Genomic DNA, 71,598 nt, shown 5'->3' on the forward strand with positions numbered 1-71,598 from the left:
TTGGAACCCTAGATTGTCTCAAATTGAAAAGTTTTGAATACCAAGTTTGTTTAGCTCATCAAGATCTACAATCCTTATATAGGCCATTTTTTCATTTGAGAAAGTTTGAACAAAATGTACTTCAAATTTCACAAGTGTGTGACATGGTTTTAGAAAGTCTATATGAGATTCAAGAATTTATGACTAGTGTTTGATAAAACTTTCTCAAATGACAAAATGAGCTATGTAACAATTGTAGATCTTGCTGAGATGATCAAACTTTGTATTCAGAGTTTTTTCATCTGAGGTCATTTAGTGTCTCATTTGAGCAAGTTTGACCAAGTCAAATTTGGTCAAATGAAAAAATAACACTTTGACTCTAGTATTATGAACTCTAAATGACTTCAAATTGAAAAGTTTTGAATACCAAGTTTGTTCAACTCCTCAAGATCTACAATTGTTGTTTTGGTCAACTTTCCATTTGAGATAGTTTGGATGGTTCAAATTTATGATTTTTAAATTTCGACGCCTACAAATCAGTTTTCGGAACCCTAGATTATCTCAAATTGAAAAGTTTTGAATACCAAGTTTGTTCAGCTCATCAAGATCTACAGTCCTTATATAGGCCATTTTTTATTTGAGAAAGTTTGAAAAATATCCGGATAATATCCGTTTTAATAATATCCGGATATATCCGATACTTATCCGGATTATCCGATATCCGCCGGATATCGATGATATTACATTCGTATTTGATATCCGCCTAAGATATCCGTTTTATTATTCGTATTCGAAAAAAATTACGGATATCCGAGTAACTATCCAGATAAGTGTTCATATTTGTTTGGTCGAACGAACGGTCGAATAAATATCCGTACCGTTTTCATCCATAGGGTTGAGTCCTGAAAACAACGTCAGAGATAGTGAGAAAATATGACATAATAATTGCATGCCTTAATTTAACGGTGGTCAAAATTAAAATATATAATATTATTCTACATTAATTCTATATCACCGTTGGGCAGAAATAGAATTAATGCTTGGAAAAACTCATGAATACAAAATTATAATATTGCTATTATCCGCCCTGTTTGCTTGGCTTATAAGCCGTACTTTTTCAGCCAACGAACATTATTTTTCTCTCACAACAAATAAGTCAACAGTACTTTCAGCCATAGCTTATCAGCCAAGCGAACAGGACGATCAACGTTGGTCAGAAAAATAACAATATCATAATTTACTGAATAAAATTAACTGCTCTTCAAATTAAATCATCCCATTGGTTCGATTTAATTTGAAGATAATAAACATCTAATTTGCAGCGGAAACATGAAAAACAATTTATTTACTTTTCAGGAGCATTTTGATTACTTATCTACTCTCTAAAAATTAAACACGTTGGTGCAAATTTATAGAGATAAAAACTAGATAAAACATATTGTCAATATGCTACTGAAAAAAAAGAAAAAACTTAAAGCTGTTATCTACTGTTCATTCAGCCCGGGACTTAAATCGGCCCACAGCCTATTCGCGCGCTACGCGTTTCCGCATCCCAGGGCGCAACCTGTGCCTGGACCGGGATTCTGCTCTCCCGCCTGGACCAAATTCGGCCCGAGCGCTATGAGCCGTCGATCGTGATCCGACGGTCGCGCGCGAGGATTGGAGGAACAAAACCCCCTCCCGGTCGCTCCCCCAAACCCTATGGCTCACTCTCTTCCTCTACTTCTCTCTCTTCACCGCGCTACACACCACAGCCGCCGCAGCCGACGACTCTGAGACGGGCACGATGTAGGAGATGGCGTCGTCGTGGCACCCCTCGCCGGCGCACGCGTGTGGCCAGAGCCGCGCGCGGCGCCATCGAGCGACACAACGGTGGTGCCATTTGGAGCCCCGCGCTAGTGGACGCGGAGCGCTGGCTAGCCGACGACTTGGGCTTTTCTTCCCGCGTGCCGACGAGGCATCGGCGGGTCCTTCTTCCCGCGCGCGACGGCGTCGACGGTGATGAAGAAACCAGGTAGGTTCCTCCCCCTCTCTGTCCGTTTCGCTTCTAGGGTTTGGGTTTGGTTAGACTGTTTATGCTCGATTCGAACCAATCGATTCATCTCCTTCTACTTTCTACTCAATTTCTACCTCAAGAACTAGATCTACACCTAGAATATGCTCTGATACCAATGATAGAACTTAAGATCGACTAGCCGTAGATCTAGCGGGTATAAACTTATATTTAGGATATAGTAAACCCTAGAACATGAACTAGTGCTTAGAAACAGAGAGAGAGAGAGAGAGAGAGAGAGGGATGTGGTGTTAGCAAAGCGTCGGTTGCCTTGGAGGTAGATGAGCTGGCCATGGCGTCGGTGTCGATGACGTGGTGAAGGCGTAGAGTAGTATTGGAGTTCGGCGATGGTGTGGACGTCGCAGTGGAGGCACGGTCGCAGAGGCGGCGGTGAAGACGCGGCGGTGGCGGCTTCCCGTCGCTGACAGTGCCCCCTCTCTAGATCGGCTTAGGGTTAGGATGTAGGTGGGGTTTGTGGCGGCTCAGGTGAACCTCGTGCCTTGTGCCCCGGCCCTCATCTCCTTTTTATGGCGCTGTGCGACGGAGGCCCACCAACCATAGATAGGGTTGGACGCAATTAGGACGCGAATCATGGGCCCAATTAATCGTTGGGCCTAAGTTAGTAGAGATCAACGGAACAAGGGAAGCCCTGGGCCCACCTCGCACCACTTTCCCCCTAGTTTCTTGCTGTGGTCAAGGATTGATTCTCGCACCACTTTTCCCCTACTAGTTCAGAGAAAAGAAAAAACAAGAGATGCCCAGTTCGCCATCGCCCGATCGCCGTTCACCACTTCACCCGCTGACGCCGGCTCGCGCCACGCGAGAGGATGTCGTCGTGTGCAGTGTGCTCCAGTTGTAGCAGAATATATGGCGGGACCAAAACAATGCTCCCTCGTCGGCGTCCAAGAATTGCCAATCCATCCAAGGCTCCCGTGACGCCGTCGTCTGCATCACCCATACGGCCATACCCCTGCGGCCATCTCCAGTACAGTACTCCTATAGTACGGTTTAGCATTTGGACGGTTTGACCCAGAGTACGGCGAGCACTTGAATGGAGCAGAGTGCTGTGCAGACTGCAGAGCGCCAGAGGGACATCGGGCGGAGCCACAGCTTCGACGAATGGGCTAGCGCTTTCTGTCGGTGTGTGTCACTATTCATTCAGAGTAGATGTCGGTCCGGTTCGGCCTATCCCATATCCGGATTGGTAGTTTTTTTTTCTAGCTGAATATTTTTCTCTTATAATATTTTAGTCAAAACAATATTTTTCAATCAATTCCGAACGGGGCTGCCGCAGTCGGCAGTCCGAGTCTGCACTCACTGCCTGTCTTGGGAGAAGCGGGGATTCGAACTCGAGAAGACGAAGGGCGTCCCCAACAAGCCTATTTGAGCTAGCCGAATTGACCGTGAGAATCTGACATGGAGGAGGGAAGAGTCTCAAAAACAATGCCCTATTTATTTGAGCCTATTTAGCTTATAAGCCATAACTGAAAATACTGTTGACTGATTTATATAAAAAATATTATTTATTAACTAATAAACCATGACTTATAGATCAAATACGACGAAACGAACGTGCCACGAGTCACTAGCGATTGTTTCGTCGCCTATCTCGCACGGTTTCCAAAACATCCACCGTCACTGCCATGCTGGGGCTAGTTCACTCCTGCGTTCAGGCTCTTAGTTTTTTTTTTATTTTTTTTAGTGCTAGCGAAGTCGCCGATCTGCTGGGGACGTTAGCAGGGATAAAAATGGTATGGATATTTTTCCACCGTATTAGATTAAACCCCTGACCGCCTGTCATACTCATAGCCTAGTATTATTGCGTTTGGATGGGCTTATACTGTTAACTAATCTTCTGTTCAGCACGTTCCCACGTCAGCTCCTCGGCTTGATCTAGGACTACTCCAACTCGTAACTCTGGGTCCCTGCCTCCCTGGGACCACTCGTCAGGCACAGGTGTGCGTTGCCCAAACGGTGCGGGTACGAATCTAGCAGCTGATTCTGTGTCAGTCACTCACTCACTCAGAGGCAGTCCCACTGGTGAGCGCACCACCTCATGTGTTGTGAGCACGCAACGCCTGATCCCGTCCTGCCCGTGCCCGTGCTCCGCTCACGGGCCAGTGACGCGCCAACAGTCGCTGACGCCCGTGGTACAACACTAAAGGACCCACATGTCATGCGCTGGACGAGCTGTGCGGCGTTCTTTTCGCTCCAAAAAGTAACACGGATGCACTTGTGTACACGTAGACCTCATTATTTACCTTTTGTTATGCTGACGGCTGGGACCAGGACTCACGTGGTCCCGCACGTCAGCCTGATAAGTACGAAGCTGGTTTCCTTAAACCGCACGCTAATACCAAACCCACCACGGAGAAACGAGGACAAAAAGGTCAAAACTCGCAGGGCCAAACCCGAGACGAGTCGCCCCCACCCCCACCTCCGCAACCACCAAGCCGAATAGCCGATGCCACTATGCTTCCGGGGGGACTCGAGGACGGGAAGCGACGCGGCGCCACCGCCGACGAGGACGCCGACGCTGCCACCTCGGCGTCGGCGGCGTCCCTGAACGACCTCTGCGCCACCGCCGCTGGCGCTGGCTCCGCGGCGGGGGCGCCCGCGCCGCCGTTCCCGAGGGCGGCTGCGTGGGCGGTCGCCGCGCTGCTCGCGGTGGGCCTCGGGGTCGGCGCCCTCGTCCTCGCCGTCGTGCATAGCGCCGCGCTGCTCGTGGTGGCCGTCCTCCTCTCGGCCGCCGTGGCGGCGTTCCTTCTGTGGAATGCCGCCGCAGCGGCGTCGGGCCGCGCGCTGCGCCGGTTCGTGGACGGGCTCCAGGCCTCCAGCCTCCGCGTTGCGGCCGATGGCCAGCTCGTCAAGATCACCGGAGTATGTTTGATGTTCCCACGCGCATTACGTTTCCTTCATCACGAATTTTACTCAATTGGTCAAAGAAATTGTGCTTACCGCTGTGAACTGCAGCATTTATGCTTTGCAATTCAGCTGGTGTTCGCGATTGCATTGCGTTTCTCTGCATTTAATTCACTCATACTTGATGTCTGTGAACAGCAGCTTAAAAACATAGGTGCAATTACCTTGCAAAGGGGATATATATAGGGAGAGAGGGAGAACCCACCCTTATCCGAATTCTATGTCGAGTATTTTTCACAGTACCTTCTCTATTAAAAGCTGTTACATTGGATTCATTATTCAGTTTCAGCTTGCCATTTCACATTTTTGGTACCACTGGTGCTTTATGTTTTCTGTAATGTATGGGCCACAATTACCGAATTACGCATGGGTTAGTTTCAGTATTCCTAGTATCCTAATCTCAATTTTCCGTTCATTCTTTCATGCAGTCTGTTTCATGTGGCGATATTTCACTGATCTCTTCATATGAGAAGGTTGAGAATTGTGTATACACATCTACTCTTTTAAGAAAATGTGCTAGATGGGGTTCCATGACACAAAATCCTTGGAATCAATGTTCCAAGTGGAAATTAGCACATGCTGAGGTAATAGTGCTTTGTTGTCATATGCTCTCAATTTCAATGTTTTCTTACCTGTTTTTATATGAAACATATAAGTAGATCTTTTCCTTTATCTTCTGCCTTAGGCCTGATGTGTTAACTCCTTTTTTTGTCATGCCCTACAGGAGTCTAATGCAATCCAATTTCATCTGAAACATTCCCTTTTGTTCAAAATGATAATGCTAGTGCTAGCAATAGAAACATAGAATAGCCGAAGTCTCTTTCTGTTGCTTTAGTTTCAGTTCCAGTATATTGTATTGCAACACCTATATTCTTCTGTTTCTTACAAGATACGGAGGAATGGTCCACAGGGAGTTTTATACCACAAACTTCACGTTGTTGTTCACCTGACAGTAGTTTTATGGTAGAGTTTCTCAGTTGCATTAATTGAAGAGTCTTGTTGCATAGCTGAACAATATTACAAGTACTTGCAATTTAATATTTCGTTTGAAATAATATTGTTCACTAATATGACTTCCAAGTTCCAAAAAGTCTAAAGTTTATAAAAATCTATAATCTCTGTCATTACTGTAGACAATAACACCTAATACAAGAATTTAAGTTGTCAAATATGATATATTTCTTATTCAAACATTCTGTGGGGTTGGGCAGAGGTTTGCTGCTGATTTCTACATAACGGATGCAAAATCATTTAAAAGAGCCTTGGTGAAAGCTGGGCACCACTCGAAGGTTGTGCCTCTGATCGATGAAAATCTTCTGGTGACAACAAGCAGGGACACTGAGTTATCTTCCACTCTGAAGTATTGGCTCGAAGAAAGAAACCTTTCTTCTGAAGAAGCTCAGGTTATCCGTCTCGAGGAAGGGTAATTAAATGATCCAGAATATTTACCTTTTTTCTATGGACTATGTATGCTGAACCCTTGTAAACTGAATAATACGATCTCACATGACTACAGGTATATCAGAGAAGGAATGCGGTTGAGCGTGATTGGAATGTTGAGCAAGAAGAACGGGGATGCCATGATACTTCCTCCGCCGGAGCCTCTATCGACGGGCTTTGTGTTGCTGTCGTGTCTCCTCCCATCATATTTTGACGGAATAGTGCTGAGATTGGTCGACAGAAGTTACTTCGTGCCAAACTCTGGCGTCTCATGAAGAGCTGTGAGAACTCGGTGAGATGTAACAGCTAACAACTCTTGTGCTGTGCCCTTGCCCCTTGGGAGCTTCTTTCCTGTACGGGTCCACATTTTTTTTTTTGCTTTTGGGACTCGATCATGTGGTGGTTTTCAGGTAATCCTAATGTACATTCTCACTTGGTTGATAGTTGTAGTGCTAGTCATTTCTGGGGATGGATTGTGTGTGTTTCTGGTCCCTTTGTTTTTCCTCTTATAAGATGAAATTCGTTGGTCGTTCCTAATTGCTATTACTACCATTTTGCTCTGTCTACTTCGTTGGGGTTTGAGGACGGAGTCTAGCACCCTTGCCTGACTGCCTCTATCTGAAATACTGGTAGTGGACTAGTGGTACTATGGTTTTCGGTCTGGACCGCTCCCGACCTCCCGTCAAGCCGGGGACGGCTGGAGGCCCATTTCGTATGCACCTGGTTACAATCCCTTTTTCTGGCCAATTGGCAAATGGAAATACAGTCAGACTCAAGCTTCGAGCATCAAGGCTGGCGGCTGCGTCAGTCGTGACGCATTCCGCTCCATGCACGCCAGGACGTGCTGCTGCTGTGCTGTAAGCCCACGGAGCACATCTGTCTTTAAAAAAAAAAAACTCAAAGCATTGACGCATTGCATTGCATCGCATCCATAGGAACTCGTGACTCGTGGCCACCGACATCCCGCTGTCGTGGATGGCGAGGGCACCTGGCGCCGTCGCTGTGATCCTCCACGCCTCCACGGCGTATCCCAATTCCCAACTGATCGAACCGGGCATCGTTGCCCTTTTACTCGAAGACCTGCCTACTGGGCTCCGATCATCACCGGACAATGACCCCTGGCTCATGACTACCAATCTACCATTGGTCGTACAGAAGCCGAGGCATAAACCTGCCGCTTCCTCTATGCAAGGCCCTATGTTGAGCGGCTTGAGCGTCCGATAAGGATCAAGCCCATTAGACCAAGTAGGGGTGGGCATAGAACCCGAGTTACTCGAACCTGACCCTCAAACTCGAAATAGAGTAATACTATATGCCATTTAGTATTTGTAATTGATTGATTGATTGCACTATTATCTAATGCTAATAGTGATGTAATTGGGGCCTACTGATTTTATGGTGTAATGATTGTATGTTTTTGTCCGAAAATTCTAATGAGAGTTGTTGTTTATATTGCTTAAACTTGCAGCTATAGTTCTCTCTCTTCAGAACTTTTGACGATTTTCAAGATTTTGGGTAGTCTAGGAATACCCAAACCTGAAATTTAAGGTATTCGATCAATACAAATTTTCGGTTATCAAATTTGAAAACAAATTTCATAAATCCCAAATTAATCAGGTAACTTGTGTGCCCACACCTAAGGCCAAGCAATGGCCGGAGAATGTGGCATCCCCATCCCCTTTGCTTCTTTCTGTTCAATTAGCATTAGATGGCATGACCAATCCAACTCAACCTGACCTGATCAGTGCATCTGGTGAGCTCGGGTTATGATTTCTAGCACCATTAGATTGACATGAAGTGCAATTTTTTTTACTCAAAACTTGACCTAATAACTCGATCGCCGAGTGGGACGTCTAATTATTATCCCGACCGTCTCTTGCTTGCCCCCAATGGAAAAAAAAAATTGGTTGTGGTAGGTATCCAGTCAATCGCTCCCGTGATTCGTGCGGATGCATGTAGACACTGTGTTAGTTTAGATACAACAAATCGATTGGACTATGTTAATCGACACGATCACGGATATGTTTATCTGCAAGCACACCGTAAACCAAACCGCGAACTGCCCGGCCAGTGACGTATTTGACGTGTTGATTATTTTCTTGTGCCTACAGCACCGAGTAACATCATGGCTTCTGTTTTTACTGATCTGTCACCGTCGATCTTTCCTGCTGCCGTCGCCAGCAAAGGCTCCGGTCGACTTACCTTATAATCTATACTATTTAACTTGTTTTTTTAGTCAGAACTATATTTTTTTCTCACAACAATTTAGCCAGAACAATATTTTTCAGTCAAGTTTCGGCAAGCCAAACGGAACTAACGTCGTGTTCCTGCAGTCCGGTCCCTGCGCTGCGCTTCCCAATTTCCGTGGGAAGCGGCTCCCCTTGCCCAGGATGAATGATCCCGGATTTCAGGTATAAATCCTCAAAAAAAGCTAGATTGGATAAGCTTGTTCGTTAGCCATACTTATCAGTCATAATATAATATTTTTTCTTCGCCACCAAACATCAACCGGCCTATAAGCAATCGAAACGCCACCAGGTGTATATCGGGCCCACGCGGCAGACACCGTACCACTCGCTACCACCACAATCCCGGCGCGCACACCACACGAGCGCTCGACACGGGGGTCGCCATCACGCCTCAATAATTCACTGCCCACCCGCCGTCGCCACCAGTAGTCCGAGCACCACTGGCGTACGCAGCTCGCCAATAATAACGCGCCCAAAGCAGAGGCCGAAACCCGCGAGGCCGCGACGCGCAGGGCCAGTGGCGACCACGACACACGGGGAGGCGCGAAAAGGAGCTGAGCTGAGCCCGGCAGCACTGCCTGCCGGCCATGTCCACGCCCCGCCGCCGCCTGGTGACCACCGCCTCCCCGTCCCTCCGCTTCCTCGGCCTGCTCAAGCAACCCGATGACGCACCCAGCGCCCACGGCGGCGTCCAGGAGCCGCTGGAGCTCGACGAGCGCGACGTCGTCTGGTCCTCCTCCAGCAGCGCGACCTCCTCGTCCTCGACCTCCGCGGCCTCCTCGCCGTCCCCGTCCGCCAGCAGCCTCCGGAGGCCGATCTCCACGTCGTCGCGCCACTTCCCCGCGGGCAGCATGGGCCGCCTGTCCGCGCTCCTCGCCGACGACCACCCCCTGCACGCGCCCACCACCGCGCCCGTCCCGGCCGTCGCGCGCCCAGAGAGACAGCACGCCCCGCAGCCGTACCACCAGTCGGCGCCCGTCGCTGTGCCGGCCTGGTCCAAGGCCATGACCGCGGCGGACAGGAACAGGCGCCGTCGGGAGGCGGAGATGCAGGCCGCGGACTACGAGGACGACGACGACGGCGAGCCCGTGGTGCCGCCGCACGAGATGGCCGCGCGGCGCGCCGCGGCGGCGGCGTCGGTGATGGAAGGCGCCGGCCGCACGCTCAAGGGGCGCGACCTCCGGCGCGTGCGCAACGCCGTGTGGCGCACCACCGGCTTCCTCGACCTGTGAAAAAGGACGTCCCTTTCCTTTGGAGGTTTCGTTTCGTTCTCTGGCCACGTCACTCCACTCCACTTGAGAGCTGCGAGCTGCCTCGGACCTTGGCCGCTGCTGGGCAGCTTCTTGTTGCGTAGCGTGGTGCTGTGTAAGCCAGCTGCCAGGCACTGAAAAAGCCAAAAAGGTTGGCGTTTCCTTACTAGGTTTATGAGGTGTATTTTTTGTGGAAGTAGCTGCAGGTGCTTCAGTATTTTTCCTTGGAAGAAAACTACTGTGATCAGTCTGCAACTAGTATATGTTCTAAGATCTCGTCAACTCTTTGCCCTTGTTTAGTTCCAGCCTAAAATTTTATTATCTGTCACATCGAATATTTGACACATGTATAGAGTATTAAATATAGACTAAAAAATAACTAATTACATAGTTAATTAATTGCATAGTTTACGACTAATTTATGAGACGAATCTTTTAAGCCTAATTAATCCATAAATTGTCAAAAAAAGTGCTACAGTAACACATGTGCTAATGACAGATTAATTAGGTTTAATAAATTCGTCTCGTGCTTTACTGACGGATTCTGTAATTTATTTTTTATTAGTATTTGAGCACCTCATGCGACACCCCAGGTAACATCCGATATGACATCCAAAACTTTATTGACCGTATCTAAACAAGGCCTTTGACAAAGAGATTTTCTCGGAAGATGATGCAAAATAGCTAAAATTGTTGTGTAGCAGAGCTCATGTCACTATTAAACCTGTGGTCTAGTGTGCAGAAGTGCAAAACAGGTGTGGTGTGTTCATAGCTTTTGTATACCTTGTTCACTTGTCTTATAATCCATACTTTTTCAGCTTGTTTTTTCAGTTGGAACCATATTTTTCTCTCACAACAAATTAGCTGGAACATTGTTTCGACTTGTTTTTTCAGCGAAGCAAACGGGGCCATATATATGTCCAATTGCTTTCCTTTTGCATTGCTTGAGCATGTTGATAAGTCATGTCCTTCGAAGCCGATTTCTGAAAAAAACTGGATATTAGGATGGTAAACACTCAATTACGACATAGCATTCCCTTAAGGAGCTTTCCTGAGCTGATGGTTTTAGCTGAAAACTTTAAGTGAAACTTTCCTAAAATGGTAAGTAGCTTCAGATTCACATTTTGACCCGGTAAAACGTAATGCAGAAAGCACCTAAATGAAGGATAACAGCAGTTTACAAGCCGAATCATCTTTAATCTTTCAGTGTTGAGGATAAGAGCTTGTTTGGTCGGTGCCGTAGTTTGCCATATTCAACCTTCGGTAAATTGTAACTACCACAGAGCAAAATCAAATGCACACTTGTGTCAAAGTTTGATATGAAAATGAGTACATGACATGTGGGACAGGGTGCTAAGAAAGTATAGCACGTTATTGTTATGGCAGTGAACCAAACAGCTGCCGAAAAAACTATGGCTTGACCAATCATTGGCGTGGCAAGTTTTAGTCATAAACCAAACAGGAAGTGATGACGTTTCTTAGACCCTGTTGGTTTGGCCGTGAGATTGTGTAATCCAGTTTATAGGTGTGGAATACAAGATTGAAAATAAACTAGTCTGGAACATCATATAAGATTACATGAGTTGGAGAGCCTGGATAATATAAGGTGGCCTACAAATTGAGATGTCTGTTGGCCACTTGAAGTAATATAAACACTCAATTATATACTAAGTTGTTTATATAAACCCGAGGTAAGCAAACAAAACCTTACATCGTTGCTCGCCTCCTACAGCTGTCGTGGACTCTTCCGGCTCAGTGTGGTGGACTGATGGTACACACGCGCGTACTGCACAGGCGTTTTGCTTTTCCGGTGAAGGCGGCACCGCCCCATCGTTAGCCTTGTCCATACCAGAGGAAGTTAATTACTCTCAAGATTCGACATCATTGCTCGGCTTACATCGTCAGTCTGTCGACGGAGTAACGACGATGCCAGTATGCGCGCGCCGTGGCAAGAATTTTTATGCTCTGAAACTTTTGCCGGTGAGGGCTCTGATGGAACCTGTTAGGAATTTTACACGCACGGCCCGGTTCCCTCTCCGCCTTTACGTATTCCAAGTAGCGGCAGCGACTTGTTTAGGTCTCGTATGTACGAGAATTCCGTTCTGGCCCGCGAATATGCTTTGCCTCATTCCTTGGTGGCCCTCCCTTGAAGATGATCGATCCCATGGCAGATTGGCAGCTCTCGAGCCTTTGCGGTGAGGCAGACCGACCGACCAACTGAATCAGAAGCCTTTGCAAATGACAAACTGAATCAGAAGCGCAGACGACAATACGCCAGGGTCCGGGTCCGGTGCCGAGCATAGGATGCCCATTTCCTTTCCAATGGCTGCTGGATCAAGGCAGCCTTGGACCGTTAAACTCGACCGGTAGTGGAGTTCTGGACTGCACAAAGTGTATTATTGCTCCTTCAATGGCACCAAAATCACTACTACTAGGACCGTAGGCTACTAGTAGTAGCCTAGTAGGGCCAAAGATTCCGCGACACCCTGCGCCATCCATCCATCAGTAAACCGAGCAGCATCTCAGGCCGTTCAGACGTCTTTGAGTAGGGAGCACTCCAATCAGTGAGGACATCAGTGATCGTCCCAAAGTCCGAATGATGCCGATCTCCAATCAGCAAAAGGCACCAGCGAAACGTCTGATGGGCGTCGATCCACGCCGAGCGGTTCGCGTGGGAAGTTCTGGGCTCCTGGTCCTGGCACTGGCATCTCTCGCCGCGAGATGCCCCCCGACGGCCCGACCCATCCCTTTCAGGCTTTCACGCGCCAGCGTCAGCTGGACCGCGACGCGCGCGGAAAGCACCAAGGGGGGCAGCAGAAGAAACGGCAACTGTAACTGATCATCACTTTACTGTATTGTTTTCGGCACAATCTGTGGGCTGCAAGCATCACGCTTGCCTTGCCTTCTTTCGAGATTGTTTTCTCGAAGAAGTTTTGGCCAAGAAGGCACTTTCACGTCTGGCCAAGTGATCAGGCATATCCTGAGTACCATTATTTTACTGTCTTCTTTACTTGGCCTAGTGATGATGTAAGTATGAGCCCCCTGGAAATTGACAGGGAAATAAATTACAGGGTTACTTCTGCTTCAAGAACCTTATCATGGCGGAATGGATGGAGTCAACCAAGCTACTCATGCCAAACATGGGAGGGATGGGGGGTCCCCCTGCTACAAGTCTACAACCTGGAGGGTCCATTCCGTTTGTTTGCCTTGAGAAAAAGCCAGGTTGAGATTCTTATCCTCCAAAGATTTCACTAAATTTTCTGATTTTGATGGGACCAAATGTCCCACTTTTTCTCTGAAAAGGAATGATCAGATGTAGAGAACTAGAGATAACGACAGGATTATGCAACGTGGAATGTACAGCGACGATTTTTTTTTTTGGTAAACAATGTGTCATTGGATCGAGTTTGTTGAATGGCTACAGTTTTTCTTCTTCACAGAGACCTGTTTAATATACATAACCATAATGCATCTTTTGCTAGCTATTCACAGCCACACATCACCTGATGATTCACATGTTAGACCTTAAGCAGGATCTCTAGGCATAGAACTAGCATGTCTATTTGCTATTGAATAAAATCATGTGTCCTAGAACATCTACTAGTGCAGTAGCAGAACGAGAGAAAGAGAGGGGTGAAGGGTGCAAACCTTCGGCCACCTTGGATGAAGATAGGCTCGCCATCGCAGTGCTTGGCGATAACCCAGTGGCGGTGTCGAGTCGAAGGGCGGCGGTGCAGTAGCGGTTGCAAGGCAATCCGGCGACATAGCAGCCCCTCGGTGTAGATGTAGTGGCGGCGACAGCGCGGCTGATGGCTTCCCGTCACTGGCTGCGCCCCTCTAGATCGGATTAGGGATTTCGGTGGGGAACTATAGCTCAGGCGAACCTCGTAGTCAGAGCCGCCGGTCCCCACCTCTATTTATTGCGCAGTGTGACAGGGACCCTACAGCCATAGTGGGCTGGACGCCCCCAATCAGGGCGCTGATCAAAGGCCCAACTGGGCCGTTGAGCCCAGTTTGGGATTAGAGATCAACATAACATCACAGAATCTGTATCGATATATTACTGACTGCATTTTGTTTATGATAAAAGGATGGAACAGACGATTTTACAATTGTATCAGACTATCAGATGCCTGACGAAGATGCCTCTTACTACATTGCATCTTGTTAAACCAGGTTATGGCAAAACCATACATCAACTTATATACATGGTTTGCTAACCATTCACAGTCATGCATCATCTGAAAACTTGCCGAATCCACTTTTATATATCTGACTGCATTTTTCTTTTACCAAAAGCAGCTGGAAATCGAGAATTAACAATAGGATCAGCTGGCCTTGGAAGATGCTTTGCATACTGCGACTTGTGGATCCATAGTATTGCAAAACTATAGGGGGTACTGGGGTACATGTTAATATTTCAATCTATGGTGCAAAATTTTGGCTACTATTAGCTCTTGCATCCATCCATGATTTGTTCTGATGTGATGAATCATCTTGCATATGATAAATTTTACTGGGCACCACGTTACATCATTATATGTAGGTAACATCCTGATAGGTACTGCACCTTTACCTACCTGCATGTATCACAGCGCAACTAATTACCGACGAACTTGGCATGCCAATATCTACTCCGATTGGGCATGGAGCTGTTCTTAGATGTCAAGTATGTTTGTTACTCTAGTGTGAAGACCTGAATGCCATGCACAATGGTGGACTGATCTTGGCCAAGGCAAGCAAGGATTCAGGGAAGATCCAAAGCCCATCACCACATATCAACCCAGATGCAACTGCTGGCACCATTAAAGATGCTTTACTTTTGTCAATCATGTGCCAGATGAAGACTATCAAGCTCCCCACACACATGTCGATAGCAAAGCTCGCACCAACTAGGAAGGGAACCCCCATTGCCATTGGTAGAGGAACCCATTTGCCATACTTTGGTGGCAAGAGGTCCCTCGTCAGATTGGCTACCACTGCAAATCCGAAGAATCCATAGCACAGCTGCAAACAATGTCGGGGCAGAGCAGAGAAGCCCTGGACACCAAGAATTGCCATATTGCGGTAGATTAGAGCATATGGTGCCTTCCAGTACCCATCAGGGTTGCCAATGTCAAAAGCCTTGTAGAACAGAAAAAATGTCAGCGGTCCAATGACACAGCCCATGGCAGTGCCAATAGCCTGAGCGGTAATCATTGATTTAGGTGATGTTAATGTAAGATGTCCAGTCTTGAAGTCATGCATCAGATCAGCGGATATTGACACCAGTGATTTCACCAAACCACAGCCCACTAGGCCAGCAACAACACCAGAGTCCTTCCCAGCCCAGGCCGCAAGAATGAAGAGCGCAACCTTTCCATAATTGTAGGCCATGTTGATATCAGTAAGGCCAGCACCATAGGCATTGCAGAAACCCAATGCCGGAGCCAATAAGTATGCTATGATAACATAGTACCATTTCATCTCATGGAACATCAAGGGAATGGCAAACACAGCAACAACTGATAGTGCAAGATATCCAGAGTAGGCTAGCCAATTGGGGATACTGTCTTTTGTAAAAACCTCATTGCGCTGAATTTCATCAAGCACTGGAATGTCTTCCTCTATAAATAGGATGAGACCCACATAAGATCATATTCACAAAAAAAATTAAAAGATATTCACAGGAGTTAGTCAGACTATTCACCTTTCTTTGCATTCTTCAGTCTTGATCTGTCAAGCAGACTCTTAACAGTGAATGCAACAATCTTAACAAAATTGTATAGACCGTCTCCCAAGATGAGCGCTATGCAGATGAAGGCCTAGAAAATAAGAGAAGGTATGTAAGACATGACTGATAGATTTGCACTAATGAAATGGAACTGTTAACAAACCTTGTAACCTTGCAGGCTTCTCATACTGCTCTCTGGCATATCTGCAGGATACCAATCCCCTTTCAAATCACTGATCAGTGGCCACATTATTCCCCATGAGAGAAGCGCACCAAGAAGGAGAGACAGATTAACAAGGTGGGAGCAAATCATCCCAGCACCAACATATGTTAGACTGAAGTCGAAGAAAAAGCTGAAATCCAAGAAGCATATATCTCATCAGGTGAAATTTTTATTAGTCAGGAACTAACTTGAACGGCTAATGAACCAAAAGACTTGTGTTACGTTTGTTTCCAAGCTCTAAGTCCAAAAGTGGGAAACTGTGAAAACCCACAATTGTCTCCACCTGAGTAAAACCACTGGAAGAAGCTCCAAAAGAAGCTGATTGCAAAGTATTTTGTGAACCCATTCACTTGCTGCCTATTGTGAACATACACAAAAACAATTCAATAAATTGAAATTTTGTCTGAATCTACAGGAATGAGTTATGTGAGAGAACGACATACTTTGCTGTTGCATCTCCATGAGTTGTGTGGAATCCATTTATAAGCACAGCTGTTGCAGTACCACTTGGGTAAGTTAATTTGTAGTCAATTATCATGATCTGAAATGGTACAACGTCAGTAGCAGATTTCCACCATCCACTTACACCAAACAACCTAATAAATTCCAGAAGTTCTTGAAATAGCATGTGTAAAAGCTCAGACGAACTGGGTCCATTTTTAAAGGGCTCACAATACACATGTTCAGTTATCGACTTTGTGCATGAGCTTATCAACTTATGCATGTGTCGGTGCACTTGTACTACTTGTTAACTTTTATTCAGCCAACACTGGTTGTCTGGCTGTAACAATGTAACAATTGCAGCTCTATGCATCTATGGACACAGAAGTCGCATTACTATTTATTCCATTATCTAAACAATATGCATTCCATTTGGCAATGTATACCTCAATCCACAAGTAAAAAAAAGCTAGCATTCAGTATGGAGAAACACAAGTGGTTTGGACTTTTTTTTTTTGCATCGCTATCACCTAGCTGGTTAAACAACTCAATTCAATCAGCAGACGGTGCCCAGTAGCGACAATAAGGAAACCATCAATCAAATGGTGGAAATGGTGAAATACTACCCATTGCGCCAAAGTAAAGTGCCTAACTATAATCCCGAGAACTTTTGTCCCTTTCCCCTCTCTTATACGTAATCCGTAACTACAGTTCTAAGAATTTTTGTCCCTTTTCCCCTTTTATACGTAATCCGAGAGGAACTCTTGTGCAAACCTGAAATAAGCTGACGTTCACAAACCACAAGATAACAAGACAGATGTTATGGCTCACGCATGAGTGCATGACGCCAAGGAAGGATACAGCCAAGAAATCATTTTCTTTTCTTTTGAGAACTTTAATTCTGTTTTGTACTCAAAGATAACTTTTTTTAAAAAAGAAAAGAGCAGGATGGTGGAACGACAAAAAAAAATGCTTATTTTACTTCTTGCCAGAGGATCAACATTTTGGCGGGCAATAATGGGGAACGGAACAAGATTTAGGTAGAAAGGTAATGTCGCGCAGTTCTTGACTTCTTGGGAATAAATAAGAGAGCTCAGTTTACCGACCTTCCTTAGAGGTATCAGCGCAACAATCCCGACGAAGCTTACGGCGAAGAGGAAGCCGGTCATCCAGCCAATGCCGGGCTCCTTGTAGCTTCCCGGCACGTTACCTTCCGTCTCCTCGCCGGCCATCTCGTAGGTCCTCTTGTTCAGCCCAAGCAAGAAGGAGCCAAACCCACCTGCGGCAACATCATCAATCCAAGGTCACCAGTCACCACAGACAAGAACGGAAGATTCGATCACAAAACTCCGCACGTCTCTTACCTCCAGTGGCGATGCTGTAGCATGCGACGGCGCAGGTCTGGACGACGGTGTTCTCCTGGCGGGTGAACGGGCGCGTGGCGACGCCAAAGCGGGCGAGCGCCTGCGTCCACCCGCGGAGGACGACGAAGGCGATGAGCGCGGCGGAGACGTTGAGCGTGGGGACGAGCCCCGTGGTGAGGGCCAACTTCATGACGATCACGCTGTACATGGCGCCGACGGCGAGGCTCGCCACCATCCCGCGCGCCGTCAGCTGGTCCCGCCACGGCGGCACGCGCCCCGCGCCGCGCGCTTCGCCCGCCTCGGAGTCGCCGTACAGGCAGACGGCCGCCTCCGCTTCCTCCTGGTGCTCGTGGCCGTGGCCCCCGCTGTCCCACGCGTGCGCCATCGCCAGCTCGAGGCGCGGCGGCGGCGGCCTGTGGTGCCGGTGTTGCTGTTGGTGTTGCCGCCTCCGCCGCTCCTGCTTCATGGCGGAAAGATTTTCGCAGCGTCAGATTCGTGCCCGTGGGGATTGAGATTCGGATGCGGGTACAGTGGAGGAGGGTGTTGGTGAAATTAAAAGAGGAAGCCTCGCATGCCAGCGAGTTCTTGGCCCGTTGGCCGTGGGTGACCAAGAGTACGGTGTCAGTGAGTTCTACTGGCAAAGGCGAGTTTATGAACACGAGTGGGATCTTCGAAGGATGAGAGCAAGCAATCCATGGAGCAAGAAAATAACTTTATGAAGAATTCATGGACCTTATTTCTGAGTGGAACGGAGAAATTTCATCAGAGGGAAGAAGAAGAAAAAAAATATATCTCACCACACCTCGGCTCCTCCTGCTCCAGCCAGAAGGGCAACACAGAACTGAGCCAGTGACAGAGGAAGAGATGTGGAGCTCGCCGAAAAGAGGGAAAGTGATGGGTAAAAGGAGAAAGTGCATCTCCAATTTTTGACAGGCCAATAACTCACAAGAAAGAAACATAAAAATGTAAATTCCCCTACCTGGGTGATGCTTCACAGTATGAAGTGCTCCTCAGGAAGCAAGGGAGAGCTCCTGCGCAAGGAACCAGACGCAGGCTGCAGCCATAGAGCTCGAATCTAACAAATAAGCAAGGGAGAAGAATCCACTTCAGCACACAATGAGATGCTGGGTTCCGTGCAAGAAACACCCTTCCGCACCCGGCCCGGACGAGCGGCTGGGGTTAATTTCTGTTTTCAGCCAAAAAAAAAAGAAGTGAAGTCAACACGGACAACAGGGGTGTGAAATCGACCCGCTATATCGAACATCGATGATTTCAAGGAATTAGTGGCGTAGGAGTACTATATATATATATATATATAACAAGAAGACGTTGCCTACCTGGGAACGGAAGCTCGACAAGAAACGAACGCCATAGTGACGAGACAAGAGCGGCTCATCAAAAGAAAACTTGCCCCGGACCTCACTTCCCTCTTCCAGTGACGCGACGGCAGCAGGGAGCTTGGGAGCACCCGGGCCACGGCCGTGGTCTTTGTACACGCGGGCACCAGTGCCAAAATGGGCAAGCGACAAGAATCACTGCCCGGAAAACCACACCAGCCGGTGCGCGGCGGCGCGGTTCATGCACGCACGCAAAGCCGTCCGCTTTTTCTGGCCATGCTGCGGGAGCGGGACGTGGACAGACGCTCCTGAAACTCCTGACTCCCCGACTGTCCGACCGAACTCCCCTCCCTCGCGCGGCCGTGTGAGTGTGTGACTTGTATTGCCTCGTGAGAGTGGACAGTTAATAAGCAGACAATGGGGCTTGGGGCGTGTTTGGTTCAGCGGTGAACAAAGTTGCGTGGCTGGCCGTGCCCGTGCTCCTAAGACGTTCGGTTTTGAGCGACTGGGTCACGAGGATAGATGAACATACTTGTGTACAGTGCCCTGTATGTGTGTATGTATCGTGTGGGGAGGACGACAGGCGATTTGGTTTTCTACTTTTCTCATGTGCGGTTGCTTTCAAAGGAACGGGATACGTTCATACGATTCCATTAGAATATGCCCATGACGCATCTCGACAAAAGCACTCCGGAATCAAGCAAGCCATTGTTTTATAATTATAATCCTTCCTTCTTCTTTCGTTCGTTCTAAGTTAATTTTAACAGCACAGCTAGCGCCGGACGGTCCAGACGGTCGTCCGCAGCTACAGTCCATTTCTACGCCTCCGTTTCACGCATCCACACAAGGGCCCGTGTCGCGTGTTTGTGCGGGGACTGCTCGTGCCCCTCCCAATTCCCACAGACATCCCATGTACTAGAAGCTGGCGCGGCAACCGCGCATGTCACGACCACGGGAGAAGTATTGGCTGCTACGTGCGACGTGCAGACATCCGCCAGGTCTCCGGCCCCTGGGGTGCAGACGCCCGAATCCAACCAGGCTATGGGGACGCCCACGACCCTGGCAGCGGCGATCGATAGCCAGGCCACCACGCCAAGCGCGGAAGCGGCCCGTCGCCTATCAAAGTTCGCGAATGACGTTCAAAAGAAGCAGCGAATCCCCCTCATCAAATCGCCGCCAAAGCAAATGCCACCGGCCAAGAAGGCGCCCATTCCTATCCGGAGCCGTCGCATCGTGGCTCAACAGATGGGACACATCCCAGTGTCCAAGAGGGGGGAAGTGATCCTCATAAAGAAGATGGGTGAAAGGATCAAGATGCTTAAGAGGAGGAGAATTGGGCTAATTCTAAATTTTATTACAATAATTAAATCCTACGGTTAGCCCAATTAACCCCTTGTGCCTAGAAAAATGATTCTATTAATCTAACGCACAATGGACTTACAACATATATTCCAAACTTACTCTAGCAAGGCAATTCTATGAATGTAAGAACAAGTATTGAATTGCTCAAAGTAAATGCTCAAAGTAAATAGAGAGAGAGGAACGCGGCGATGTTTTGCCGAGGTATCGGAGAGTCGCCACTCCCCACTAGTCCTCGTTGGAGCACCCGCGCAAAGGTGTAGCTCCCTCTTGATCCGCGCAAGGATTAAGTGCTCTCTACGGGTTGATTATTCGACACTCCGTCGCGGCGAATCACCCAAAGCCGCTCCCAACTTGAGTTGGGTCACCCACAAACTCCGCCGGGTGATCACCAAGCTCCCAATCACCACCAAGCCGTCTAGGTGATGGCGATCACCAAGAGTAACAAGCACGACTCTCACTTGACCACGCGAAGCCCAATGAGAAGATGGATGCACACTTGACTACTCTTGATTCACTAATAAGGCTACTCTCTTGGATTCTCAAATCTCAATCACCTCACTAGGACCTTGCTCTTCTTGGCACTCACAAATGTGTTTCTCAGCTGTTGGAATGAGCAAAAGTAACTCCACACACGAGTGGAGCTTCTATTTATAAGGCAGCCTGAAAAACGAACCGTTATGAGCTTCTGCGGGGTGACCGGACGCTCCGGTCGTACTGACCGGACGCTCCGGTCAGTTCAACCCACGAACCAGTGAAAATGTATTGACCGGACGCTGGCAGGGTCCGGTCACCACTGACCGGACGCGTCCGGTCGCATTAAACCCTTACTGAAACCTTACTGGACTCGATCGGACGCTGAACCCTCAGGGTCCGGTCAGTACTGACCGGACGCGTCCGGTCGCAGATTCCCTTCTCTGGAACCTTACTGGAGTCGACCGGACGATGTCTTTCAGCGTCCGGTCACTTGACCTCTCCAGCGTCCGGTCGCACCGAACGCAGTCTGTTGATCAAATGAACTGACCGGACCATGCGGCCAGCGTCCGGTCGCACCGGGGCCAGCTTCCGGTCAGCATTTGACCCTCCATTCACTTTCAACTCTCGAACATATGTGAATGAAGTTTGCTCCAAAGGATCTTAGGCATTCATAGGAGCTACCTAGAGCTAGTTTTAACAAGTGTGCACCACACCTAACTCACTAGACTCACCTAGGTCAAGCTACCCGTCCATACCCCCCTTAATAGTACGGCCAAAGGAAAAATAAAGTCCTAAACTACTCTAAGTGTCACTTCAACTTCAATCGACACTTAGAACTAGTCATCCTTAACCTTGTCATCCATCCTTTGAAAACCGAAATGATTTTCATCGTAGGGGCATGATAACCTTGATTGTCCAATTGATCTCCATTACTATGACCTAACTTACTTATCTCTGCAAAACACATGTTAGTCATAGTAATCTTGTATTGTCATTAATCACTGAAACCCAACTTGGGGCCTAGATGCTTTCAATGGGCTTCACGCATCCGAGCACCCAACCCTCCTCTAGGGAAAGGCGAAACTTCGATGCATTCTTCAGCAAGAAAATGATGGATCAGGAGGGCGAGGCCATGGATGAGCTCTTCCCGGCAAACATAACATGCGTCGGCAAGATGACTCGCCGACCACTCGCTGTGGCGGCCTAAACTTAGGCCCCACACCAACTGGTTGTTCCTGTTTCTATGGATAACACAACCGCATTGTCATGGAACGTGCGTGGCCTCAACGCGCAAGCGCGGCGGGATGCAGTACGTACGCTGGTTGATGACATAAGGCCATCCATCATGTGCCTTCAAGAAACCAAGCTCGATGTAATACCTCATACAATGGTCCTGTCGATGTTGGGCATTGCGTTTTCGGAGTTTGCCTACTTACCAATGTCAGAAACTCATGGTGGCATCCTCATCACAGGACGCCAACCTGATGAGGATAGAGACAAAGTTCTCTTCCTTGAAGAACTGGAGGCTATCAGGGATGCATGCCCCGGACCATGGGCGCTGACAGGGGACTTCAACCTCATCCTCAACGAAGCCGACAAGAGCAATGACAAGGTGGACAAAGCCAACTTGAGAAGATTCAGGTGAACGATGGCCGTGCTTGAGCTGTAGGACTCCAACTCCATGGGAGGTGCTTCACTTGGAGCAACGAACGTGAGAACCCAACACTCGTCCGCCTAGACAGAGTCCTCGTCTCCTTGGATTGGGACACCTTGTTCCCTAACACGCATCTGCGTGGACTGGGTTCAGAAGCTTCCAACCACTGCGCCTTACTTCTACAGACAAACATGGGCCAGATGAGCAAGGCCCGGTTCCATTTTGAGGTGTTTTGGCCCAAGTTCGAGGATTACGACGAATTCATCATTCAGGCTTGGAAGCGGCCCACGGTTGCATGCGACCCATTGGCACGGCTTGACCTGATGCTCAGGAACTTGGTGCGCCAACTGCAGAGCTAGTTGGAGACCATAATTGGTTAGATCAAAACACAACTCCTAATGGCCAGGGAGCTGGTGCTTCGGCTAGACTGCGCGCAGGAGCGGCGACATCTATCAGAGGCAGAGAACGCCCTCAGGAAACACCTAAAGATGAGGTGCTTGGGCCGGTTGAGGTCAGTGTTCAACGGCGATCGGCGAAACGGCATGGACTCCCTCTTCACCCTCGTCTCCTGGCAACTATGGAAGGAACGGAACGCAAGATGTTTTCGGGAGTCGACATCGACTGTCGGCGACCTACTGCACATCATCAAGGCCGAAGTCGACCACTGGATTCAGGCCGGAGTAGGCGGGCTACGTGTGCTGGCGCAGGGCTAGGACGTCGTCAAGATAGCCATGGATCATGGATCAGGAATGTTTTTATTTCATAATGTAGCGTGCACAAAAACTAACGGCCGGGAGGTGTATTGTATTATAAACTCTTTCTTCTAATACAATGATATGCACACTCGTGCGTATTCGAGAAAAAAAATGTGCAAACACCCGATTTATTTTTGAAACATTCATTTTCAATGCTTTCAACATACAAAAGAAGATTAATGAAATACTTGAAACATGTGTCTAAAACACTTGTAAAAACATTTGAAAACTATTGCAACACACACGCAATATCTAGATAAAACACTTGCAACATATGTGTGAAACATATGCAATGTCCAGATAAACACACATGCAACATACATCTAAAAAACAGATGAAAGATTGGAAACATACACTTGCAACATACGTGTACAAACTATTGCAACATATGCAACATCTCAATCTAGTTTTGCAACATCCGTATAAAACCTTTGCAACATACCTCTGAAACATCTAAAACATACGTTGGCAACATGCCTTTTTAGCGCAACGGGTGGCGTGGCGAACTGACGCGGTGGAGATGGCCGCGACAGCAGATGGCGTCACCCGATGCGGTCGAGGCGCCCGGCGCAGTGGAGGCGGCCACGGCAGGCGGATGGAGGTGCCCGCCATAGTGGAGTCGGCCGTGGCAGGCCTAGGCGCTGCCGCTCGGGGACGGTGGTGTGGAAGAACATGAGGCTGGTGCGGCCGAAGAACTTGGCGATGAAGACGGTGTCGTGGCTCTGCACCTCGACGCCGTCGATACACTATAGCGAGCGGGGCGAGTTTGCGCAGGCGAGGGCGTGTGGCGCAGGCGGGAGCGGGCGACATGAGGTGAGCAGAGCGAGCGTGCGGAGTGCTTTGTCTATGTGGATGGTTGGATGCATCCGGATGGGAACAGGGCGTCCAAAAACCGTAATTTTAACAAACGTTTTTTTAGAAAAAAAATATCTATAAACAACATGCATTAAAACATTTTTTATGAAAGAATTAATAAAATCAATTTGATGGTGTAGATGTATTTTTTATTAAGTTTTTTTAAATGAGAGAAGTGTGACTTATTAGGTTATTTCGACTAGGAAATTATATGTAAACCGGTCGAAACTCTATTTGTTTTATCCCAGACTATATAAGGAGAGGTACGAAGGAAGCCCCTTACTAGCACCTTGGATATATCATCAATGCATAGACGTATAGTTGCGATTCTCTTTTCCCAACCGACCACACCAGCATATGGTGCTCAAGCAATAAACACTCATGATACACTCTGGCCGTAGAATAATCTGTACCTAAATCATAAAAAAACTCGACCCTCATATGGTTAGACAGCTCTGGAGCTTTGCGCTTTAAGAAGGAGATCTCTCACATAGGTCGAGAAAACCCCCCAAACCCCATACCTTGCCCGCATACAGAAGCCTGTAACCTTGTGAGTGGGCCGGTCCGCAAACTGTGCTTTGGGAAACGCAAGGCAAGCGAGGGTTTTTTTTTCTCCGAACAGCATAAATTGCCCCCGATGGGTTTCGATCCCCAGCCAGCAGGGTGCCGCACGATATAAATCCTTATCTCATGTGTTATCCCCTCTGATCTACTACTGTGCGTGAACGTGATAGGTAAACACCACTAAAGAGGTGCTTCCAATGTCAATCAGCGCCTATATAAACACCACAAGGGCACTTTCCTTACTAATCAACACGTAACCGAACCTTCCTTCCACGCTAGACTGCTCTCTGATTCTTTCATGTCTTTGTAAGGGGCTTAAACACTTAATTGATAGCATTATAGACTTACAGATTTATAGCACAGTACACTCATCGCAAAGGCGACCCCTTGAGAACCCTCATTTTGTAGAGTGTTGGGGATTTAACTTCGCCAGAAAAACTTAGCCCATGAAACTTTGAAGTTGAAATTATAATTTTCATAACAAAGTCTGCTTGCAGAAAAAAAAGCATAGCGAAGATGAAAGTTTAAACTTCGCGAAAGAGAATTTGACTTCGCTAGAGAGAGCTTGTCTTCACTGAAAAGAAGGAAACAAAGCCAAGTGAAGACAAATATTTGACTTCGCTCCACATTTCAAAGACAAAAGAAGCAGGTCAAGAACTGACTAAGTCCCAAAATACGAAGGCACAAAGAAGATTGACGGTCAAAAGTTGAAGAATGAAGACTCAGAAGGGAAAAAAAGACCACTTCGCCCTTGTAGTTGAAAAGGGTTGTAAATATTTGAGTTAGGGGTAAAATAGTCATTTTGTGTAAAATACGAAGACTATGTCCCCTATAAATACCTCCTCTGACATGTACAAGACGAGGATAAAAATGAATACAATTTTGTCTTGTGTTTAAACTTTGATTCTTGAGTAATTTTTTACCCAACATCTAGCACCCACCGTTTGTGTTTGCTCAAAAACTCCCACGACCACGCGAAGCTATTCGGCAGACCTAACAAGAAAGTTACCACTAGGGTAACCAAAGATGACCCACCAGCAGTCAAAGACCAAAGTCTTGAAAAAAGATGTACCCTAAGACCCAAGCTCTTCAAAGGCAAGCAAAGCCGAAGAACAAAGACTTAAAGAATTAGAAGAACAAGTGCTGAGAAAGAAAAAAGAACTTGAAGAATGTCACGCGAGAGCAAGGGAAAAGTCTCTCAAACAAAGAATAGAAAAAGCCGAAGCCACCCTTCGTGAATTGAATGAACAACTTCAAAGCGCTAGCCACAAAGTCATAAATTTAGAAGAACCAAATTCAGCAATGAAAGCCTCTCAAGAAAAGAACCCCAAAAGTTATTTATATCAATTGACACAAGCTCTCCCCTGTCAACAAACTTGCAGCTAGCACAATGGCCTTTGGGGTACAAATTTAACATGATACCAACTTTCGATGGCCAATCTGACCCAAGGCAATTTTTGATGAGTTTTAGAGCCGCATTAATTTTTGGAGGCGGCGATGAAAATACGTTGGCAAAATCTCTTGTCATGGTAGTTAAAAGACCAGCACAACAATGGTACTCTTCGCTAAAAGCAAAATCCATACATTCATGGGATCAACTTAAAGCAAACTTGCGTGTTGACTTTTAAGGATTTCAACCAGCTGACCTCACAGACATAGATCTGTTCAATTGCAAGCAACAAATCAAAGAGCCACTGAGTCAATATTTCAAAAGATTCATCCAAATTAAAGCACAAATCCCAAACATCCCAGATGAAGTGGTGATAATAGCCGTAATTAAAGGGCTTCGAGTAGGCCAATGTGCTTCTCATCTTGCTCGAGAAAAACCAAATACAGTTGTTGAGCTTTACGAAGTCATTAAAAAATATTGCAAGTCAAACGATGACTACAGAAAAAGAATCAAAGAAGAAAACAACTTCAGGGCTCAAATCAAGCAAAGCAACAACTTCCATCCTCCAAGACCAAACAACTATGAGCGAAGACCACTTACACCACACAATCAAGTCAATCAAATTGAGAATGACAATAATTCAACAGCCAAAAGTGATTATGCTCACCAAAATCAATATAACCAGCGAAGTCAATTTAATGAAAGAACATTTGAAAGAGGAGGCTTTGGCACAAGAGGAAAAGGAGGAAGAGAAAGAGAAAGAGCACCTTTAAAACCTGAAGACATGTACTGCATTATTCATGGCAAAGGGGCTAGACACACATCTAAAATGTGTCCTAAAATAAAAAAGGCATCGAAGAAGCCCAAGAAAAAAACATGGCACCAAGCCAACCAAAAGTTGTCAATCATGTGAAGCAAGAATAACAAATCTCACATCAAACTTATTACCCAATGCATTATGGACATACCCAAGCACTACTTCTAAGGCCACCTTCCGCACACAGCTATGAACCCCTAGCAATGTACCATTCCATACAAAGTCAATGGAGACAAAATCAATCTCAGCAATTCAATGTTCAATTAGCACAACTCGAAGCTTCCGTGGCAAACAACAACCCACAAAACAGCTAAGCCAAGCAAGAAATAACTCCCCATCAATTTCAGCAATGAACAATAATGCAATCAACCCTAGTAGAGGAAGAATACTAATGATCATGGGAGAAAATATCATGGTCCATGAAAATAACAGTCAAAGAAGAAATTACTTTCGAAGAGTAAATTCAATTTTAATGGAAGACCCATACAAGAAAACAAGATGGTCCCATCTGTCAATCATATTTTTAGAAGAAGACCTTCAGTTGAAAGATTACCCACATATGGATGCTATGGTAATCGAAGCAAACATTGATGGTTGGGCAGCCTAAAAAATATTGGTTGATGAAGACAGCTCCGCTGACATTATATTCACATCAACAACTGACGCCATGAAAATTGATCGCAAAATGTTAGTAAGAGCTGAGCACCCACTTTATGGATTCGGCGGGAAAAAGATCCACTCAATTGGAAGAATAATTTTGCCAATGGATGGCGCTTCACAATTTTCCTTGACTCATCCTTTTCTTCGACCATTGGAACCGTATGATAAAACCAATACCGATACCAATTTTCAACCCATTTATTCTTGGAAGCTGGAGAAATTTGCTTAGCACCTCGAGCAGGTTTAAAACTGCAGCAACCAAAGTACTTAATAATAGTTTTCCCATCCACATTCTTACTCCTAAACTGAGTATGCATCTCATAAAGAACACAAAAAGCCCTGATATCCAAGTTTACATCTTGAGACTTTATTGCCCAAATAAAAAGAGCAATCTTCGCAATTCCATTAGGAGTTAGATGATGCATTTCTATATTATATGCCTTCAGAAGTTCTTCAAGAAAGTCTTGACATGGCATACGAAGTCCAGCTGTAAATTGATCTCGAAAAACCACACATTCATGAGGTTTCGGATCAGGAACTACTTCATTTACAGGCAAACGAACAGACGCCCTCTCCACCATCCAATCTAACTCTTTATCATCCATCAAAGTTTAGCCAAACTTCAAAGACTTCGTGTCATCACCAACTAACTTGGACTCAGACGCAGAAACATCCAATAAATCTTCACCCAAGTCAAATTGATTAGATTCAACTGGAGAGTTTGCAGAAGTATTCTTCTCTTGATCAGACATCCAGAAAATAAGAAATTTCTCATCAAAACAAATATTAAAAACAACAACAACAGAAGAAAGAAAGAAAACAAAAACAAACAAATTTAAAACTAACCTTTAGTGAATGAAAACTTTTACCCTTGGAAAAAATAGTCTTCGAAAAAGAGTTTGGCTCCGCTAAATTTTTCGACTTCGCTTCGAAAAAAATTTAGCAACACCTCCCCATCTTCGACAAAGCAGCAAAAACAAGGGGAGGGAGCGAAGTATATATAGACGGCTTCGGGTCAAACCTGACGGTTCAGCTTCCGCCAGTCAAATATGAACGTTGCAATTCAAAAAAAACAAGAACTGTTCACAGTCTAACGGCTATAAACGGCCAACTCCAAAGTTCGGGACGTCGTTTTCTGTCTTCATTTTAAATCCAAACTTTGAAGTTGAAATTATAATTTTCATAACAAAGTCTGCTTGCAGGAAAAGAAGCATAGCGAAGATGAAAGTTTAAACTTCGGGAAAGGGAATTTGACTTCGCTAGAGAGAGCTTGTCTTCGCTGAAAAGAAGAAGGAAACAAAGCCAAGCGAAGACAAATATTTGACTTCGCTTAACATTTTGAAGAAAGAAAAGAAGCAGGGCGAGAACTGACTAAGTCCCAAGATATGAAGACAAAAGAAGATTGAAGGTGAAAAGTTGGAGAATGAAGACTCAGAAGGGAAAAAAGACCACTTCGCCCTCGTAGTTGAAAAGTGTTGTAAATATTTGAGTTAGGGGTAAAATAGTCATTTTTGTGTAAAATACAAGGACTAGGTCCCCTATAAATACCCTCTCTGACATATACAGGACGAGGATGGAAATGAATACAACTTTATCTTGTGTTTAAACTTTGATGCTTGAGTAATTTTTTACCCAACATAGAGTGCTTGGAGAGGAGCATATGCACAAGAGTAGTGAACTTCAATGTGTGGAATATGAAGGTACATGGACCAGAAGGTCCCATGCTTGCATTGGCCCTGTTCGCTTGTCTTATAATCCGTACTTTTCAGCTTGTTTTTTTTAGCCGGAACAGTGTTTTTCTCTTACGACAAATCAGCTAGAACAGTGTTTCGGCTTGTTTTTTCAGCGAAACGAACGGGGTCATTATTTTATTACTTGGACCACCAAAGTATTGCACAGTGATTTGCTATAGCAGCCGGGGAAAAACGCACGAGCAAAAGATGGTCCCCTGATCTCAGGAGTGGGCACTGGAGTATCAGCTATGGAGGCAATACAAAACCGCTCGCCTCTAGAAACTATTGATTGCTAGAAGTCTTTATAATAAGATTTTATCATAGCTAAAAAATCTTCTCTATAGTATTGTACGTACACATATGTTTTTTATATTTCCAAACTAAACATTTGGATCGGTGGTAAAAGTTTTGAAGTCTTGATTGAATTTTAGTTGAAGGGTTAAGTAAAGTACGAGGGAAACGAACAAAAGACCTTTGTAAAAAGAAGAAAATAAAAACAAGATGGACCTGGCAAGTACGTTTAGTGGGCTCAGCCCAACTGGGATCCTGAAAAGACGAAAAAGCGCAAACTCATGAACCAGCCCATTAAAATTGCAGCGAATTCCTTGTTTGCTCCAATGGTGGTGGTGACCCTCACGCACGGGCACGGCGTCAAACGGCTTCATGTGGATGTAGAGCTGACAGACGGAACAAAAAATCGTCGATCCTTCTCTCCTCAGTCGCTGCCGGTGCAATGGAAGTGGATACAGTAGCATCTAGATTCTATTCCGTTATCATGATAGTGCAAAACGATGCGCGTGTACAGAGTCCCAATCCATCCGATTGCTCAGTGAGTGAAGCCTATCCCACCACGACCACCGAGCATAGCACGACAGCAACATTCACTACTGACGGGAAGCTCGATGCCAGCTACACTGAAACATGAAATGCACTCTCAGTCGACAGATGTCCGTGCCCTCTTGTTTCAGTTAAGCAGTGAAGACTGTGAGAGGCAAGCTCGGGGACGTCTGTTCCGAGAACAAAGTAACGACAGAGACGAGTCACGCCGGCCACCCTTTTGGAAGCGTACGGCATGCATTCTTCAGCAAAGCATCGATTCAATGTGTCAAATTGTCGGCGAGTTCTTTGGTCCGTTTCCGTTTGGAACCTCGAGGTAGTGGCGGAGAGTGAGGCACCAAACGGGAAAAAAAAGGCGGGAGGTGCCGCACCCCACAACCACAGCCTGTGGTGCCAACTGAGGAACCGTTGGGCAAATTGAGCGAACCGTGGCGGTGGAAGGGAGCATCGTTGATGCCGACGGGTTAGGCGGCCGCGTACTGGCTCTGGCATGCACGGCGCACGGAAACGCCGTGCCCAATTCTCTCTTCCAAGTTCCAGAGGATAGCAAACGGTGCCGCTGAGTGAAGCTGCTCCACTGAAGCGGAAGAGTTGGGGAATTGTGGCACTCGGTCGCGTCAAGAAACACACAGCTAGTTGCAGTAACAGTTTGTGTAAGTTTTATTAATGCTCTACTATATGCTAGGAGCACTAGACAACAAGCAATTCATCTTGTCATCCTTCACATTTCCATTTCACACACACACACACACACACATATACATATATATATACCGTACATGATCCACCAGCTCATATGGACATTAGAATAGGCTGATTTGTAATTCTACTACACGGATTCCCCTATATGCTCTCTAGCTTCCTGGCGTGAACTTCATGCAGATGGGCGGCTTGATCTTAGCCAGCGCGAGCAGCGACGACGGGAACGTCCAGATCCCGTCGCCGCAGATCAGCCCCGAGGCGACGGCGGGCACCAGCAGCGCGGCCTTCTTACTGTCGAGCTTGTGCCACGCGAACACCACGAGGCTCCCCACGCACATGTCGATGGCGAAGCTGGCGCCCACGAGGAACGGCACCGCCATGGCCATTGGCAGCGGCACGCAGCGCGCGAGCCGGCGCGGCAGGAGGTCCCGCGCCAGGTTCGCCAGCACCGCGAACGCGAAGAACCCCGCGCACAGCTCTAGGCAGTGTGTGGGCAGCGCCGAGAAGCCCTCCACGCCGAGGATGGCCATGTTGCGGTAGATGAGCGCGTAGGGGGCCTTCCAGTACCCGTCCGGGTCGCCCACGTCGAACGCCCTGTAGAAGAGCATGAAGGTGAGCGGCGCCAGGACGCAGCCCATCAGCGTGCCGACGGCCTGGCCGACCAGCATCGACCGCGGCGACGTCAGCGTCAGGTGGCCCGTCTTGAAGTCGTGCATCAGGTCGGCGGAGATGAGCACCAGCTGCTTCACCAGCCCGCAACCCACCAGCCCCGCGACCACGCCGTTGTCTTTCCCCACCCACGCCGCCAGCACGAACAGCGCGATCTTGCCGTAGTTGTACCCCATGTTCATGTCCGTCAGCCCCGTGCCGTACGCGTTGCAGAACCCCAGCGCCGGCGCCAGCACGTACGCCAAGATCACGTAGTACCACTTCACCTCCCGGAACATGATCGGGATCACGATCACCGCGATGAGGCTGAGCGCGGCGTACCCCGTGTAGGACAGCCAGGTCGGGATGCTGTCCCTGCTGAACACCTCGTCGCGCTGCATGTCATCAAGCGCCATGGTGTCCGCGTCCGCCACTACATAGTACAAATTCCAGCTAATAGTAAGTAAGGATATTTCTGTGAGGTAATCGGATCTTTTTTTTACCGCTTTATTTACTTACCTTTGTTCTGGTTCTTGCGACGTGATCTCTCGCGTATGTTCTTGACAGTGATAGCTATGACTTTGACAAAGTTGTAGAGGCCGTCTCCCACGAGAAGAGCAATACAGAGGAAGGCCTGATCGGGGAACCAATCGGGAATGGGGTTAAGAACTGAAGCTAGTTTTAGTATGTAAGAACTGTTAAACCAATTAGTAGTACCTTGTACCCGTAGATGCCTGACATGCTACTTTGAGACGCATTTGCAGAATACCAGTTGCCCTTCTGCTTGCTGATGAGTGGCCACATTACGCCCCAGGAAAGGATGGCGCCGAAGAGCAACGAGAGGTTGACAAGGTGCGAACAGATCATCCCGGCGCCAACATACGTCAGGCTGAAGTCGAAGAAAAACCTGACGGTTCAAAGGGCTCAGAGAGGTGAACCTTTTGGTGCCTTTGTGCACTGAAACATATAAAATTTAACAACGAAAAAGACAACAATGATTACGTCTGTTTAAAAGCTTGGAGCCCAAAAGTAGGGAACTGAGCGAATCCGCAGTTGTCGCCGGCAGTGTAGAACCACTGGAAGAAGCTCCAGAGGAAGCTGATCCCGAAGTACTTGAGGAATCCACGGACCTGGTTTCTGGCATGACGGTGAAAGTGGTAAATAGTTCAGGTTTTCAGTTTTATCGTGTTGGCAAGTTGGGGGAAGTCGGGAAGCTTTCGCCAGCATGGCTGAAAGTCTGAAATGAAATAAAATAGCGTACTTTGCATTTTTATCTCCTTGTGGTGTGTGGAACCCGTTTATGAGAACCGCAGTGGCAGTCCCACTTGGATAAGTGAGTTTGTAGTCAATGACGAGCACCTGAAAAGTATTTAGTTTGGAGCTCGATCTCAGAAAGGTGAAAACAAGAGAAAATACCCGGGTTCCCTAAAACGGAGCATTTTACACTATACTTTATTATATTGAGAAAAAAATTGGTGCTGAAAGATTGAACTAAAAATCTTCGAAACGAAAAATTGAGAAGTTCTGAGAGCAACAGCAACCATAGAAATTTCAGAAAGCGCGGATCAAATAGTAAACGCTCAAAGGTGACATGGAAAGATCAGAGAAAGAGAGGAGCACAGGAGTTTGGTACCTTTCTGAGTGGAAGCAAGGTGAGGAGCCCCACGAAGCTGACGGCGAGGAGGAATCCCGTCATCCAGCCGATGGCAGGCTCCTTGTAGCTCCCCGGCACGTTGCCCGGCGTGTTCACCCCGGAGAGCTCGTACGTCTTCTTGTTCAGGCCCAGCAAGAACGAGCCGAACCCACCTGCAGATTCAGACGATGGTCAAGAACGACGGCGGATGCTTCATGCTTGGGATGATGGGGCTCATCATCGATTGGCAAGCCGGCCGCCTGATGGATGGACGACTTACCGCCGAACCCTATGGTGTAGCAGGCGACGACGGTGGTCTGGACGACGGTGTTCTCCTGGCGGGTGAAGGGGCGGGAGGCAATGCCTAGGCGCTCGAGGGCGCGCGTCCAGCCCCGAAGCGCCAGGAAGGCGAGCAGCGCGGCGGAGACGTTCATCGTCGGGGTGAGCCCCGTGGTGAGGCTGAGCTTCATGACGATCACCGTGTAGACGAAGCCGATGAGCAGCGCCGCCACCATCCCGCGCGCGGTGATCTGCTCGCGCCATGGCGGGACGCGCTCCGCCACGCGCGCCGCCGCGGGCTCCGACTCCATGTCCGGCGCCGCCGCGCGCTCGGCCGGCGGCGTCTTCTCGATCTCCTGCGCGCCCGCCGGGTCGCGCTGGAACTGGTCCATGGCGCCGAAGCCTGGGCCCCGGGGGACCAGCAGCTCGAGCTCCGAGACGGCGGCGGCGGCGGCTGCAGTGTGGAGGCGGAGCTGTGAGTTCATTTGTCCACGGAAATTACACTAGGGGTGCGTTTAGTTGCCCAAACTTTGCACATCCAAAAAGCACTCTGCACTGTAGTGGTAATGTGGCATTTTGTTTATATTTGGTAATAATTGTCCAACCATTAACTAATTAGGCTTAAAACGTTCGTCTCGTAAAGTACAATCAAACTATATAATTAGTTATTTTTTATCTATATTTAATACTCTATGTATGTGTCTAAAGATTTAATATAATATAATGTAATGAAGAATCTTATACTGTGCAAATTTTGAAGGTGCAAAGTTGGTCTAACTAGAGGGCTAGGCAGGATGCCACTGCGCCATCCATGTGCTCGTGCATTGGACTGACAGCTGCACGGGCGTGAGTAGCTGGAATCTGGATGGACTCGGAATCTCGGATTGTTAAAACCATTCCACTCTCTCTCTCTCCCTTCTCTTCTTCGATATTTTAGTCAGTTTTGTAATGGAAACCGAAATTCCCAAAAGGGTCAGACAAGATAAGGAAGGATGAAGAACTATAGATGTCAACGGGCCCGTTCTCTGACTCGCCGCGGATGAATTCTACCACCATGGAGGATTAAATGGGGCTGAAGTTATCCTCGTCGGAGATCACGGGGGCAGGGATGGTATGCAGGTCCCGTCCCCGCTCCCCGCGGAGACCTGATTTCAAAGACTCATATACTGATAATGCCCAATACCTATGATATATAAGCAATGTTGCAACCCTAACTCCTGTCGAAACGATCAACGAAAATGTGAAATGAAAGTTACATTTCATAGTCCTGTTGTATTACTTAGGGTTTTAAACCATTTTTTATTAAGCGAAAATGCTATAGAACATATATGTGCTACTTAAATAAAGTTTGAAGTGTAAACTTTGTAGATGACGATAAAATACTTGCGGCCCATAAGGATCCCCACGGGGACTAATTTCCCGTGAGAATGGGGATGGAGAGAAAGTCTTCCCGTGACACTTGATGGAGATGGGGATGAGAAATTTTCTTCTCCATGGGGACGGGAGATGGGGAGGCACCCCCGACGGATGAAGAACGGATCCAGAAACGCTAACGTACATGTCACGAGCAGATGATAGGAGACGCGGCACCCAGATTCCGATTGGCCGAAAAGATCGAATTCTGAACTGAAAACCACGCAACCGACGCCAGAAATCACTCGAGCAGGGCAGGAACACCCAAAAAAAAGAAGAACGGACTATGACGATAGCAGACACGGAAACGCGAAACTGACGCACAAGACAGCCAGAATCGAGCCAAAGATCAAATTTCTCGGCGCGGATTGGAGAGCGGAGACCAGGCACGCTGAGGACCGGGGACCTCACCTGGCTAGCTTGCCGAAGCAGCAGCGCCTGATCGACGAGCACGGACGCCGATCACCCTGGCTACTTGGCTAGAGCCGCGAGACGGTGGAATGGCACGGCGGCCCTTTTATACAAAGCAACGGCGGCAGCCGCTCAAAACCAGGCGGTGTACTGCGCCTGCGCTTCGTATGATCGTATCCGGGTCCGGGCAGTACAAAAGGCAGGCAAGGTTCGGCCCTGCAGTACAACGGGACGGGTTGCGGACAGCGGACGCGCGCCGGTGCGTGTGCGTGAGAATGGCAGTGGCAGGTGAGGGAGGTGGGTGCGGGCCGGTCGATCGGTCAGCGATGCGCGCGCGATCTTTTGACCAGCCGGGGCCGCGACGTGGACGGATGGACCACCTCGCTGCCGCTGCTCGCTGGCTCCCTCTCGCTTGACTTTTGGGTGTTAAATTTGGTTTGGCGTGCGACGGCGACTGCGACCGCGACCGCGACGACTGGAACCAGTGGCTTGGAGCTTGTCTCGATTGAACAAGTGCCGGGTTCGCCGTTCACATGTTGAGGGCCTTGGGGTGCGTACAAGATGGTTGACAAAATTTCGGTGTTGGTCTTGTGTGTCGTCGTAATCTTGTACGGTCACGCTCATATCAGGCATCTGCGGTTTTTCTGCACTACTACTTCGCTGAACCGTTGGTTTTGGAGAACTCATGTGGTGATGACCTGTTCCCAAATCAACGATTGATAGCGCAACTGGTTGTCTCGATTTATAATTTTGTGCTACTAATTGTTTCGTGTACTAACAGCCTGTTTAGAGGCTGTTTGATCCATTGTAGCAATAAAAATTAACAACTAAAATTAGTAATAATAGATCCAAATAGACCTGCTAATAATATGCTAATTATTAGCTGAAGGGTTGCTAACTATTAGTTTTATTTAAAGGCTTGTAGTGGCTAAAAGGTGCTAATAGTTTATGTACCTTCAACTCAGTATGCAACCACCTATTAGCAGCCGGATCCAAACTCTCCCCTGCTAATAGGTGGCTACAAAATAGCACTAAAAATGGCTACCTAATAGTTAATAACTGCTAATTTTTAGCTAGCTAATTTTTAATAGGGACTATTTGGATTCATTAGCACTAAAAATTAGCTACCTAATAGCTAATAACTGTTAATTTTTAGCTAGCTATTTTTTAACAAGGACTATTTGAATTCATCTATTAGGACTTGTTTGGATCCATCCAACTAAAATTTAGCTAGCTAAACTTTAGTTATGGGTGTTTGGATCCTCTAGCCAATTATGCTACCTCTCATAAATTCCATTGTTTAGCTATCTGAACTTTAGTTGGGATGTTTGGATTCTCTGACTAAACTTTAGTTAGGAGTAGTTTGGTCATTAAGATTTTTTATCTGGTTTTACCTAGGTTGAAACAACTAAAATGGTTGTGTACATTTTAGCCTCTAAGGCTATCTCCAACAGCAACACCCAAAATACAAGACACATTCGTCCTTTGGGTAGCGCTACAGGCAAAAGGTTCAATATCTATTCGACATCTTCTCCAACAATAAGACCTAAAAAAGAATCCTTTCTGCAGATAGGTTTCCAGGAGAGAGGATGCCCATATTTGGGTTGTGCCTCTCAGACAACCCAAAATATGTCTCCCGTATAGGTACTTTGTTGAAGGCTAATTTTAATTCTCTTGCTACCCATTTTAAGTTTATATGCTCATATGAGTTCGTTGTTGAAGAATGTCTAACTAGAGTTTTGCTGGGTTACACCTAAGCTAGCCATAGCGACACGAGACGTTACTCTAGTCTTCATTATTAAAATTTGGAAGTAAAATGTTTGTGTTTTGACCCTGTATCAAATAAAAAAGTCAACTGCTTACTCTGTACAGCTAATATTTGTCTGTCAATGTATACCTAGTTTTTTTTTATTGAATTACAAAAGTACAAACACACAAGCTCAATATATACACATACTCACTCCTATGAACTCATGTACATAAACCCTACCTCTATGAGCACGTCTGAAAAACTTTAACAACACGTCTCGAGAATGACAAAGTCACCACAGACACTTCGCTGTCGATGGGTACGTCGCCTACCACTGAAAACATAATGCCGTTAAATCCTGGAATAAATCCAGAAAAATATGAGCGCCCGTGCCAAGTCGATGACTTGATATACTCCCTTCGTTCTAAGAAGAATGTAATCTTAGGTGTAGCATTGGTCAAAGTTCGCTAAGTTTATTATAAAAAACTACCTGTAGGATTAATAAGGGTTGTTTGGTTCAGCGAGTAATGGAAAGTTTGAGTTGTGAGCTCAAGAAAGTTGTTATCAGTTATATATTGTGGAAACATTGTTAGCTATTTTGGTTTAAATAACTACGAAGCCGATTTCATTCCTCTATCTCACCTGAAGCAGTTGTGAAAACTTCTCTCTATTTCCTTCCATCTTGGAAAAAATCAAAAGCTAAAAAGCCAAAAGAAAGGTCTAAGGTGCTGCGAAAATTATACTAGAAATAGTTGCTCCTGGAAAAGCATTTTCTAGTTTAGTCCATGTCACACCCTGAAATTGAATTTTTGGATTGTGAGTACAATACACCTAATAAAGTAAATGATGCAACATTTTTCATAAAATTTTCCAAGATTTAATTAGGGTTTTACAATTTAAACAGTGCAATCTGAACTTAATGTTTTTAGAAAAATCAATCTGATATATTGTTGCATTCACGCTGCTTGCATTACTTTCAAAATAAAATATAAGTTTTGTTTGAAAAACAAATTTAAATCTTATTTTAAAAGTGTTTAAAAGTGGAAAGTTTTGAAAACTCAAATAGTTAAATGATTTTCAAAATAAAGTTTTAAAGTTTATAAAAAGTTAAAAAACCTATTCTCTCTGTTTGGGCCAAAAAATCATTTTACCCAGCCCACAAACCTTTTTTCTCTATCCTTTTTCTTTTCAGCTCGCTGCTCACTCCTTGTCGGGTCGAAACCCCTCGTCCCTCTTGGCCTGGCCTTTTCCTTTCACTGGTCGAAGTTGCTAGCCGCTTACAGCCCACGCCGGCCCAAGCCAGCCTGCATCCCAACTATTTTATATTAAAACTGCACCTATTTTATTTACTAAGTGTTTTTGTGAAAGAATGGTGCAGTTAGAATTTGGCCAAATTTGAATTTATTAGTCGCTAATAGTTAGCTAGTTAATAGTAGTCTCTTAATAGTAGCAAGTTTGGCTCAACTAGTAAGGTAGTTGTCAGTTGAGTAACAATTAGCTAGATATTAGCTGGATCCTTTTGGATCACGAAGATAATTATTAGCTCTGTAGATCCCTGTAGGGTCTAAATTTGACTCAAGTAAATTCTATCAAGCTAATCCTGACCACTGATTCCAAATCAAATGATTAAATGATATGGGTGCGGCTATAGTATCGACACCAAAAACAAGAAAAAAGGAGAATATCGATGAGACCTCCACGCCTGTTCCACGCCAAAGCGAGCAAGGACCGGTGGGAATTCTTCAGGTCCAAACAGCCGACCGAAAGACTCCGCCGAACGGCAGCGCGCCAAAAATTCACGTACGGAGCAGCGGGAGCAGCGCGCCAAAATATACGTACGGCAGTTTCAACTGTGGGTCGGGCTCCTTCTACTTTTTGGCTGGGCCCATTAACGACATCAGGAGCAAGTAGCCGAGCACGCATGCCCATTGGAGCGCTCAGATACGTTTCATTCTTTCTCTCCTTTTTCTTTTAATCTTTGTTTATTTCTTTATTTTTCTAATTATGCTTTTCTTTGATTCATATTTTTATTTTTATCTTTCTTTATTTTCCTTTATTTTTCTTGTTCTTTCTTTTTTCTTATTATTTTTCTTTTCATGCTTCAATTTATTTTTTGTTTTTATTTTTGTTTTTGTTATATGTGAATTATTATTATTCTTTTATTTTTTTATATTTTTATATTTATTTTTTTTGCTTTTACTATAATTAACTATTTTGTCTATTTTATTTTATTTTTGTTCTTATGTTTTATTATTTTTTGTTTTTCTTTCTTTTTCCTTTTTGCTTTGTCTTTATACTTTCTATAGAGTTTTTTTTTCTTTTTCTATTTTATCCTAATTAATTATTTTTCATGTTTACTTTTTTTATTCCATGATGCTCTATGACACGAGGCTATATGATGTATGTTTTGTGATGTTAACATAGTATACGTATGATGTTCTATGATGTATTTTATGATGTTCTTGTGGTATATACATATCATGTTCTATGATGTGTTTTGCGATGTTTATGTAGTATACATATGATGTTCTATGGTGTTTTGTGATGTTCATGTAGTATATATATGTGATGTTTTATGATTTTTATTGTGATGTTCACTTGTTATACATGTGATGTTCTATAATGTTTTTGTGATGTGCACGTTGTATACATGTGATGTTCTACAATTTATTTTGTGATGTTCGTGTAGTATACATTTGATGTTCATGTAGTATATAATGACGTTCTATGATGTATTTTATGATATTCACGTAGTATACATGTGATGTTCTATAATATTTTTTTGATGTTTACATGATATAAATGTGATGTTATTTTTCACTTCTTTTATTTTTCACATTTGCTTTTTTTATATTCTATGGTATAAAGTATACATATGATGTTCATATAGTATACACATGACGTCCTATTTTATATTTTATTATGTTCATGTAATATGAATGTGATATTGTATGATTATCTTTGAGTATTCATACAGTACACGAGGCATATTCTATAGTATATTTTCATGTTGTTCAATTAATATCTATGTGATGTTATTTTAAATTTCTCTCTTTACGTGGTTTTTTATTTTTGTTTTCCTTTATGCTTTGTTTGTTCTTTTATTATTTTCTCTATTTGTGTAATTTTATTTATTTTATAAGTCTGTATATTTTATATTTTTGTTGTTCTTCACCTAAATCTATAATTTTTCTCTTAGTCTGAAATACTATTTTTCTAAATTAAGAACATTTTTCTTGTGTATGCGGAACATTGCTTTTTGAATCTAAAACATTGCCTTTGTTCAATAATAAAAGAAAATATTCTATCCTTATGAAATAAATGTTCGTTAATGAATTTTTATCTAAATATATTTATATGGGGTCTTGTTTTAAAACATTTATTATAAAAAGTACAATGGTGCAATCGAAATTTAATTTGGATATTTGGTTTAGCAGTTACAACTTTTTTAGTTAGTATAAAATGATGATGTAATATGGTTGCTGCGTCCACGGTGGATCCCACGCAAATTTAATAACTTACATTAGGCGGGCGTGATTAAACGGAGCGGAGCTCGCGCAAATTGTCTGCCGGTGCGAGGTCACGCGCCAAACGGTCGGACCCTAGCAGGCCTTAGGACCAGTTCGGTCTCACGTGGGCAACAGTGCTGTTGTGTATGGATCGGGTAGGGTTTGGTGATTTGTTCAGCCTACATAAAAAGGTTGCCTTCTATGTGAAGCAGAATACCGGGGCTGTCATATTCCGCTGGTTAAGTTTTTTTAGAACCTTCCTTACCTCGGTGAGGCCAGAACAAACTGAAGCTTGGATGGGGATAAGAATATGAGATATTATATCTATCGATGAAATCTAGTCGGCAGTCTACTGAGGGGTATGTCTATGGTAGTAGATGAATCGGTGGAGGTGCACGAGATACGAACTAGATGGTAATACAAGCATCGAGACACAAGATTTAGACATGGTTGGCCGTCAGTATGATGTAATACCTACATCTTGTGTTCCGATGTATTGCATTAAGATATGTGTAGATACTCACTAAGGGACCCTTGCCTCTCCTTATATACTCTTAAGGGGTAGGGTTATAAGGAAGATATTCTATTTGGTATTATACAATAAATCACATCTTCTTGCATCCTTACAATGAACGCCTTGATCTTGTGGGCTATGCCATGTTTTGTCTTGTGGATACTGGATGTATATCTCCCACAATATCCTAACCATCCGTTCTTCATGTTTCATTTAATCTTAACCATTCATTCATTTTCCTTTTCCTATCCCACTCCCAATATCCTAATATCCAAATGGCACCAAGAGGTTTGAACAAGCGAGATTAACCACGTTCTGCAGAAGACGCCATCTGCGTGGGCTTACCAGCCCATTGCTGTTCACCTGCTTGGTCTGTTTCGGCCCGTGCGGTGATTTGATGAGGTGGGAAGAAGTTTTTAATCCCTCAACTTTGTCGAAGTACAATTTGCCTCGATCGAGTTTGCTGACCTCCTCTGACTTGAGTTTTATCGCTATGCGGTTTTGGCTGCACCACGTTAGCAAAGAGGAATGTAAATCGAACTATGTTAATATTCGAGAAGGCTGATTATATTTTATAAAAAAACTTTAAAATATATATTTTAAAAACTATCTATTCTAATATTAGTAGCTAATTATATGTAATTAAATATCATAATATCTATTCTAATATTAGAAAATTAATCAGTGTTATAAATAGCAGGCTAAGACATTTAGGGATCTCCCTTCTCAAAAGCTAATAGCAAGCTAAATCGAGCTACGGCGAATAATAGCGGCTAAATTGTATATAAGAGCAAATATCTTAACCTTCTACAAACAGCTATATCGGGAGATAGCAGTAGCTGCAACAGAAGATTTAGAAGCTTGAAATTAATTTAAAAATTGTTTTACTTTAAAAAATAAAACCAGTTTTAGTTTTCCCCAAAAATCATGCTATATCTTATGGTATCTCGTTTGAAATTATTTGAATCTGGTATTGTCTTCTTTTTTTGTTTATTTGTAGAAGATGCCCTCATTATATATTTAGTATACTTGACCGCCAGTTTCTGAACATGTCCCGAGTACTCATTCTAGTCGTAGTACTTACAAATTACACAATTAACTCTCCAAACTTGTTCCAAGTTCTCACTTCATTTTTATACTTGCAAATTGTATATTTAGTTCTCTAAACTTGTCTGAAGTTCTCATTTTGAACCCAATATTGATGCTACCACAACTATTTTGGCAAAACTTTGCAAACTCTTCTTGGCGTTTCATAGGTCTAAGTCACATTTTTTTGTGTTTTGCAATTGAAGCCTCCACAAAATCAAAAAATAAACTAAACCAAACAACAAAAAACCAACATATAAGACAAAAACCAACATATAAGAACCAAGCATGTGATTTTTTTGGTTTCTATCATTTTCGATGTGCTCATCGCCCTCCCCAAACCACAGTCAGGGCACACGATCAAGCAATACTTTTTATAGAAAAAATATTTGGATACTTTTTCAGAAAAATAAATTCTGTAATTTTTTAAGTTTAATTAACCCTACAAATTATCAATCCTCGATTTACTCATTTTATGATTGACGTGTGACGTCAGAACGTCTAGAGTAGATTTGGACGTTTTTAAAAGTTAGCCAGAGAAGATACAAGAATTAATATTTTGTAAGGAAACGCTCAGCCATGGTAGTCCGTCCCATCGGATGCGGCACCTAGTCCTACGCAGCGACCGACCTCTAAAAAAATTCCCCACTCCGCTCATCCGCCTGTCGCGGTGTGGCCAAGCATTTCTAGGCCGCTCATCTGTTCGCCCCGCTGTGTCCCCTTCTCCACCGCTCCCTACCCCTTGTCGCGGCGTTGCGCTGTGCCCTTCCCCCACCGCGCTGCACCCCATTGCCAGCTTGAAACGATCCACGATCTCCTCAAAAGAAAATCCACAGATTACATCATAATGTGATAAACCCAGAAAGACCAAGATATCACATTATCTTTATTCAGCTGATATCATAGTCATACATCATGGAAATACAAGATTACAAGGCATTACAACACTGGGTAACACTCCTAAGTACAATGTTATACTAGCGAAAATGCACATAGATTAGCATTAGAGTAGACATAACGCGTCGACGGGTGAAGGCTCCTCCTTCACGGACAATCATCAGAGTAGGCGTAGAATGTCAGCGGGCGTAGACTTCATCTCCTCAACCAAACTTGAGCGTAGGAACAAGACCAACTAATCCTTCTAATCTCCATTGTCATCATCATAGATGACATCCAAAACTTGCCAAATATATTTCCGTATGATTGGTACTAGCCGTTAACTCCCACCCTATGCTTTGCATATGCTTTATGGTAAGTGGAATGCAAGGGTAGAGCAAAAGGCCTATATATGGCTGTAGGTTTCCTATGCAAGTTTATCGATATTTTATAATAGTTCATCAAGTTTTAACCCATCTCATCCACACGTTCACCCATCCGATCACACACATCTCACCACACTCTCACTCTCTAGGCGGCAAGGACGACTCCCTCTCATACCTTGCCTTATTGGCTAATAGCCGAAGCCCAACAAACCTAGGGAGGAGAAGAAGAAAGGACACCTCTCACTAATCAAGGGAAGTGTAGGTCATAGGAATGTCTATATCTGCGGACGCAGCTATACGTATAGATTGATCAACTTTGCAGAGAGTGTACACCTAGAACCATAAGATCACCATCATCGACGGAGGCCCCCATCTAATCTGATACCGACTGCCTTCCAACCACTACGATGTCACCCTATCACTTAGCCCTGGGCCACCCTAGAGTCCACTGGCACACTAAGACTATGAGACATAGTACTAGGCCCCCAGAGGTCACTACATTGTCTTAGGAGGGTGTGAGCCATATGACCGTACCTCCCTACATTTATCCGCTTCCAACCCAATAGTAGTGGCACCATCCTAGTTGGTCGGGTAGCCATCTCCCACCCGAATGGGAGTGAGTGGTGTGCATGAAGGGTCCTATGATCCGGTTCTCTCGACATACCAGTCCTTAGGGGGACCAGACAGGACATCTTCTAAAGGGGCCAACCAACACCTCGTGCCTCGATGACACCTCCATCCTAGGGCTTCATCCCACGAAGACACTCCACCTTGGGACCTCCTTATCTCACATGTACCCGCCATAGGTACCTCTCATAGGGAATGCCTAGGTAGCATCCCCTTGGCAAGACTTGTCCATAGACTCATTGTATAATCCTATCCAGTCGACTCAACCCTCACCACGCACCCAAGACACATGCCAAGATCTCCCCAAGTTGTTATCACATTATTACCATATCATCGGCACCAAGTGCCTTAGCCACTCACAAACAATCATCCACCAAGCATCACATCACAGATATAATGCATAGTAGAAGCAAGTAGTAAGTAGTATGCGAGCGTCTATCCTAACAGTGGGTGTGTAGGGGTAAAAGTTGCATCAAGGTAATGGCTTTCAAGCAATTCTACCATGCAACCTATCACAGATTATTTGCATAAAAGTAAAAGCACTAGCAGCTACATTGTTATATGTTTAATAGGATTCTACGAGGTTGGATGGGATGTGGCATTGTTGACTGGTCATCTCTGAGACCCTTCATGTATTCATCATCGTTCTCCTCCATGTCCTGCTGCCATCCATGTTTCCTTCCTCCAACAAGTTCTGGTCCGATCAACATTATCCTCGATGCAACTACCTCGATAGAGCAACAAACCAGACAAAGTGCAATCAATACACTAAAAGGGCAACAAGACTAAGAAAGATCGAACAACACCAAAAGAACACCAAGGGAAAAAGACTTAGCCCTCGTGGAGGATTTCTGATCCTTTGGACAAAGAGGCAGAAGTGGTTGTTTACTAAGCACAAACACAAGTCATAGCCTAGCCAGTACATCCTGGGTCAATCGTGTCGACCTGTACAGCTTCAAGAATAATGGCCTAGACCCTAGCTCATCCTAAGCAAACACCACAAAAAATAAGACTAGCCCTCACAAAGTTAGTCCGTATCCTCAGGCTTAAAAAGGAGAAAGTCAGCATGGCTTGTCCATGCCACATCCTTGGTAGAGATAGCACTCTAATGGTCGATCGGGTCGACTCGCATGGTTTTGAGAACATGACATACCTTAGTTTCGCTAACTAGAAGTGATAGTTCGATCTTTGATCCAATCGTCATGGCTAAGGATGGGATTGAACAAAGCGGGCTAAGGGGGAGAAGGGAGCAGTTCTGATCTCTCTCAATCCATACGCCATTGTAATTGACGAGAACCAAGGGAGGATGGAACAGGAGGAGAAAAGAGAGGAGCAGTGGTACTCCTTCCAATCCTCACGCTAAGGCAAAAGATAGGGCATTGGAAGGAGCGACACACAAGAGAACATGAACACCCAAATCCACTCATAGAGTACCTTGACCTATGTGAACTAAATGGCATCAAGACACCCCTAGAGTCTTAGCGGTGCGGTTGTCACCGCTAGAACCTAGAGAGCGCTAAGGTCTAAAATAGGTACAAGCATACAAGGGGCTTGAGCATGAAAGAGCCAAAAGAAGGAAAAAGGGATTCACCTTCCTTTGATCCACTTGCCATAGCTATCGATGGGAATGGAAGGAATGGAATCAAGAGAACAACAAAGAACACTGAACAGGCACAAACAGGCAAAAAGGGACTTGGTTCCACGATGCTTTGATCCACATGTCATGGTAATAGACATGGACCAAAGAAATAGGATCAAGAAGATCAATCCACATCTTGCTAGATCAATGGGGATCGATAGAGGGGAAAAAGAAGATAGAGGAACGGTCTCTGCATTCTTTCGACCAACACACCATGGAAATGGGCGAGGGTTGAAAGAGAAGCGACACAAATCTCATGGGGTTCCTCGATCCACACCAACTCATAGGGCACCATGACCTATGTGTAACTCAATTGGCACTTTGCTATTCCTAGGGTTCTTAGTGATGCGGTTGTCACCGTGAGAACCATAGAAATGCTACGTCAAAGTGGCACAAGCATATGACATGGTGAGGAAGAAAAGAAGAGCAAAAGAGAACAAAAGAGCAAAAGAGGTGGAGCCCGATGGTCTTGGTGAGACAACTCACGGCCATGAGCTTCACCTACACAAGTTAGCTTCCATAGTCCCATGATTGTCGTCCTCTAGTTCTCCCACTAGACTAGGTCATGAATGGCTCGCCAGGTGTGGGTAGGGAGCGCACCATCATTGAGTCCATAGTGGCCTCATCCAAGGGCCGAATAGGATCGCTAATGATCGTAGCACTACAGAGGGAATGAGTTACGCTTGGCATCACAGCCATGGCAGGACAAATCCACGATCGAAAATGTTTGAACGAATTACAATTCCCTCGACCAGCTCGAAGGCTCGGTCCACAGGGGCAACAACATGAACACACAAAGAACCAACAACTCAACAACATGGCATGGAGTACCACATATCCATAGCAACAAGAGATAGACCGGCATGAAGGCATGGCACAAGCATAGATATAGATAAATGGTCATGTATGACAAGTATGAAAGAGCAAAGAATGAAAAACAAAGGCTTTGCCGACGTTGAGGATGGCGTCGACAGGGTTCAAAGGTTTGAACTTGGAGGCAGAGGGCCGCTATAGCTCGTCTAGGCAAGCTGCGGCTAGCTATTGGAAGGCTATGGCTAGCTGTAGCTTGCTTTGACTGGCTATGGCTCGCTACCTCTAGCCACGGCTTGGCCAAAGCTTGCTAGAGGTAGCCGGGACTAGTCAGTGAGTGTAGCACCCGGGTTTAAAGACAAAACTAGATACACACTATATGTGAGCCCAGGAAGTCAAATCTCACATATAGCCACAAATAAGGGTAATATCAATAGGCAATGCTTAAATACATAACGTATTACCATAAGGAAGATAACCTCAGAGTATAGATAGCAAAATGACAACTCTGATCTTCAGGCAAAGACTTCAAATCCACAGGGATGACTGACTGGTTGACCATAAGCCTAACTCCTCCAAACCAACAATCTGGTACCCATCCGAGATTTTTATCAAAAGTATAGAAAAGTAAAGCAAGCGTAAGTACATCTCATACTCAGCAACATAATATGGGGTTCATGAGGCTCAAAAGGCTGACACTGGTTTAACTATGATTAGCTTTTGATTATCATAATTTTAGCAATTGGGTAGCAAAGAATTTATCATTCCCATAAACACATGACCAGGTAAACATGAATAATGAATAACATTAATAATTAATCATTAGTACAATTATCCATTAGTGATCATTTCTATTCCATAAGGGTCTAAGGCTGCTCGTGTCTGTGAGCACGACTGTTATAATAGTTTTATACTCTATAGAGGTTGTACACTTTTACTGTGAGTCATGATTTACCCTTTCGCCCGAGGTAGCTAATCTCTTGACCCACTTCCAAGGAAGGTCGACAAGATTCACTATAAAGCTTTTTAAAGGTTTGTCTAACAAGTTAGGGCCGCTAAGGTTTCCCCATCAATAAGCATAAACTCCCCTCCAAGGAGTGACTAACAAAGTACACCCACTTAGCAGGCCGAGATCATACCTGTCAGAGCCCCTCTAGCGCCATAAAGGTAACCACTAACAAGCTAGAAAAAGGTCCTCATACTAAGCTAAAGCCAGAGCCATATAGCCCTCATAGCTGTACTGTATGTCCCAGATGATCACTTATAGATAAGTCATTAGGGAGAGAAATCTAAAGCATTTACAAAGTAGCTAAACACTCTAGCCCTTTATTTCCATGTTGCTAAAAAGGCATATTTTAATGTTTATTGCATATACCATTAGTCAAGTTATACGATCATAGTTTTGGTTAAGCACTAGCAGAAACTACCCAATGCAATATCCCAAAGGTATCAAGGTACAAGATATTAAATATCTAGGATATCCTTATTGGCAATAAGGTAGACACATGCAATATGAATTAAGTGATTAAAGGTGAATAGGTAACAAGGATGGTCCCATGCTATACTTGCCTTAAACGCCGATCCATCGGTAAGCTTTAATCTTCAACGTCCTTCTTCTTCTTGGATCACCATGTGTATCTCACCGACTGGACGTAATCGTAGAACACCACACAAACATCCATACACATACATGCATAGCATACAATTACATCTATATTAGAATAGTACACCAATCATAGAAAAAATAAGTAAAGAGTTTGAAATACGATTATATGCATCGCTACAAACACACAGTCACGAGAAGCACTCTAACCGGAGCTACGGTTGAAACGATACAACTACCGAGAGATTTGCTTTATATATGGAAAAGAAAACTATATGCTTCATTTATTTTAACTATATAAATCCATATAAGATATTTTATAAATAGTATAGATTGAATTAAGTCAGTTTTAGATTTGAATTATAAACTTAAAGTAAAACAAATCATATTTTATTTATAAAATCTAGTTGCATAATCATTAATCAATATATGATTTAAACCATGCTTTTTTAGAAATAGTAATATAGAAAACATTGATACTAATGTGTAGGTCATGTCATTATGAAACCAACACAACTTGAATGGACTATTTCGGAGTTAAAATGAATATGTTATGATTTAAACAAGTTTTCATTTAGTTAAATAATAAATTAAATCTACCCATAAATTTTAAATATTGAAAACATGCCTAACAGTAGTATAAACACGTAGAAAATGTAAATACGGTCCTAACGTAATTCGAACGGGTCAAATCAGACTTAAAACATAAAAGTTACGCATGAAATAAGGTTCGATGACATTTTTGTAAATAACTTGAACTCATTTTTGAATTTAAACCAATTAATTTTGAGTTTTAAAAGCTAACTGGACTACGGGCACCAATACTCAAAACTAAAGGGGCCTAAACAAATAAAAATAGGACTAAATTGTATTTATTTTGAACTAGACTGAACTGCGGGTTAATTCACCAAAAACAAAGGGTCTTAACTACAAAATGTGCACGGCTTGGGCTGACTGCGGTTGCTGACTGGGCTAAAACAGAAATAACCATAGATGATAGGGGCTATCTTGAAAGATATACAAGACTCACAAAATAGTAGATCGATTACGAAAAAGTACAGGGGTTAGAACACAAAGTGTGCATACACTATGCTGTGGACCAAGTCTGCGGGCCGTGAAACGGTGGAGGTGCTGTGAGAGCAGTCCACCATGCACCATGTCCACAATGGTGTATTTAGAGTTGTATTTCTAGATTTATTTTTCCAAAGAAAAACATCGATAAATGCGAGTGATGTCACGATGATGTCAACAAGCTAACAAGCAAAACAGAGCACGCACGACCGGGCTACTTGCTCACTGGAGTCACGCGTGTGTGTGCCATGGCTTGGGTAGGGCGAGGCATTGCCAGTGCGAGCTCGCATCAGAAACTAGACCAAAAGACAGAGGACCTCACCATGGAACCGACGGAGAGTCCCATGTCGACGGGAGTAGGCCAGACGAGGAGGGAGCTGGTCAGAGGCGAACAATGATGGACGGAGCTTCGGCAAGCTCGGTGAGCCGCCAAATGTCGACTGATTCCTAAAACAAATAGCAAGGGATGAGCGGCAAAATGATGTGGTGCCAATGGAGAAGAGATTGGGGCCGGAGGTGACTTTACCGATGAAATCACCAATGGCGGCTTTGGATCGACGTGAGCAGAGGATGGGAGAAGAAGGTCGTGCGGCGCGGTGCTTTATAGGCCAGGCTAGGCGCTGATAGAAGGAAGGGGAGCGGGGAGATCGGGCGGGATTGGCCACCTGCCTTGCATGTGGGACGACGGTGGATTTCCTTGCCGGGCAGCGCCATCGGCGGCAGTGGAGAAAGGAAAGCGCCGGGGAGAAGAAAGGAAATGGAAGGGGAGGCGCTGACATGTGGGCCAGTGCATAGTGAGAGAGGAAAGTGGGCATAGAAAGTTAAATTAATGCTCAAAATTAATTGCTAATTTGTAGTTGAATTTTTTTGGGTGTCAATGCTGACTGTAGGATGCAGGCCTAGTTAGAACTGGACGTCTTAGCATGCTTTCATCTTTGCTTAGTTCTTGCTTTCTCTCTAACCTTGTTATTTGCGAAAAGTTATGCTCATTTCAGCCTCTGTTCTGTTATAAAAATCTTGTCTCTATTCTGAATCTTCTCTCTTGGTCTATGAGATGGAACATAACGAGATAACTGCCAACATCAGAGAACAGGAAGACCAAGCTATGCCACCCTTGATTGCATTTGATAAGGAAAAGCTAACAAAACACCAAGCAATAATTCCGTCGAGTATGACATCACAAAAGATCCAGTTAAGAGTAGGCATCATCATTGCCAATAGGAAGGACATTATGTTAAATCTTGTCCATGGAAGAATCAATAATTACACCATGGAAGTAGCTAGAGTCAGATCACTACCGGACTGCCACCAAAAAGTGTCAGTGATACCCAACCCGAAAGAAGCATTCTGTGAGAGTGACGAATGAAGAAGTTATGCTAGACTATCTAAGATCCTTAGTTAAGGATAGGAGTTGTGCCCTTTATGTAATAAAAACGATAGTATCACAAGTTGAGACAATGATTGAACTGTGCATCTCTACTGCTTGTTGAATTGTCGTTATGCTTATGATTGTTTTAAATCTTTGTAATGATTACAATGATCTTGTTGGGTGTTCCCACAATTTCATTTAGTTATAGGCCTAAGGTATAAAGATTAATGAAATAAATAGTTAGGTTATGATTTTCTTCTATTTTCCCTATCCTATCTTTAGAGCAGCCTATCTTTAACGGTTCATATCTTTAATTTTGGATGATCATAAATCATGAGAAAATTCTGGATAACAGTAGACTTCAATACCCTTATGTGACTGCAAGAATCGTTCTCATATCTATTTTGGTTATAAAGTTACAAAAAAATCACAAGATGATGCAAGCTATACTTTGGTGTCCCTTACTTTACCTTATCTTAAGGGGGTAGCCAAGTTGAAGGGTTTGCAAGATGAAGTTTTCTTGCATTCTAGTGTTTTCATGTGGAAGAATTGGATATCTCGATGGTTGGGGTTTTCTCTAGTATTTCATACTATCAATCCTATCTTGTCATCTCTTGAAACTATAGTAAAGAATGTTATGAATGACTAAATCCTAATGCATATATGTTGGAAATAGATGGCCTCTACCAGGAGAAGTGCTTCACAAGATGTTGAAAGGAATATTCCCACTTCTAATCCATCGCTATCAAGTCCCCCAACTATAGAGCAAGCTTTGATGACGTAGACTCAGCTGATGAAAGAGAAGAAGAGAAAATGTGATCTTCAATGCCAGCTAAGGAACACTCATCCTTAGTTTGCTACGCAACCAAAATATCAATCACATCCTATGAATCTACTTGTGAGTATAGATCAGAATCAGTATCAGTAACCTAATGATGAAGTGCAATAGGTCAGCTCTCAAGAGCCAGAATAGAATGTCCATGGGAAGCGGGTGCATGGAAATAAGTTAAAACAGAATTACATTCTTGGAAGATTGAACAGTGTGGATATGATTACCACTCATGGAGCTAAGGAGGTCGTTTATGGATTGATTGCAGTAAGCTCAGCCACTGCTATGGTGATTTTTGATCCCAGTGTGTCACATTCATTTATCTCTAGTGCATACGTAAAAGAACATAAGATAACTATGCTTCCAATGAGGAAATCAGTGATAGTTAAGTCCGTAGGAGGAGAAATGAAGGCAAACTGTATATGCCCAAGAGTTAGATCAATTTTTCTTATTCTTATCTATGTCCACAAGCTCTCTGAGATGTCATAGGATGATAATACACCTTGAAGAAAGTTACATGTTGGATGTTGGTGCCCCTATCTCAACTCTTCTTAAGGGAGGTAGCCAAGCTGAGAGTGTTGCGAGTTAGTGAACTACAAGGAGTTTGGATCTACGTCAAGATTGATCTTCGAGCTAGCTATGGTTGGGAATTTGATCTTCATGTACCTAGGATATAGACAGTTGCAAGAATGCTCAAGACTAAGATTAACTCTTGAAAACAATTGAATTGGTTTTGATTTCTGTTTAAAGCTCTTTCCTTGAAATGGAATCTTCAAAAGATGTTGGAAAATGAATTAACAACCTTTTGATTCAAGAACTTTGAAAAACTTCTTCAAAAGTTGATTCGAACTAAGTTCAAAAAGGGTTTAAGTTTGTTTTCTCATTTTCAAGAGTTGGTATTCGAAACTTAATTTCAAAAGTATTTCACCAAAGAATAAGAGTTGATTTGAAAAGAGTATTAAAGTTTAAAAGATTCAAAAAGAGTTGCTAAAGACTATATTTGAGACATTTCAAAAGTTTTGATTTGAATTTTGAAAGACACTTTTGCTCATTCAAAAGAAAACAATTTGATTTGAATTGCTTCACTCAAGGTTTTAGTTTAAAAATAGATATTCATAAAAAGTTTGAAAGTATCTTATTCCTAAAACTTCAAAAAGTTGAAAGTGAAATCAGATTTGAAAACCCACCTTGCTTTGAACTAAATTTCAAAAAGAGTAAAATGTGTTCGATTACTCTTCAAAGGGTTATTCTAAAAACACTTTTGAACCATTTTATTCTAAAACACTTTGAAAATGACTCTAAAGTGTTTTTAAAATGGGTTGTTTGGAAAAGTCCAATTGAAATAAAAAACAATTTGAGTTGTTTAATTTCAAATTTTATTTGAAAGGTGTTCAAAATGCTTTCAAGATATTTTACAAAAGTTTGAAAAATTTGGTTCAAAAGTTTGCAACAATTTGCATTTGGAAACAGAGCACTTTTGGCTTTGAATTAGAAATAAGTTTGATTTCAAAATAAAATTTGAAAAGAAAAGGTTTGAGTTGATTTTAAAAGTGTATTTCTAAACGGAGTCTTCCAAAATGGTTTGAAAGGGTTGAAAATTATTTGATTTGATTCCCCAAAAGTTTTATTCCACAACAAACTTGAACATGTGTATTAAGTCTTTTGTTTGACTTCAAAAGAAAATGGAAATTGAAAACTTACTCTCTTTATTTCTAAAGTAGTTTTGAAATTGATTTGGTTTGATTTCAGAAATCCTAAAAGAGTTCATTCAAAATGATTTGAAAATAAAGTTCAAATGTTTCATTTGTTTTCAAAAATCTGGAAAATCCCTTGTTTGAAACAGATTTCAAAAGAACCTAAGTTGATTTGTCTACTCTTTATCTGAGATTTGATTATAAAGTCGAGTTTTCAAAAGAGTTTGAAAAACAAAGCTTAGTATGTTTACCTAAGTTTCCAATGATTTGAAAATGGTTGGGTTTATTTCAAAACCTTAAAAACATTTATTCAAAAGAGTTTCAAAACATGGTTGAAATATTTTCTTGAGTTCTAAACATAAAACATATTTTGAAAGCTATTTCAATAGGAGTTGAAAAAGAAAATTTGTTTGGTTTTGATTGAAAGTCTTTCTTTTGAAAAGTAAAACATTTCAAAATGCATAAAAAATGAACCATAGAATTCAAAGTTCTGATTCAAGCTAAGCAAGATCTTTTGGAAGCTTAACATGTGGATAATAAGATTCATTGGAATGGATTAAGAGAAACAACAAGATCGGACTTGGAATAAGATGGAACAAGAATCTGCAAGAGTGGCCACGTGATGAGTTCTCATACAACACAAAGTGAGTATCAAGATGATGTCGCTCAAGAAAGTGAAGAAGATATAAAGTTGAAGTATCCCTCTCTTCCTTGTTCTTCTTCTCCAAATCTCAGGGACGAGATTCATCTTAAGGGGGTAGAATTGTAACACCCTAAAATTAGCTACTTTCTAAAAAGAGTAAAATGATTTCTATTAATTATTTTGTCCTCATAAAACATAGGTAAATTTTTTTAAAAAATTAAAATCCAACATAAGGGTAGCAACATATTTATGCATACATGCTGTTGCATTGATACTTTTATGAAGAGTGATTTGGAAAATAAATTCAAATCTCAATCTTTAAAATATTGCTTTCAAGTAGTGGTTTAAAAAGAATTTGAAAACTTGCAAAAATAAAAGTTAGATAAGATGCTGTCGATACGGGACCCACAGGATACCCCACAAAGGAGAGAGAAGATCTAGTCTAACTAGGATTCTTCCCTTGTAATCCTAGTAGTAGTACTATTCAGTAATCCTACTAGTAACTCTCATTATAAACCGACTAGGACTCTGGCCTCCTGACTATATAAAGGAGGACAGGGCTCCTGGACGAGGAGGACGACAATTGTACAACACAACATATGACAATTAATCCAACGCAAAGGCTAACGACGACTGGACGTAGGGTTATTACTCGATCTATGATCGAGGGCCTGAACTAGGATAAATTGATTGTCTCTTGCATTAACCGTCGAGTTCTGCATACGCTGAAGCCCGAACATACTGTCCCGGGGATCCCCGGGGCAGGCTATCGGTGGTAAAACATCGATAGCTGGCGCACCGGGTAGGGGATTCGGCGACTTTGCATCCGAGAGCTCGATGGACCTTGATAACATGATCTTCCCGACGGGATCAACTTTCATCTTCGGCTCATGGATCTGCGAGGCAGACAACTACGGCAAGCTTCAAAGCCGTCTCCTCAAAGATCCGGATCATCATGAAGAAATTCCTATTTCGACAACTACGATGGATCAGCTCACTAGAAGATTCACGCAGCTCATAATATCCAATTCAAATAAGATTTCACGGCTACGCGCATCCGACTCGAATTCAAGCTCCATATCCAAGGTGAAGTCTAACCCAAGTGCTTTCGAGAAACCAAGTTCTTTTTTGGCAGGATTCCAGAGCACAACCCAAAACAACTCGGATTACCCTCAGAGTTCTTTCAAAAAGTCGAGTTCTTTTCCATTTGGGCTCGACAACACGGCAAAATCCTATTAGGGACAGTTCGAAAGGTCTTTCAATCCAATGCTTGGGATACCACTGACAGGAGCCCAGGAGGGTCTTGTGCTAACAATAACATCGCAAGACTGTATCATCCACTGGCTAGGTTCCATTCCTGAAGATAGCGGAACCTAACTAGTCGGCACAACAACAACAGCTATTCTACCTTACCAAGAAGGAGACTCGATCTGCGACATCGAGGCGTCTACTGAAGTCATCAGCAACTCTGACAGTATGAAAACTAACACTAATAACAGAACGGCTCACGCACGGGAAGTGCTCATGGTTCGACATCCTCGGTCACCATTAAACCCCCCAGAAGCACCCGATGTTAGGTCATCAGATGAATCAGAATCCAACATATCACCCTTTGCCCAGGGCTATGATGGAGAAACCGAGAGTCAGAGATAGGCTAGAGAAAGGAAAAACAAGTTGAAGCAAGGGCGCCAACACCGCGCTAGGCAGCGCAGAGAAGCCTGGATCAGATACGAGTCAGATTTGGCTGAATACGATAAAAGAAAATCACAACAAGAAGCCGAAGAAAGACGCACAGTGAATACGCCTTACGATAAGATTCGAGAAGCATTAGAAGAACTCAGGGCAACTTCGCATCATGGAGAGAAGTATGAATAGCTCCAGGACTTGGTCCGGTCGATGATCCCAAGAATGCATGAAGAGAGAGCCCGATCGAGACTACCCGCCAGATCAACAACCCATAGGCAAGAACATCAAAATCAAAGGAAGTCCGCTTTTGAAAGACTTGGGCCAAGTGGAAGCCATAACGGAGAAAGTAGGAAGGAACATAATCAAGGCCACCAATTTGAACAACCAAGGAAGACTAGGAGTAGGGTGCCTACCTAGACAGCCTCGCAGACTTATTCCCATCAAAACAACACTTGGCCAGAAGAAGGTGCCGAATCTGAATTCAAAGAAGCCGGAACGCACGACAGATTCCCCTGTTTCGCGAACAGGTTGGCATCAGTACGATTACCTCACAAATTCAAACCGTCTAACCACTCCAAGTATGATGGCAAAACCGAACCAAGGCAATGGCTCAGAATATATTCACAATCAATTGAACTAGCCGGAGGAGACGACGATATCAAAACCTTGTTCTTTCCCATGGCACTAGAAACTATGCCCCTCTAATGGTTCGACAAGTTAAATCCAGGATCTATCAGAAATTGGGAGGACTTGCAAAGAGCTTTTTGTAAAAATTTTGTAGGAATCATTACACACCCAATCACTCATGCAGAACTAAAAGGACTCAAGCAAAAGGGAGGCAAAAGTATCAGAAATTACTATCGACGATTCGGCGAACTACGGGCTCAAGTGCATGACATCACCGAACAAGAAGTAATTGAAGCTTTCTCTCACAGAATCATGGCTAGGTGGCAATTTCAAGATTTTTGCAAAGAAAATCCAAGAAACAATGAAGAATTCAGACGAACAGTGGAAAAGATGATTACTGCAGAAGAAAAAACACGAGAGAGGTTTCCGGATAGAAGCAACCAGGACAACTCGAACAAGCAAAATCATCGAAATAGCAGACATCAAGAAAGGAAACGTAGACCAGACAATACCATGGCAATGGTCGACAAATCAAAGAAGTTTTCCAAACCTAGAAGATATGATGACATTGAAAACATATGTTGCCCATTGCACCCTAATGGGAGGCACACCATCAGAAATTGTTACACTTTCAATGATCGATACACAAGAAAAGATAGTAAGGAGAACACCAAAGAGGACAATTAGAAAAAAGATGAAGACAACCACGAGGACAAAGGATTCCAAAAACCCAGGGGAACGGTAGCAGTGATATTCTCAGGGGCTCCAGATTGCAGAAGCAAACATCAAGAAAAACTAGCACTACGAACTATCATGACAGCAGAACCAGCTACACCAAGATATCTCAATTGGTCACAGTATCCTATCCAATTTACCAGAGAAGACCAATGGACTAGCATGGGAAATGCAGGCCATTATTCACTGGTTCTAGATCCAACTATTGTTGGTATGACTGTCACCAAAGTATTAATCGATGGAGGAGCTAGACTCAACATCATCTTTTCGGAAACACTAAGGAAGATGGGACTATAACTCATCGGGATGATCACACCAACAAGCACACCTTTTTATGGAATAGTACCTGGCAAAGCAGCCATGCTGCTCGGATAAATCACTCTACCAGTCACTTTTGGAACACCCTCAAACTACCGTACGGAATTCATCAAATTTGAGGTGGCGGACTTTGAGTCATCATACCACGCGATTCTTGGACGGCCAGCACTAGCGAAATTCATGGCGATACCACATTACCCGTATTTGCTGCTCAAGATGCCAGGACCTAATGGAGTACTTTCCCTTCGAAGTGACTTGAAACGCGCCTTTGTCTGCGATGTTCAAGCAATCCAGATTGCAACCAGAGCACAAGATGACCAAAGTAGAAAAGAAATAGCCACAATTACTGCGGAGATAAGCCAAGAAGAATTAGAAATATTGGCTAAAAAGCCTAGCATCATCACGCCACCAAAAGAAGCCGACATCAAGCAGATCGACCTGGGTACTGGCGATACCTCCAAGACAGCAACTATCAGTGCTCACCTCTCAGCAAAATAGGAACGCGCGCTCACCAACTTTCTTCGGGACAACAAAGATATCTTCGCTTGGAAGCCGGCCGACATGCCAGGTGTCCCAAGAGAGCTGGCTGAGCACAGAATTGATGTTAATGAAAGCTCCAAGCCTATAAAGCAACGCCTATGACGATTCTCACCCGACAAAAAGGCAGCGATTAAAAAGGAAATCACAAAACTGATGGCAGCCGGATTCATCAGAGAAATCCTTCATCCAGACTGGCTAGCAAACCCGGTCCTTATGCAGAAGAAGAACACAGACGAGTGGCGTATGTGCATCGACTATATAGATCTCAACAAACATTGCCCAAAAGACCCGTTTGGGCTACCACACATTGACTAGATAGTCGACTCAACAGCAGGGTCTGCACTATTATCCTTTCTCGATTGCTATTCAGGGTATCACCAGATCGCATTAAAAGAACAAGACTAGAGCAAGACATCTTTTATTACTCCATTCGGTGCTTACTGTTACAAGACCATGTCGTTTGGACTAAAGAACGCCGACGCCACATACCAAAGAGCTATCCAAACTTGCCTTGGGGATCAAATCGGTGAAAATGTAGAGGCATACATGGATGATGTAGTGGTGAAAACGAAGAACCCAGACACTATGATTGAAGATTTAAAGCAAACATTTGAAAACTTGAAGAGATGGAGATGGAAGTTGAACCCAAATAAATGTGTATTCGGAGTTCCTTTAGGACAACTACTCGGATTTTTGGTCAGTTAGCGCGGGATTGAAGCCAGCACCAAGCAAATTCGATCTATAATAGAAATGGGCCCACCTAGAAGTATCAAAGATGTGCAGAAACTAACAGAATGCATGGCGGCCCTCAACCGTTTCATATCAAGACTCGGCGAAAAGGGGTTACCTTTCTTTAAACTACTAAAGAAGACATACAAGTTTGAGTGGACAAAGGAGGCCGATGAAGCCTTCAAGAAACTTAAGGCATACCTCACATCCTCACCAATTCTCACACCCCCAAGGAAAGATGAAGACATGATGTTATACATTGCGGCGACTACTGCTGTGGTCAGCATGGCAGTAGTCATAGAAAGAGAAGAAGAAGAACACGTGTATAAAGTACAATGACCCATATACTACATCAGCGAAGTATTATTTGAATCAAAAATACGGTACCCACATGTACAAAAACTACTCTACGCCCTATTGATCACTTCACGCAAGCTTTGCCACTATTTTGAAAGCCACCAGATCACAGTAGTGATAGACTTCCCGCTTGGAGACATCTTACACAACAGAGATGCAACGGGACGCATATCAAAGTGGGCAGTCGAACTCAGAGCTCTTAACATCAATTTCACCCCGCGGAAGGCAATCAAATCTCAAGCCCTTGCTGATTTTGTGGCCGAGTGGATAGAGATTCAACAACCTTTATCAGATACAATCCTTGACCACTAGAAGATATACTTTGATGGGTCACTCAAACTAGGTGGAGCCGGTGCAGGAGTCCTCCTCATTTCTCCAGAACGAAAACAACTCAAGTATGTCCTTCAGATATTATGGCAAGCTACAAATAACGAAGCAGAATATGAAGCCCTCATCCATGGGCTACGAGTGGCAATTACCCTCGGAATAAAAAGATTACTCGTATACGACGATTCAGCAGTAGTCATCAACCAAGTCAACAAAGATTGGGATTGCACCAAAGAAAACATGGGTGCTTACTGTGCTAAAATATGAAAACTTGAAAAACATTTCTAAGGATTAGAAATTTTACACGTCCTGCGTGATTCCAACATTACAGCAGATGTCCTTGCCAAGCTCGGATCAGATAGAGCGAAGGTTCCACCCGGTGTATTCATAGAAGAGCTACAACCAGATGGACATACTTTTTCTTCAAAAAAGCACTCACCACTCGAAGGTCCTAAGAAGCGCTACAAGGTTTCACTCCAGAAAGCACTCGGATGACGTTTGTTACTACTCATCATGACCTAAAAGAGCAAAACGAGACTTTCAGAGCTCAACCATGAAGTGCTCGGGGGCTTATCGATACGGGACCCACAGGATACCCCACAAAGGAGAGAGAAGATCTAGTCTAACTAGGATTCTTCCCTTGTAATCCTAGTAGTAGTACTATTCAGTAATCCTACTAGTAACTCTCATTATAAACCGACTAGGACTCTGGCCTCCTGACTATATAAAGGAGGGCAGGGCTCCTGGACGAGGAGGACGACAATTGTACAACACAACATATCACAATTAATCCAACGCAAAGGCTAACGCCAACTGGACGTAGGGTTATTACTCGATCTACGATAGAGGGCCTGAACCAGGATAAATCGACTGTCTCTTGCGTTAACTGTTGAGTTCTGCATACGCCGAAGCCCGAACATACTGTCCCGGGGATCCCCGGGGCAGGCTATCGGTGGTAAAACATCGACATACTTTTTCTACAAAAAAGCACAAGCGCCACTCAAAAAAGCATTTGGATGCCGAAGTTCATCAAGGCAACATTCTGTGCCGAGTCGTTTTTACATAGCACGGACGAAAGGTTGTCAACACAAAGATTTACATCTAACAAGTCATAGCATGGACAAAGCACTCGATGGATCACAAAAGAGGAAGAAAAGAAAAGTACTTGACAAATCAAGGGGTTTCGTCAGCATAACGCACAGAGTTGTTTGCAGAGCAGAGACGAAAACGGGACAAAGTACTCAGCAAGTCAAGTAACTTCGACCACACCCAGGTAAAGAATACATCAACAAAAATAAATAATCTTCATTGAAAGAGGAGTGTAATATTACAAGGGGCTGGTCAATCGGATCAGGCATTGTCATCAGGAAGGGAAATGTCAATATTTAGACTATCTACAACCCTACTAGCTAAACCTTCGACCTCAGGCTCCATCCTCTCAACGGCATCAAGGTATTCTTGGCTATCAGCTTCCTCTGCTTGAAATCTTATTTGAATCGGATATTATGAGCTACGTGAATCTTCTGGTGAGCTGATCCATCGTAGTTGTCAAAATAGGAATTTCTTCATGATGATCCGGATCTTCGAGGAGACGGCTTTGAAGCTTGTCGTAGTTGTCTGCCTCGCAGATCCTTGAGCCGAAGATGAAAGTTGATCCCGTCAGGAAGATCATGTTATCGAGGTCCATCAAGCTCTCAGATGCAAAGTCACCGAATCCCCTACCTGGCGCGCTAGCTATCGATGTTTTACCACCGATAGCCTGCCCCGGGGATCCCCAGGACAGTATGTTTGGGCTTCGGCGTATGCAGAACTCGATGGTTAATGCAAGAGATAGTTGATTTATCCTGGTTCAGGCCCTCGATCGTAGATCGAGTAATAACCCTACGTCTAGTCGGCGTTAGCCTTGGCGTTGGATTAATTGTGATATGTTGTGTTGTACAATTGTCGTCCTCCTCATCCAGGAGCCCTACCCTCCTTTATATAGTCAGGAGGCTAGAGTCCTAGTCAGTTTATAATGAGAGTTACTAGTAGGATTACTGAATAGTACTACTACTAGGATTACAAGGGAAGAATCCTAGTTAGACTAGATCTTCTCTCTCTTTTATGGGGTATCCTGTGGGTCCCATATCGATAAGCCCCCGAGCACTTCATGGTTGAGCTCTGAAAGTCTCGTTTTGCTCTTTCAGGTCTTGATGAGTAGTAACAAACGTCATCCGAGTTTGGTCAGTCAGCGCGGGATTGAAGCCAGCACCAAGCAAATTCAAGCTATAACAGAAATGGGCCCACCTAGAAGTATCAAAGATGTGCAAAAACTAACAGGATGCATGGCAGCCCTCAACCGTTTCATATCAAGACTCGGCGAAAAGGGGTTACCTTTCTTTAAACTACTAAAGAAGACAGACAAGTTTGAGTGGACAAAGGAGGCCGACGAAGCCTTCAAGAAACTTAAGGCATACCTCACATCCTCACCAATTCTCACACCCCCAAGGAAAGACGAAGACATGATGTTATACATTGCGGCGACTACTGCTGTGGTCAGCACGGTAGTAGTCATAGAAAGAGAAGAAGAAGAACGCGTGTATAAAGTACAACGACCCATATACTACATCAGCGAAGTATTATCTGAATCAAAAATACAGTACCCACATGTACAAAAACTACTCTATGCCCTATTGATCACTTCACGCAAGCTTCACCACTATTTTGAAAGCCACCAGATCACAGTAGTGACAGACTTCCCACTCGGAGACATCTTACACAACAGAGATGCAATGGGACGCATATCAAAGTGGGCAGTCGAACTCGGAGCTCTTAACATCAATTTCACCCCACGAAAGGCAATCAAATCTCAAGCCCTTGCCGATTTTGTGGCCGAGTGGACAGAGATTCAACAGCCTTTATCAGATACAATCCTTGACCACTAGAAGATGTACTTTGATGGGTCACTCAAACTAGGTGGAGCCGGTGCAGGCATCCTCCTCATTTCTCCAGAAGGAAAACAACTCAAGTACGTCCTTCAGATATTATGGCAAGCTACAAATAACGAAGCAGAATATGAAGCCCTCATCCATGGGCTACGAGTGGCAATTACCCTCGGAATAAAAAGATTACTCGTATACGGCGATTCAACAATAGTCATCAACCAAGTCAACAAAGATTGGGATTGCACCAAAGAAAACATGGGTGCTTACTGTGCTGAAATACGGAAACTTGAAAAACATTTCCAAGGATTAGAAATTTTACATGTCCTGTGCGATTCCAACATTGCAGCAGATGTCCTTGCCAAGCTCGGATCAGATAGAGCGAAGGTTCCACCCGACGTATTCATAGAAGAGCTATCAGTTCCCTCTATCAAACAACCCGGTGAAACAACCCATGAAATTCAGGCTAAAAGCGTTCAGATCTTGGTAATGAACACTTCATGGAGCCAAGTTTTCATCGACTATATCAAAGAAAATAAATTGCCAGCAGATAAAGCAAAAGCCACCCAAGTTGTTCGCAGAAGCAAAAACTACGTTCTAGTAGGAGATAGACTTTACAGAAGAGCAGCATCATTAGGAGTACTCCTAAAATGTGTCTCATTTGAAGAAGGCAAAGAGATCCTAGACGAAATACACTCAGGTTGTTGTGGAAATCATGCCGCCTCAAGGACACTGGTTTGCAAAGCATTTCGCACCAGATTCTACTGGCCAACCGCTTTGAAAGACGCAGAAGAACTTGTCAGAAAATGCAAATGTTGCCAAATGTTTGCAAGACAAGTCCATGTACCAGCTCACAATCTTATCTGCATTCCACCCGCTTGGCCTTTTTCCTGCTGGGGGCTAGATCAAGTAGGACCCCTGAAGAAAGCAAAAGATGGCTTCGAGTACATCTTTGTAGCAATCGATAAGTTCACCAAGTGGATTGAGTACAAACCACTCGCAAAGTATAGCACAACCAAAGTAGTCGAGTTCATCCAAGACATTACGCACCACTTCGGCATGCCCAATCGAATCATCACAGATCTAGGCTCCCCCTTCACAGCTATAGAATTCAAAAGCTGGGCACAAGACTGTGGTTTTAGTATAGACTATGCGTTTGTTGCATATCCAGAAGCCAACGGACAAGTAGAAAGGGCTAATAGACTCATACTAGCCAGATTAAAACCAAGGTTATACGAAGAACTAGTGGACTATGGGTCCAAATGGATTGAAGAATTACCGAAAGTAGTATGGGGCCTACAAACTCAAATAAGCAGAGCAACAGGCTACTCACCCTTCTTCCTAGTTTACGGGTCAGAGGCCGTACTGCCTGCCGACTTGATCTGGACATCACCAAAGATAGAACAATACGATGAAGGAGAAGCAGAACACATAAGAAGATTAGAACTCGACAGCTCAGAAGAAGTTAGAATAAATGCTACCCTCCAATCAGCCAGATACCTACAAGGTTTAAGACGACACTACAACAAGAGTACCCATCCTCGATCATTACAAGTCAGAGACTTAGTGCTAAGAAGGATACAAAAGACTGACAGACGACATAAGCTGCTCAGTCCATGGGAAGGCCCGTTTATTGTCACAAAAGTCACCGGACCAGGCACATACAAGTCAGCAATACATGGCACATCAGCAATACATGGCACATTAGCCAACTAAGAAGATTCTACGCATAAAAGCAACTCAAGAAAAACAGATATGCAAGCCACAAGGAACCAACGTTCACAATCGACAAAGGACAAATATTCTTCGATAACGTATGTATTAGTTTATATTCATGATCAATAAAGATAATATTCATCCACAGCATGTCTTGTCATGACTTTCAACGAGTTGTTTTTATGAAACAAAAAGCAAAATGGCTGAAAACATGCCTGAGCATCCCGGCCGAGAGCAAAATAGCTGAAAAGACGCTTGAGCCCGCCGATGAGGGTAGCTAAAAGCTAACACCTGAAACAAAAAGCAAAATGGCTGAAAACATGCATGAGCATCCCGGCCGAGAGCAAAATAGCTAAAAACATGCTTGAGCCCGCCAATGAGGGTAGCTAAAAGCTAACACCCAAAACAAAAAGCAAAATGGCTGAAAACATGCCTGAGCATCCCGACTGAGAGCAAAATAGCTGAAAACACGCTTGAGCCCGCCGATGAGGGTAGCTAAAAGCTAACACCCAAAACAAAAAGCAAAATGGCGGAAAACATGCCTAAGCATCCCGGCCGAGAGCAAAAGAGCTGAAAAGACGCTTGAGCACACCGATGAGGGTAGCTAAAAGCTAACACCTAAAACTAGTCGACCGAAATTGAACTTCAAAAGACCCTCCAGCTCTTTGTTCCAAAAAGCAAGAGGCTCGGGGGCTACATCTAGATAGGAATACTTTTTCCTCAGAAAAGCACAAGCGCCACTCAAAAAAGCATTCGGATGCCGAAGTTCGTCAAGGCAACATTCTGTGCCGAGTCATTTTTACATAGCGTGGACGAAAGGTTGTCAACACAAAGATTTACATCTAACAAGTCATAGCATGGACAAAGCACTCGACGGATCATAAAAGAGGAAGAAAAGAAAAGTACTCGACAAATCGAGGGGTTTCGTCAGGATAACGCACAGAGTTGTTTGCGGAGCAGAGATGAAAACGAGACAAAGTACTCAACAAGTCAAGTAACTTCGACCACACCTAGGCAAAGAATACATCAACGAAAATAAATAATCTTCATTTAAAGAGGAGTGTAATATTATAAGGGGCTGGTTAATCGGATCAGGCATTGTCATCAGGAAGGGAAATGTCAATATTTAGACTGTCTACAACCCTACTAGCTAAACCTTTGACCTCAGGCTCCATCCTCTCAATGGCATCAAGGTATTCTTGGCTATCAGCTTCCTCTGCTGTCTTGGACAGAGGCGCCTCTGGAGCAAGGACCCGGACCTGGGCCAGCACATTCTTGGTACATACTTGAGTACACTTCTTCATGAACTCTTGGAAACAAGTCGGAATTTGGGGAATGAACTGCGCCCAAGATTGCCCGTCATCCGCTGGAGTCCGGAGAACATCAGCTACTGAACAAAAAGATTTCCACAAAATGTTCCAATTTTTAGTAGCCGTCGCCAGCTTCCCGGACAAGCCTTCAATAGTTTTTTGGGCCTGCATAAGATCTCTGTCAGCTCCACGCCTAATCAGCTTAGCAAGGGTGAGTTCTTCATCAGCATGAGTAATTACCTCCTCAGCCTTATAATGACTAGAGCGGACAAGAGCCTTCATTTCATCAATACTCTCCGAGAGCTTCTGCTTCTCAACTCGGAGAACTAGACAAGACACCGAAGAATAAGTCAGCGAAAAAAGAAGTCAAAATACAAGAAGAAACAGGTAGAACCTGCGGCACCTTTGCATTCATTCTTTGCAGACTCCACTGTGGCATCTCTCTGCTTCTCCATCTCCACTACCCGGGCACGAAGGGTCTTCTCCTCCTTTTGGTGCATTTGACGCTTTGTCTCCAACTCAGCCCGGAGGAGGTTGAGATCGGCTTTCAGAGCATCCACCTCAGAAGACAACTTTCTCTCATTTTTAGATGAGAAAAAGAAGCCAGAATGATCATGAGAGAAAGACTGAGCAAAAAGAGGCAAAGAGAAACAAGGCGTAAGGACAGAAGAAAAACAAGCATGCAAAAGAGGAGTGGCAGTAAAACCTACCTGGAGCTTTTCACCAAAAGAAGTCGTGAGGGTCGACAAGCTCCCCCAGGCTGTGGTCAGCTCTGATAACCGATGGGTGGCATCGAACTGTTGCACCACGTCACCGAAAAAAGAGGGACTGCTAGAAGCAAGAGAAGGGGAAGGAGAGGCTGGCTAGGGCAAAGAAGGAACGACCAAAGCAACCTCCAGGGAAGCCGGAGCCAAACCCTCAGAAGGACCCAGCGTGACGACCACAGTCACCTCCAGAGCGGCCAAGTCCGCAACTTCGCCAGGTAGCTTCGAAGCCCCCATAGCAACTTCATCAACAGAATGTTGTGAGTCCTGAGGCTCGGAACTCGTTGGCACGGCGGGAGGCAGAGAAGAAGTCGATGAAGAAACGAGAGAAGACGAAACACTAAAAAGTGATAAAAGGAAGCACCGATAAGAACCAGAAGAAGGAAGATAAAAGCCAGAATCTACTCACCCAACCACTTTCTTCTTCGCGAAGCCAAAAGAAGGCCTCGCAGGGGGAACCACGACGGTGAAAACGTCCCTGCCACCCGGTGACGGGAGCGAGATAGCCAACAATGGAGCCGCGGAAGAAGCCGGGGCTGGAGCCATGGAAGAACTCTGCACTGGAGGAGCAGTAGAGCTCGGTACCAAGGCTACCAAAGAACTCGACATCGGAGCTTCAGAAGAAGTCGATGTGGGAGCCTCGGAAGAACTCACACCCGACCTCTGATTACTTCAAAAAGTTCAAGACTAAAAGTCAAGACAAAGAAGAGAAATTCAATGCAACAGGAATATGAAAAACAACTCACCGCTACATGATGAGGGGTACTTCATCATCCTCTTCTCCCTCAGCCAAGGAAACCAGAGCACCTACTAAAAAAAGGATAAAAAGTACTCGGTTCAAGAGAGAAACAGGAAAACAAAGGAACAAAGGGTATTAAATGTGCTCACCTAAGAGCATGCTAGCAACAACTGGAGTATCTGAGGGAGTACTTGGTTTGTGAGGCTTCTTGGAGACAGGCAGGCCAGATGAAGACCCATCCGTTCGCCCCCTCTTCGGGACACTGTGAGGACCGCGAGGGACTAGACGAGGAACATATTCTTCATATACATCAACAAATCCAGAAGAAACCCTAGGAAGGGCGGTAGAGGTTTGGGACTTACTAGTTGCAGAAGTTCCAGCAAGTTTATCCCCAGTCTCTGCCACGGTGGGGAGAACATCAAGAGGGATCAGGTCGACAAAGTTCCACCCAAGCTCCTGCAAAAAAGGATAAAACACTGAGACAAAGAAAAGCTAAGCAAAAACAGATGCAGCAAGAGTACATAAAGTACTCAAACAAAAAGATAGACAACTCACAACTGGGGGTGGGTTGTTGACTGAGAACTCAGAGACAGCAGGAGAAATGACGCTCACTCCTTTCAGCATCTTCTGGAGACGCTCGAGTACCTCCTCACTAGTCAGCTCAAGAGCTAGGACCATGCGTGAAGGATCCTCGGCCCTAGAATACTCGAAGCCAAGGTGCTCCCGCTCTTTCAAAGGCTAAACTCGGCGACAAAGAAAGCTCGAAACAATACCGAAGCCGATCAAACCCTGTTGTTTCAGCATACTAATCCTATCAAGGAGTGGCTGGATCACTTGAATCTCAGTAGGTGACTCAAGTTTCTTGTCCCATCGGTCATTCACCACAGGACCAGATCCAGAGTGGACGACAAGGGAAGGGATCAAATTGGCTACATAAAACCACTCGGCACGCTAATCTTTTACAGAATCGACCAGGTCATAGTCAAAAAACTTAATCTTGAGACCCTGGTGAAACTAAATCCCGCAACCACCAAGAACACTGGTTTCTTCACGACGGGGTTGAGGTTTCAGATGAAAGAAAAAGTGAAAAAGAGATAGAGAAGGAGGGATTCCAAGGAAAGCTTCATAAAGATGAACGAAAACAGAAAGATGGAGAATGGCATTAGGGGTTAGATGGTTCCGACTAACCCTGAAATAACCAAAAAACTGATGAAGGAAAGCGGAAGCAGGAAGGCAAAGTCTGGCGTGGGCAAAGGAAACGAAGAGGACAATCTCACCAGGACCCGGAGCTAGAACCTGATGCTTGCCCAGAACTTTCCATTCAGCGATGACTTTGCTTTGGATCAAGCCATCGCTAACAAGCTCGCACAGCTAGTCTTCGCTTGTTGTTGGAGCTGGCTAAACCTTCTGAGCAGCCCTCATGGCCATGAACTCCTGGTTTTCGATCAAAGAAAGGGATGATTCCTCATCCACGAAGGTTGCCTGGGACTTGCTTGCGGTTTTCTTCTTTCCCATGAACTGGTGGAAGCAAAAAAGGCACTAGGGAAGATGAAGCTAGGATGATGGTGCTCAGGTGACAGCGATGATGACGGCGGCGGATTTCTAAAAGCTAGGGTTTAAAGGCAAGAGCTAGGCAGCAAGGGAAAGGAAGATAAAAGATTTTTAAATAGATTTTTCAGTAATAAAAATGGCCCACAAGGCCCGTTAAAACATAGTGTGAGAACACAATGGTCCATTTAGCGACGCAGCTAAAATGATGGAGGGCACAAATCCACACAACAGTACAAACTAATGGGCAGATTTCAGACTTATCCGTCCAACACTACGGCAGGGCTATCAGATCGCTAAAAGAACAACTCATCGAACCAAGAAGAAAGAAAGGGCTACCTCACAAGGAACAAAGGAACCTGGTTATTTAAGAAAGAACTCGGTAATCTTATGAACGAACAGGGATCACAGCAGAAAAGTAAAAGACAACTCAGAAGACAAGATTTGTTCCATTACAAGTGGCTTCAAAAATAGAAGATTACAAATCTTATAAGACCCAACAAACTCAGTACCACGAAAAGCAAAGTAGCAAAGAGGAACACGGACACGGCTAGGCTCTGGAACGACTACATGTCCCAAATTGCTACTCAGAAGGACAAACCGCCATTAGCTACACTATTTTCTTCAAAGGACGGACACAGTGCATCCAAGGCAGAAATCGACAGCACGGCAGGGCAACATGAAGCAGAGAAGGCCGGCGGGCATCTGTCTACCCAAGACCGATGTGATGCTGGATATGGTGTTGATCTGCACCGGACAGTCTCAAGATAGGCGACGAGGATCAACCCAGAACTACCAGATGAGGGAACGAAGCCCACATCACAAGACTTCCTCCAACTACCGCCATGTACATCCTGGCATAATGCTGTCACGGGATTAGCCTACCTCTAATCCCTATCACAAGACTTTCTCCAACTACGACAAGACGCAAAGGAACTACAAAATATGCCCGGGGGCTGCTCTACTTCACAAACTACCATGTTCATGACCATGAAGGTTTAAACAGAATGTCTAATGGATGAAAACAAGAACTCCGGGACAGTATTTATAGATCAAAGGAGCGGCGCACATGGACTAGGAGTACCAACGAAATAAGCCTAACAAAGGACATAGTGAAAAAAATAGGACTCAATAATGGATGACTCAGGCGAGAGGGAATAGTACTCAAAGACAGGCATATTCGAAAGAATATACCAGCACAGTACAACCCGTGAACAAAAGGCATTTACACTCAACCACCACCATACAACTACCTCTAACAATAGCAGACTATCAAAGAATATGTCAAGACCTCGCATCCGAGTTCTTCTAGAACAAAACAACAAGGATATACGCTCGGAGGCTGCATGCTGCGAAACTACTCGGATGATGGTTTAATCCAAGACTAAAGGGCTGCTTCGAAAAGATGCCGCAAAACTACTCAAATGATGACATAACACAACTCTCAGGAACTACTTTAGAACATAAATTTTCAAACAACATAAAGATTCAAGACCCTCTAACTTTTTGTTCCAAATAGCAAGAGGCTCAGGGGCTACACTCAGTGAGTGCTCTTTTTCTTCGAAAAAGCACACGTCACCAAAAGACTTCCTCAACGTAGACCACTTCAAGACATTATGACAAAAAGAACCCAGAACGAGCCATATTCGAGTTCTTTTTGATAAAACTTCAATGAACAAACAGAGCAACTTCAAGGCAAGATCCTCCAGCTACTTATTCCAAATAGCAAGAGGCTCGGGGGCTACAACCAGATGGACATACTTTTTCTTCAAAAAAGCACTCACTACTCGAAGGTCCCAAGAAGCGCTACAAGGTTTTACTCCAGAAAGCACTCGGATGACGTTTGTTACTACTCATCAAGACCTGAAAGAGCAAAACGAGACTTTTAGAGCTCAACCATGAAGTACTCGGGGGCTTGTCGATACGGGATCCACAGGATACCCCACAAAGGAGAGAGAAGATCTAGTCTAACTAGGATTCTTCCCTTGTAATCCTAGTAGTAGTACTATTCAGTAATCCTACTAGTAACTCTCATTATAAACCGACTAGGACTCTGGCCTCCTGACTATATAAAGGAGGGCAGGGCTCCTAGATGAGGAGGACGACAATTGTACAACACAACATATCACAATTTATCAAACGTAAAGGCTAACGCCAACTGGACGTAGGGTTATTACTCGATCTACGATCGAAAGCCTGAACCAGGATAAATCGACTGTCTCTTGCGTTAACCATCGAGTTCTGCATACGCCGAAGCCCGAACATACTATCTCGGGGATCCTCGGGGCAGGCTATCGGTGGTAAAACATCGACAGATGCCTTGTTTTAAAAATCCAAAGGCTTGAAAAAGGTTTTAAGACATGTTAGAACGATGCCTCTTTTTCCATGAATCTTTTCAACCTTTATCGGGATTAAGTTCCTATTTCTTGAAGCTTTATCTTTTTTCTCGATCAATCCAAAAGGGTTTCTCAGGAGCCAAAACCACCTTGGTTGTGTTCCTTATTCTTCCATCTATCCCTAGGAATTTTTTAGTATCTTTCGGAGCTCGGAGATATTTTCGAAGCCTAAATAGTAATTCCCGATTTTCTGTAATTATTTTAATTCCGAAAATCAATTATTTTCTAAAATATCTCCGCTTTCCAAAATCTCACAACCCTTCGTATATATATATGTTGGCATAGCCCTCGATGCGAGAATTCTAGAAGTACGATCGGTTTTTTGAGCCGCCACTCGTAGCCCCGTAGATCAGTCACCAAAGTTCGGCACAGCTAGGTTTCCGACGAACTTTCGGCGAGCTTTTCTGGCCAAACCGTCGCGTTTCGACATCGATCACCACCACCACGAGGTAGATCTCGTCGTCCTCTACAACATCTTGCTATCCTTTTCATGAATCCGTGTCCATTCATTGTTTCCCTAACCTCTCTTTTTCTTCTTCAGCGAGGAACCACCATGGCTGATGGAGGTTCTTCGTTTTCCGTTGATCCGCGTTGCAGCACTGTCTCTGGAGCTTAGTCACACCCCTGCGCTACCTGCCAGCTGCTTGGACCGGCTGCGCTCACCCTAGCCCGGTCACCTCCTCGTGGCCCCTCTCTGAGTAGGCCACCGACACCGTGCTGGTGCCGCTTAGGCTTGCCGTGCAGGCAACCATGGCACCCGCGGGCCACCACCGTGGGAAGGAGCCACTGCGCCGTCGGCTGGCGAAGCCCTGGCCAAGGCCCTCCCTCCTCGACATGAGTACAGCAGCAGCACTCGACCATGGAGGCCACGTACGTGTATTGCACGCAAGGAAGAAGGTGACCCAAGGTAGAAGATGTAGTAATTACAGTTTTGCCACCCAACGTGTTTAGCCGTAGTTTATTCATTTTAATTCCATTTTAAGTGGTTCAAGTTGCGTTAGATTCATGTCACTGAGATCTATACAGTAGAGTTACTAGTTTATATGTCACATTTTTATGAATTTATTTTATTAAAATATTAATTGTGTCTATAATTAATTAATCGCTTATTAATTAAAGTCGATTTAGGTTTTTGATTTTGATTCGATTACGTGAGTTTCATTGTAGTGTGTGATACATGTTAGCAGCATCATCTAATATAACAAATGTTTCTGAATTTTAATATAAGGTACTAATTTAATTTATATTTATTCAATAGCTTTTAATTAAAAGCAACTACATAGGGCTAACTTCGTTCTTGTCGTGTTAAATCATGCCAATG

At 44.3% G+C, this 71,598-nt stretch overlaps 4 protein-coding genes across 6 annotated transcripts; 2 read left to right on the top strand and 2 right to left on the bottom strand.

Annotated features, from left to right (window-relative positions):
• Window positions 1-4,430: 4,430 nt before the first annotated feature.
• On the top strand, window positions 4,431-6,957 carry LOC136497638 (uncharacterized membrane protein At1g16860-like). The gene is made up of 4 exons (XM_066493481.1): window positions 4,431-4,912; window positions 5,383-5,538; window positions 6,166-6,377; window positions 6,471-6,957. Exons 1-4 carry the CDS (start codon window positions 4,505-4,507, stop codon window positions 6,667-6,669), a joined length of 975 nt encoding a protein of 324 aa, XP_066349578.1. The 5' UTR covers window positions 4,431-4,504; the 3' UTR covers window positions 6,670-6,957.
• A 1,991-nt stretch (window positions 6,958-8,948) lies between these two features.
• On the top strand, window positions 8,949-10,216 carry LOC136496809 (protein S40-7-like). Its single transcript, XM_066492565.1, has one exon. The coding sequence runs from the start codon at window positions 9,231-9,233 to the stop codon at window positions 9,873-9,875; it is 645 nt and encodes a 214-aa protein (XP_066348662.1). The 5' UTR covers window positions 8,949-9,230; the 3' UTR covers window positions 9,876-10,216.
• Window positions 10,217-13,931: 3,715 nt separating this feature from the next.
• On the bottom strand, window positions 13,932-18,579 carry LOC136496808 (probable metal-nicotianamine transporter YSL9). Of its 2 annotated transcripts, XM_066492563.1 has the most exons (8): window positions 18,432-18,579; window positions 17,635-18,094; window positions 17,377-17,549; window positions 16,273-16,370; window positions 16,052-16,186; window positions 15,770-15,959; window positions 15,583-15,697; window positions 13,932-15,499 (listed from the first exon to the last, which is right to left on the bottom strand). In XM_066492563.1, the coding sequence occupies exons 1-8, from the start codon at window positions 18,549-18,551 to the stop codon at window positions 14,577-14,579; spliced, it is 2,214 nt and encodes a 737-aa protein (XP_066348660.1). In that variant the 5' UTR covers window positions 18,552-18,579; the 3' UTR covers window positions 13,932-14,576. The 2 variants fall into 2 exon arrangements, with proteins under 2 accessions (XP_066348660.1, XP_066348661.1); XM_066492564.1 differs by lacking the exon at window positions 18,432-18,579 and having other exon boundaries at window positions 17,635-18,100.
• A 12,129-nt stretch (window positions 18,580-30,708) lies between these two features.
• Window positions 30,709-35,303, bottom strand: LOC136496811 (probable metal-nicotianamine transporter YSL16). 2 transcript variants are annotated; one of them, XM_066492569.1, is made up of 8 exons: window positions 35,159-35,303; window positions 33,336-33,788; window positions 33,056-33,228; window positions 32,684-32,781; window positions 32,425-32,559; window positions 32,140-32,329; window positions 31,942-32,056; window positions 30,709-31,855 (listed from the first exon to the last, which is right to left on the bottom strand). In XM_066492569.1, the coding sequence occupies exons 2-8, from the start codon at window positions 33,724-33,726 to the stop codon at window positions 30,927-30,929; spliced, it is 2,031 nt and encodes a 676-aa protein (XP_066348666.1). In that variant the 5' UTR covers window positions 33,727-33,788; window positions 35,159-35,303; the 3' UTR covers window positions 30,709-30,926. The 2 variants fall into 2 exon arrangements, with proteins under 2 accessions (XP_066348666.1, XP_066348665.1); XM_066492568.1 differs by lacking the exon at window positions 35,159-35,303 and having other exon boundaries at window positions 33,336-33,819.
• Window positions 35,304-71,598: the final 36,295 nt, after the last annotated feature.

Source organism: Miscanthus floridulus, chromosome 12 (genome assembly GCF_019320115.1).
Source record: "Miscanthus floridulus cultivar M001 chromosome 12, ASM1932011v1, whole genome shotgun sequence".
In the NCBI taxonomy this organism is placed as follows: domain Eukaryota; kingdom Viridiplantae; phylum Streptophyta; class Magnoliopsida; order Poales; family Poaceae; genus Miscanthus; species Miscanthus floridulus.

Bases quoted from the DNA above. Each gene is read 5' to 3' on its own strand.
- LOC136497638 (XM_066493481.1), top strand. From the start codon at position 4,505: ATGCTTCCGGGGGGACTCGAGGACGGGAAGCGACGCGGCGCCACCGCC. The intron at 4,913-5,382 runs GTATGTTTGATG...TCTTTCATGCAG, and splicing joins AGCTCGTCAAGATCACCGGA to TCTGTTTCATGTGGCGATAT. The intron at 6,378-6,470 runs GTAATTAAATGA...ACATGACTACAG, and splicing joins GTTATCCGTCTCGAGGAAGG to GTATATCAGAGAAGGAATGC.
- LOC136496809 (XM_066492565.1), top strand. From the start codon at position 9,231: ATGTCCACGCCCCGCCGCCGCCTGGTGACCACCGCCTCCCCGTCCCTC.
- LOC136496808 (XM_066492563.1), bottom strand. From the start codon at position 18,551: ATGCACTTTCTCCTTTTACCCATCACTTTCCCTCTTTTCGGCGAGCTC. The intron at 17,550-17,634 runs GTAAGAGACGTG...ATGTTGCCGCAG, and splicing joins CTACAGCATCGCCACTGGAG to GTGGGTTTGGCTCCTTCTTG. The intron at 15,960-16,051 runs GTAACACAAGTC...CTTGGATTTCAG, and splicing joins CTTAGAGCTTGGAAACAAAC to CTTTTTCTTCGACTTCAGTC.
- LOC136496811 (XM_066492568.1), bottom strand. From the start codon at position 33,819: ATGAACTCACAGCTCCGCCTCCACACTGCAGCCGCCGCCGCCGCCGTC. The intron at 33,229-33,335 runs GTAAGTCGTCCA...CTGAATCTGCAG, and splicing joins CTACACCATAGGGTTCGGCG to GTGGGTTCGGCTCGTTCTTG. The intron at 32,782-33,055 runs GTACCAAACTCC...AATACTTTTCAG, and splicing joins CCTTGCTTCCACTCAGAAAG to GTGCTCGTCATTGACTACAA.